This window comes from Cibotium barometz, chromosome 17 (genome assembly GCF_041138505.1).
Source record: "Cibotium barometz isolate CiBa-2024 chromosome 17, ASM4113850v1, whole genome shotgun sequence".
NCBI lineage: Eukaryota > Viridiplantae > Streptophyta > Polypodiopsida > Cyatheales > Cibotiaceae > Cibotium > Cibotium barometz.
Genome location: NC_141062.1, coordinates 57,162,147 through 57,234,235, shown reverse-complemented (window position 1 = coordinate 57,234,235; position 72,089 = coordinate 57,162,147). Strand labels below are relative to the sequence as shown.

The window sequence follows — 72,089 nt, the reverse complement described above, 5'->3', positions numbered from 1 at the left end:
ACTTTTTGATTTGGTAAATCATAAAAGATTTTACAAAAATGATTTTGAAAATGAAGCTTGGAAGGTATCGTTTAAAAGAATTTAATTAACTCATCGATATACACTCAGCCTCCTAGTCAGTATATCTACCAAGGCCATCCATCGGCTCCATTCGCTTATGAATCTTCCTATTATTCACCTTGAATTTTGCCTTGCTAATATCCTCACCTCCTATGATTTGAAGGTGCTCCCTAACATTTAGGAGGCTCCAATGTCTACCTACTTGCACTTGCAACTTCCCACCACACCATTTGGCAACCGAACACGTATGTCAATAGGAAAAACAACTTGTTCATCTACCTGCATTGGAACCCGATAACTGTTCTTTTTCATCCACCGCTCATAATAAAAGCGTATGTATAACGTGGAACGAGCTTTGAGATACCGAAATGAGTCTACTATATTACACTTGAATGTGTCATTTTTATCCACCCCCTCTACAATACTCTAGTGCTCTCCAAGCAAGGCAACCATGTCATCACCTAGTACTTTCTTGCACACAACCATGGTATATGTGTGTGAGAAGGTAAATTGATTGAGCATCTTAGCAGAAAGATGTAATTGGGCATACCCAACTAAGACCCACAGATCGAGAGGGCTTTACAAACTTTAAAGACCCTTGTATATCACAAAGCATCCTTGATTTCATGACCATTACAGCCCAAGAATCTAGGAGGAGGATTGGCCATTCAATAGAAGAGAGGGGGGGGGGACATGTTATCATCTGTAACTTACCAAAACCACCATCATGCCTTGGAACCACAAAGGAGTGCCTATAAAAGTTCTACACTGTTTCTACAAGAAAACCTTGCTTCACTGATATCTCCATGTAATGCATGAAATGTTCCAGTAAGACTGCATAATGGCTGCTCCTCTACCAAGTTTGAGGGGAAAATGTCTACAAACAAGAAATAAGATGACTTAGGAAGAAAGAAACTTGTGGCAGTCATGAAATCATATGCTCCTTTCAAACTCATGATACTTACAGTTGCATGGAAACTTAGTTTGTTGGCAAAGATGGATATCTCGTGCTATGTAAACGTGTTGTACCATGGCCACTAGTTCTCCATTGCTTGCCTTTTTAAAACCCTGTAAACGACCTTTCCCAATGAAGCTCCATCACATCTCGCCGTGGAACTCGATGGGGACCAGTTTGCAGCAGGCTGTAGATAAACCCAAGAACCCTTGCAAAATGCCTCTCCCACCCAAGCACCATCATCCTCCTTCCTATTATGTAGTGATATCTCCTCAATCCTCATCTTTTGGTCTTCTTGGTGCGGCCATTTCAACCTGAAGCTAAAGGTGAAGCTTGTTGTGCGAAAGGTTAGGATTGGGTGAATCTTCTAGAATGAGATCTGTAGATTAGGGTTTTGGAGGATCCTTGAGAATGAAGAGATGAAAGAAGGAAAGAGATTAACGAGAGTATAGTTTGGATGTTCAAGAAGCTAAGCGGATTTGAGAATGAGATTTTGGTCTATAATCAAGTTTGAGATGAGATTTTGGGGGAGAAAAGTCACTATTTTGGAATAATGAGCCACAAAAATTGTGGGACTACAGCTACCTACTCTAACCCCCTACTTTTTGTAGGAGACAAATGTAATTATAAGTGCCGAAAGCCTAGTCCCCCTCCCTATTGCCTAGTGTCTCTCCCTATATGCAAAGGAGACCAAATGTACACACTCCTCTATTCTTATTGGTCCATTACTAATTACTTTCATTAGTAAAAGGCCCAAAATACTTTCAAATGTCCCCTAATGAGCAAAGAGTCCAATTCCACACCCACTTGCAAGGGAAATCAACATATAGTAAGCTATTTGCATCCGCATACAATTGATTAGCTATGAACCGTTCGATGAGATACGTTCTTTGGTTTCTATCACAACTAATCACATCACGCAGATCATCCTGGTCATTGAATAGTACATTATTGTGCATCGAGAGATGAACATGTAACCTTTGTATATCAAGATTTTCATTATGCAAATCATATTGATATATGCGCCAGCATGCCTCTAAGATAAGAGTTGTAATCCTTAATTAGTATTTGTGTGTGGTTAAGAAGCACTGGAAAGATTATCGTCTCCCTACGTATGCAATATGGGCAAGTAGACTACGCTCCTAGCGCACCAATGGAATGATAAACACTCCTTTCATCGCTAGGGGATTCAACCCGGTTAAGTGCATGGAAGCTTATCCCTTTTGGGAGAAAATGCTATGAACACCACTACCTTGACATAGACTTTACACACACAAGCTCAATCTTGCCATAGCTCATTCACTCATCATCCCACTCATTCATACATCCAATACAAGAAGAAAGCTAAGCTAATGCACACACAAGCTCACTCATAGGCACACAAGCTCAAAGCACACTTCATTCTCAAGCACTTACTTCCCTAGCATGCACACAAACCTTGAAGCTTAATGGAACTTGAAATAAAAATGCATTCTCATTCACTACTCAAGCAATGCCTTACCCATGGATAAGCTACAAGCTATGAAGAAGCTTAAGCTTGAATCCACTACCACACAAAGCCTAATAGAGAATCCACAAGCATCAACAAAGAAGCATGCACACTAGAGAATAGAGATGAGAAGAGAGAAAAAACATCATCTCATTGCATTGAATTAGAAGAGCATTGCTCATACAATAGTGTAGATGGGGAGAGAGAAGAGCTTGCATCTCTATGAACAAGAGGAAGAGCTAGTCTCAAGAGAGCTCAAGCATGAGTTTAGCCCAATGTATCTATGAGCTCTCAAATGAGCCACTATTTATACTAAAACTCCTAAAACTCCCAAAACTTCCCATGTGGGATTATTCTCAAGCCCACTCCCACACTCACCTACAACTTGGAACTCTCTACAAGAGCCCTAAATAAGAATGTCATGTCAAGTCTCTTGTTTTCCTGCTTCCATCTTTGTGTTGCATCCTTGCATTGATCACCATTCGTCATGCAACATTCCTCCCTTCCTATTTTGCGCACGTCCTCGAGCGTGTAGATGCCAAGGAAGAGTGGCATCTCCAATGTGTACCTGCAAGCAAAACAATAGGTGGTTTGTGTGTTCTTTTTTTTAAAAAAGCAAAAGTACTGACAAACAATAACAAAACAAGCAATTTTACTGAATAAGACATGTCAATAAACGTCCAATTAGCTAGAGGAAGGAAACATTGAAGCAGTGTAGAGATTGAATAGGTTAGTTCAAGCCTTAATAATTACTACCTAAAGTAAAGAATGTTTTATGCCAAATGTATTGTTATTTTCCTAGAAGGCAAAAGACAACAGTTAATCGAGGGACTATCAAGTAGTATACCTAGCCTATGCTAAGTCAAAAATGTCGGTTCAACACTAATAAATCTAACATAATTATGTAGTGGCAGACTCTTGATATTGCTTAGTGCTAAGGTTTAATATTTTAAGCATAACGGCGACCATCCTGGATTAGACAAGCATTTCTCTTGGTGCCTTTCTGTCCTTTTTTTTTGGGACAGGGCTCTCTTCAAGAGTATGTTTGCGCACCCGTGGGTATGGCTATTCCTTACTACACAAGGCATTGGTCTGGGAAAGGTATAGACCTCCCTCGCCTACCATGAATAACAAGGCAATAGGCCACAAACATATACACTTTTCTTTTATTTTTGTCATGCCAATTTTTGTTATGGAATGTTTATTAGATTGTCCCTAAGCAATGTCCTAGTAAGGGCAAGATATCCACTGATGGTCCTATGATTAATTTAGTCTCTTTGTCCTAGGTCTGGAACTCTACCTTTAGCACAAAACACTAATTACTTTGTATTGCTAAACGGGTAAAAACAATTACGGTCAAACTTACACTATCAAGTCTAAAGCCACTAGAATGCTATCCCTACTCTAGACCAAAGGAGATGCGTATTGCCATGCTTAGTGAAGTGAAATTTATAAACAACCAAGCAACAAGAAAAATACAGAAAACACTAGAGATTGGCATGAGTTCAGCTGTTTCTGTTAAAGCGCTGGTTGGTGAAGAATTGTTTGCACTTGATTGTATGACTGTCAGTTGCGGTACTGAAGCGGAAGATGTAGTTTGGTGCTTGCATCTGTTTTATTCTGACAAAACAAACTAAAGAGAAAGAAAATTAAAAAGATAAAAAATAAGAAACATTGGCGCTAAACACCGAATTTGGCCGAGGGGAAAAACCCAATGGGAAAAAGTGCCCTAGCTTCTAGTTCTTATTAAGAGAGTACAAGTGCTAGTCTTGCACTGGGGGTGGATGTATGTCTGCATTCTCAGGTGGGTAGACATCAATAGCTTCAGGATGTAAAGATAACCCAGAACGTAATCCTGCCCATGGAGTAGATGGCAAGGGAAGAAGTGCATCTTCACTAACATATGGTATGGGCACAGTAGGAAGGCTAAAGAGGCACCTATGGTTTTGAAACCGTTCTAAAGACTCACTCACATTGAGCCAAAACTGACATGTAGATTCATGGGGAAGAAGAACCTGCAAAATGGGAGGGGTTAGCAAACGAAGGGTGTCTTCGCACCATGTTTGAGCTCTTTCCTCTTCCGGGAGTCTTTGTTGGTTGGGTCCACGTTACGGCATCATAATTGCCCAGAGATTATGTCGTTGAGGTGTGAACCCCATGATCTGCTGCATTATACCAGTGCCATAGCGATGGAAGTATGTGCGACACTGCCAACATATATGGGAAGCATTCCCCAATACCATACGAGCACAGTCACGATGGCAGTGTGGAAACGGATGATGTTGCTGGTAGTATAACTCCACAAATTGTCTTCCACAGCAATCCTCACCCACTAGGGCATTAAAATATCGAGAGTGCGTCTGAAAAGGTGCAATGCTGTAGCCCCCTTGATGGTCAGGGTGAGTGCTATCTAGGTCCAAAGATGGACTGCATGTGTCCAGCCAAGTCTCCATTTGGTTATTCTACACAACACATAAGGAAGTGTTCAGATTTTTTTTATTTAATGCAAGTTGAACGAAGAATGCTAGTATGTACAGGCATGACGGAAATAGAGCTAACATATTCGATAGATGAATTGCCAAAAAGTAGCTTTTGTAGCATGATAGCTCTTTCAAAAATGAGTTTGCTTTTGGATGTAACATTATGCAAATTATTTTTGGGGTGTTGACGTATGGCACAGGTTCCTTTTTGTTGGACTCTTTTTGGTACCCATTTCAGAGTACATGCAAGAGTACATGCAAGAGATTGAAGTTTAGTTGGAGGTGAGATTTTAGCGATAGGCATAGGAAATGCATTGGGACAAATAGGAGGAGGTGTGAATGGAGATGTTTGAACACTTCTGAGCTTTGGCACCCATATGGCAGCTATGTTCTTGCCATCCCATTGGGCTTTCAAAATTTTATTGGGTCTCCAGAGTGCCCAACTCTAACACCTACGCCTGTAGACTTATGGCTGGTAATGTAATTTGATTAGGGAAAGAGTAGAATACCGACGGCATTCCAAATAGTTGGAGTGTAGGAAGAATGCTCTTTCCTTGATAGTCAGGGAGTCTACTTGTGTAGGAGCCTGATTGAAAGTTGTTGGCTTTGTAAGACAAACTTTGACATTGCTTGTGTTTTGAGGAATAGACTCTGAACTTGATTCGGTTGCAATATCCTCCTTCTGATGTGTTGCCTCTGAGATAGAAGTGAGTAAAGGTACCCACTTGCCTTTTTCTTCCCATGTCAGTTTGGAGTATCCCTTCCTGTTCGAGACCTTCTGATGATGTCCGATTGACGCGCCAGCTTGTGTTTCCACCTGGACTCTTTCAGGCTTGGTAAGGCGTGGTTTCCAGTATTGATTTGGTTTCTGTAAGTGAGGTGGTATTGACTGCTTTTGTTCTTGAGTAGATTCAGGAACATAATTATGTTTTGCTACAGTAGTCCCTGCATTCTTTTTTGGTAGCCACAAGGTAGTCGCACCCTCGTAGTAGCCTTGTGCTTGCAGAACCTTCTTTGGGATCCACCGTTGTTGACTGGTCTTGTTGGAGGTGAAACTGTTGGCTCTGGTGAACCTCCTCTTTAGCTTTGTATTCCTTGGATGTTCAGCATTGGGTCTTGGCTTGCAAGCTACTTTAGGTAACCAGATTTGAATTCTAAGTGCTTCCCCCCTTCCATAGCCTTGTGCATATAAGAGAGATGTTGGCACATGCCATCATTGAGTATTGTCATTATCATTATTCACCCAAATCATTGGATCTTTTGAGGTTGTCTCTATCACAGTAGTGATGGTCTCCACCTTTTGAAAAGATGGGAGTGCCGAAGCACTTGATCCTGTAAGGTGAGTAGAATTTACCAACAAGGTGTATTGTCGTGAGTTCCAGTCCATACTGCATCTGGTGGTTCTAATCCATGATCTGCCTAGAACAACATCCACCACTGCTTGGCTCTTGTTAGCAACATAAAAAGTCACGTGCATAGATTGATCCTAAATGGACATATTAATATAGCACTTGCCTAGGGCTGGGGTTTCATCACCAGAGAAACTCTGGAAGTTCAATGATGCATTGGTGAGCAAAGGTTGGCCTAACGATGTCCACGCTTCATAAGACAAAACATTGCAGTCGGCTCCCGAATCTATAAGTGCAGACGCTGCAAAGATTGCTCTTTGAGTAGGGATCCTTACTTGAATATGAAAGGGATCTACAAAGTCTTCATCATCATTCAAGTGGATGGCCATGATAGCTGCTTTGCGGTGCTCTCGTGCTAGTGCTACTCTAGCCTTAGCTTTTTCTTTTGCTTGACTTCGTAACAAAGCTTGAGCTTTTTTACGTGTCTGACTGGCATGTATGCGTATCAGCATATCATCTTTTAGAGGTTCTTCATAGCACTTCAAGCGGCTACCATTGATGAAGTTAGTCATTGGCTCTCCATCTAAGGTTTCCAACCTTACTGCACCACTCGCACTAAGCTCGTTGATCACAAATGGACCAAGTCCTCGCATTTTTAGCTTGTGTTTTTGTTTCTTCAATGTGTAAAGCAACACTAGATCACCTCTCCTGAAGTGATCTTTCTTCACATGCGTATCATGCCAACGCTTTTGGCGTCGTTTTTCAGCATACATGCCAATGACTGCCAATAGCCTGTCTTCATCTAGCCTCTCCAATTCATCGATCCGTGTAGAGAATTCATGATCCGTCCACTCAAGTTGTTTTGTAACTCGAAGTGTAGGTACAATAAATTCTATCGAAAGGATAGCGTCCAATCCAAAAACTAGATTGAAAGGTGTCATGCCTATGGACATTTTGTAAGCAATTCGATAAGCCCATAGAACTGAGTGAAGTTTCTGTTTCCAATCTGTTCTATGTCCCTCAACAATCTTTGTAAGCGCAGTGCAAAGAGTCTTGTTTGTGCTCTCAGCTTGACCATATTTGCTTGCGGGTGATAAGGCGCTGACCTCTTATGGATGACCATAAAGTCTTCCAAAAGAAAGGTAACGACTTCATTGATAAAATTCACACCTTGGTCACTCACAATCTCAATAGGTAAACCATAGCGTGTAAACACATGTTCGTATAAAAACTTTGCAGTGGTTCTAGCATCGTTTTTTACTGTGGCTTTTGCTTCTACCCACTTCGTAAGATAATCTGTGGCTACAATGATATACTCAGCATGTGTATGGCGTGCTGGTGGTTTAATCGGTCCCACAAAATCAATTCCCCATTTTGCAAAAGCTTTAACCCCCATAATTGGTCTCAATGGCATGTCCTCATACTTGGTAGGAGGTTTGGCTCTTTGACATTGATCACATTGTTTGACATACTCTGTTGCATCATGAAAAAGCATAGGCCACCATAGTCCTGACCATAGTATAAGTTTGGCAGTTGTTTCTCCACAGAAATGTCCACCCCCAACTCTTGAATGTGCATGATTCAATACACTAAGGTAGTCACTCTCACAAACACAAGTCCATAGGTTTCCATCTTTGCCCCTTTTGTATAGCTGGCCTTCAATAATCTGAAAACTCGCTGCTTCTACCTCTATGGCTCTCTTTCTATGCCTAGGCATCTTATCATCCGTATGACCCTACATCAAATACTTCACAATGTACGAACTCCAATTGGGTGCTGTTGAAATATAAAATAGAGTCACATGAGGAATGGGTTTCCTTTGTTGACAAATTTTACAATTCCGTACGTACTCTTCTGTATCAGCATGAAGTGTTGGCCACCAATATCCTTCCCACAAAACTCTTTTAACCGTATCCTTTCCAAAGACATGTCTGCCTCCTAAGCTCACGTGGACATATGAGATAATCTCATCATATTGATCCGGGTCAGGGCATAGACGAAGTATTCCATCTTTTCCTAATTTATACAATCGTCCAGAAAGAAGCTTATAAGGAGCACAATGCTCTAAGGTCATTATCTTTTCATTGGTAGGACTAATGGAGTTAACAAATCCTGTCGTTAAAACTTGAATGATGGGTTCTGCCCATCTTGGTGCTGTCTCAACCAAGAATAGAGTAGCATCAGGAATATCATCATCTATACCAATGGGTGCTTCTCCTGAAGTTATCTTGGAAAGATGATCAGCCCGCTGATGCATTTTTTCCTTCTTTACCGCTACTTCAAATTCAAATTCAAGTAGAATAACAAACCAGCGTATAATCCTTCTGGTTGCACATGGCTTGTTCACAAGGTAAAGCAAAGCTTGATGATCTAAGAAGAATGTAAATTTGTTGGCCAAAAGGTAATCCCAAAACTTCTTCACAGCATAGATCATAGCTAAGCCTTCTCTTTCCGTGGTGGTGTAATTCTTTTCAGCACTATTCAACTGGCGGCTAGCATATGAGACTGGAAAGTCCATTTTGTTCTCGCCTGGTTGAGCTAAAATACAGCCAATTGCAAAAGCCAAAGCATCTATATGTACGTGGAATAAATTATCCCAATCCGGCAACCTGAGAATAGGTGCCGTCACTAATGCTTTCTTCAGCTTTTCAAAGGCTTCTTCACAATCCTCTGTCCTTTCAAATACAACAAGGAGTGCATACAATGACTGTGCTATTTCAGCGTACATGTAGATAAATCTACGATAGTAGCCGCAATGACCCATGAAAACTTGTACCCCTTTTGCATTGTAAGGTCTAGGTAGCTCAACAATAACAGCTATCTTTTTTGCATCTGTGGATATACCATTCCTAAACACAATGTGGCCTAGAATCTTCCCTTGCCTAACCATAAACTTGCATTTATCAGGGTTAAGGCATATGCGATACACTCTGCATTTCTCAAAGATTTTTTTGAGATGCTCTATGTGTTCTTCTCTGTTTATGGAATGCACACACAAGTCATCCATGAATATTTCAAGAAATAATCGCAGGTATTCTTTGAACGCATGGCTCATCAACCTTTGAAAGGTGGCTGGAGCGTTAGTCAAACCAAAAGGCATGACTCTATATGCAAACACTCCCCATTCTATAGCAAATGCGGTTTTGTGTTGATCCTTGGGATCAATAGATACCTGGTTGTAGCCCGAAAATCCATCAAGAAAACTGTATGCCTTCTTTGCAGCTACCCTCTCCAATACATGATCAGTGAGTGGAAGCGGATAGTGGTCCTGGACAGTAGCAGCATTTACTTTCTTTAGATTGACACATACTCGTAGTTTTCCATTCTTCTTAGGTACTACCACAAAATCGGTGAAACCCATTCTGTATGTTCAATCTCATAAATAAATTCAGCCACTAACAGCTTGTCAATCTCTTCTTTGATCTTTTTGGCAAAATTATCATTATACATGTAAGGACGCTGCTTGGACGGCTTGGCATCCTCTCGCATGGGAATTGTATGTTGGCAGATCTTTGGATCTACCCCCTTAAGGTCTTTATAACTCTAAGCAAATATATCTCGATACTCTCTCAGAGTAGAGATTAGCAATTCTTCCTCCGCTTGGGTTAAGTATGTGGTAATCCACACGTTACATGGCTCTTCGCTTAGTTCTGCCAGGTCTATTTTCTTGGCATCCTCAGGGCCATCATAGGAAACTCCTAGTTCCTCAGGTTTCTATCGGAATAGGTTGTTGCAAGACTATTTTCCGATCTTGTATGGTGAATTTCTTGAAGTTTGAGGGGATATTTGTGGTATCCTCTTCTTCCTCCGAGTCGTCACTCATGGAAGACCATGCTGCTTTTAGCATTCTCTTCCGTTCTTGCACTAGAGCTTTACGCTCCACTCTCGTCACCCATGGTGCTTTGTTCAGTCTTGACTGAATGCACTGAAGCCTTAGATTTTAGCTTCGGTTTCCATTTCCTCTTCTTCTTTGGGTTGTCACTCTCCTTCTCGTTTAGCTTTTGCATTAATTGAAAGCCGTATCTCCATTTCATCTCGTCTTTGATGCAATCATCGGCTCCCAAGTAGTACAAGTACTCGTTGTTACCTACAACGGTTGGAGGTAGAATAAAGTCTTCTTTATCCACATCTTCTCTTTCTTTTTGTTGTTGTTGTCTCTTTTCCTTGACTTCCTATTTGCGAAACTTCCGGTGATTCTTGCAAAACTTACGTTTCGGTTTGTCCACTAGGAATACTCAACAAGACCTCTCTGCCCTTTAACAACAATCTTATCTTCTCTAACTTTGATTCAAGGACTATGGCATCGTCATCAGAATCCTTCCCATCAGAGGATTCTAGGCACCTATCCTCATCTCCTTCATCAGCTGAGCTGTACTCAAGAGGGGATACTTCCTCTACAGATACCATATCTCCTAGCAATAATGATTTGTTTGCTTCATACCTAGGGGCTTCTTGAGGTTCCTCTGCATGGATCGATCTTAGCATTCTTACGAGAATAATGTCATACCCATCTGGATCACAGAACTGTGTTTGCCTTGGCAATGCACAAGTGTCTATGGTAGCTAAAACATGGTTCCATTCTAAGGGATCTATCAAGTTCTCAGGAAAAGGTATAGGGATATACGCCTCATCCGTCACACTTCTGTCTATGGTAACATTTCTAGGTTGCAAGTCTCGACAAGATGCTCCATAGATCCATAGATCAGCTCTTCCTTCAGACAGTTGCTCTCGATGCTTCTGAAGAAGCAAAATCAAACTCATCCACAGGAGAGTGCGTCACATCTCGATAAGCATGGTTTTTCAGATTCACCCTCGTGGTTACATTCTCATGTCTGAGGTACAAGTAATTGTAACCCCAGTCGAATCATTTTGAATTGGCGCATGAATGGCCTTCCTAGGATCACTTCGTAATTTGTGTTCTTGCCAAAGTCTACGATAGCAAAGGTATGTCCGTACTCAATGCCACATGACTTGACTATAACGTTCTCAAGCAATCCTATGGGACTCTCTAGATTTTCGTCTGCCAATTGCAAACTCATCCTTGTACTTCTAATTGCAAGTTTTTCCCACATTTTTGATATAGTTTTTGTTACTATACTCACCCCTGCTCCGGGAACTCGAAATTCAAGGAGTGACTAGCAATCTCGAAGATGCATTGGAAAACTAGAAACTTGGAGTAGGCATCTTCCTCTTCCTACAATCATTCAAACATCAATTCAACTTATTTGTTTTAGTAGGATGTTTTTACTAATTAGCATTATGTTAGGTAAAACATTCATTGCAAAACAATCCTTAAATGGAAATTCCTAGGAGCTAAGATCGGCTCTGATACCAATTGTAAGGTTCCCTCTTCTGAAATAGGAGAAACACTTAAGATAGTCCACTAAGTCTTAACTTGGGGAAAAGTTCCTATTTATCGACACCTTGACCATGTAGAGATTCAAGGATACGATTCATAGGTAAGACCTAGTCCTATCCCAGAGGGGAAGCGTGATCTTCTAAAAGTCAAATCACCCATGGGGTAATTTATCATAAATTGGGCAACTACTAGACTTGATTTCTAGAGGCAACGCTTTTTTCCTCATCCATACAAGGCACAACCGCCCGCTGACCTAGTCTTCTAGAATAGAGTTGCCCAAGAATCTAATTATCTAGCGTAAGGCTTTCACTTAATCTGTTGGAAAGCTACCCGACTAATCGAGTCCACCCGTCCGTAGGATGGTGCCATCGGGGCATTCCATCCTCCCACTTTCCACCCTACTCGTGCATCAATTTGTTTTCTAATTAATCCTACCACATTGTTTGACATAAATAAACATGTTCCTCAATTATAGCCCTTTTCACAAGGTTTGTTAAAACAGCCTTTTTACACAATACAATCATGCCAAAGACAAGATAAATATATAAAAAGTTGATACATGAATCAATTCATACAAGCCAAACCGGCTCCTTTATTCTTTTCCTTTATTCTGCCGATGATCTAGAATTCGGCTTTCCAGCCACTACATGCTGGGCAAAACCCTACGGGACCATACACCTCATCGTCGGTCCTGTTGGCGAGGACTCAAGCCGGCCTATCGCCCTCTCAGGCTCCATCGCTCGATCCTCTCGCCCCCTCAGAGGGATTACCATCATTCATTCTGTGAGATCCTTGTTCCCACCGAGCAACAGATTCGGGGTGCTAGCAGCGGAAGTAGCACTTCTGGCGCGGGACAGGGGTCCCACATTCGGGGCCTCGTCCAACGGATATCCGGACAAGAGACTAATCCGTCAATTTTTCCAAAAATCGGACTTGGAAAAACTTCTCTTACCTGGAAACCACGGGCGATTCCACCAAGAAAACTTTTTCTCTAACGTAGTCAAGACCATTACTGATCAAGCTGATCCGATTGTACCTATAAAGATACTCGGTCAGATCAAGGAAGAAACTTGCACTTAGATCATTGGGATCAACGCTTTTTTTCCCATCAAAGAGGCACAGCCGTTGATTCCTATCTATAGAACAATTACTATCCGGGATTTACTTTATCTATCGTAATAACAGAAATTGAGTCTCGATTTACGGATCCATCAGTCCAGCCTAACCCCATCTAGTCCCATGGGTTAGCCAACCGCCCAACCACTGTAGTGATGGGATCCAATTAAGAATTTGGTTAGGTTTTGTCCCGGGTACCAAGGAAAAGAGTTCCAAGGCCCCCTAGCCGGAAGTTCATGCAAACATAAAATTAGGCACACCACTTACACACCCAATATGAAATTGGCATCAGCTAACTTTAAAACAATCCTTTAATGAAACCATAGTACCACTTACACACCCAATATGAAATTACCTTTTTCTTAGCATCAGCTAACTTTAAAACAATCCTTTAATGAAACCATAGTACCACTGATCACAGTCTTCTAAATTATCCGGTTGATTCTCAAATTTCCCATCATTCCTTCATCAGAGTATCTATGGCATCATTGGCAACTAGAACGCTCACCACCTGTCCACTCAGGGGCCTTTTCAATAGTTCCTAGCCCATAATACTCGGCAATATAATCACTTATAAAAATCAAGATGGACTCTCGTTGAAGATTAGCAAGATCAACCAACAAATCCATAAAAAGAGCCATGGACTCATCCATTGAAGACCAGCAAGGTCAATCAACCAGATCCATGCCCGGTTTCAGAAAAACAACTCTTACTCCTTGTTTCAATATCTTCCTCGACACACGCGTGGGTATCCTAGGCGACCCAGAGCCCGAGCACCGTATAGTCAGCACCCTCTAGGATCCTTTGTAGGTGACCTAGCGCTTCACTCATAGGCCGCTTCCTTGGTCCCTCATCCACCGTACCAGAAGCTCACCATTTTAATCGAACCGGCCGACTTTGCTACGCGAGACGTCCTCCATTGACTCTCCGTCAGCAGTTGTAACTTTATCAGTTAGGTCTCCATGACCTTAATCACAAGACGGTCAAGATGCTTTCCCAGCATTCTTGACATAAAACAGCCATTTACAAACAGCATTTACAAACAGTTTACAAATACAATTTCTATATTAACTCTCATTTTTTTACATTATCCCTCATTAATCCACATTACTTATTCCACATTCCATTTATATGTGTACTCATCCAATCACCTCATTTTTCATCTCTTCACTTCAGATTCCTTCACATCACATATCATATATTCACATCCATATCCACATCCATACATCCACATCCACTCACATCCATACATCCACATCTACATGCTTATCTCCATTTTCACATCCTCATTTATACATCCACATCCCATATCCACATTCATACATACACATCCATATCCACATCCACATGCATACATCCATTATCACGTCCTCATTCATACATCCACATCCACATACATACATACATCCACATCCACATTCCCATTCACATCTATACATCCACATCTACATGCACATTCACATCCATACATCCACATCTATATCCTCATTCACATCCATACATCCACATTCATGCATCCACATCTACATGGATACATCCATACATACACATCCACATTTACATCCATACATCCACATCCACATCCACATTCATATCCATACATCCACATCTACATGCTTATCTCCATTTTCACATCTTCATTTATACATCCACATCCCATATCCACATTCATACATACACATCCATATCCACATCCACATGCATGCATCCATTATCACGTCCTCATTCATACATCCACATCCACATACATACATACATCCACATCCACATTCCCATTCACATTTATACATCCACATCTACATGCACATTCACATCCATACATCCACATCTATATCCTCATTCACATCCATACATCCACATTCATGCATCCACATCTACATGCATACATCCATACATACACATCCACATTTACATCCATGCATCCACATCCACATCCTCATTCACATCCATACATCCACATTCATGCATCCACATCTACATGCATATATCCATACATACCCATCTACATTCACATCCATATTCTCACCCTATCACAACCCATATACATCTTATCCCATCACATACACTTCTTACCTCATCCCAGACACATCCTATCACTTCTTAACTCATCCTATCACATCCTAACTCATCTCATATGCATCTTATCATATCTTATCACTTCTCCTATCTTTTATGCATACCTCTATGCATGAAATTCAATTATACTCAATTTTTAGAATTCAAGAGAGTAAAAAATAAGAAAAGTTTAATTAATCATTTAACTAATCTTTTTAGGATTAAGAAAGGCTGAATTTTTTTCAATTAATTCTAATTGCACATTGGAAAGTTCTTTTTTGAATTTTTGCTTCAGGGAAAATCATTTAGACACTAGGAGGATTTTTATATCCAAAAATATCTTAATTTTGAATTACCTCCCTCTAGACATTTTCTCTCTCTAGGCCAAAACAGGGTAAAACAAAATCTTTCTTTTATTTCAGAGAGGGAAAACTATAAGATCAGAAGGGGAGGTTCTTATACCTGCACACCTCAAAAGCTGCAACAACAGGGAGGAATCTTACATCCTGCCCCCTCCGCGGTTCCCCGGCGCGGCGGAAGCAGCGTCGATCTCATGCGCGGTCGGGGATCCACACTCGAGGCCTCGCCTGCGGATGTTCGGACGAGAGGCTATCCCGGTGGTTCCTCCAAAACCGAGCCCGAAAAACTCCCCTCACCTGGAAGGCACGGGCGATTTGGCCATGGGAAAAATCTTCTAACGGCGGCGGGGGAATTACTCTAATGAGTCAAAATCTTAACTAGTTAAACTGATCTGATTGAGCCTGAAGTCACATGGTCAGATCAAGAAAAGACTTGCAATTGGTCCATGGAATCACCGCTTTTTTCCTCCTTTAACAAGGCACAACCGTTGATCCCCTCCCACAGAACAAGGTCTTAAGACTCAGGACTTAATCTAGCTATCGTAACTAATCGCATCTAGTTGTTTTGCAGGAATCCTCCGATCCAGCCTAACCCCAAAGCTTTGTATCTATTATTCTTTTTTCTAAAGCTTTTCTTCAATTTTAGGGCACTTTTGAAATCCCTTCTGCCAAACCAGGCAAAGGAGATATTTATTTGTGATCCCCTTGTGTCATTAGTCCTTTCGGACCCCAGGAGGACCACCTTAGATATTATTCCATATTTCAAAGGACTGAATCCAAGGGCGTGCTGCTTTGCGGTTTTGCCATATGTAGAGAAGTAAGCACCCACTTTCTTTATTTTATGTTTTATCATTATTGTTAATATAATCCCACGTATTTATTTTATAGTTTTTATCATTATTTAGATTTGTTTTTTTCAAATGACAGAGGGCATTGGAGTGGTTGCTGCATTATTAATTTGGTGGTGCCGAGTTCTATTCATGAATAGCATGGTTGGAATGCACGAAGAATGTAAATTGTAAGTACTAGTTTGTATGAATTGTACCATACTACTTAAGTTCTTTTAATTTTGAACATTGAAATTTTGTTATAGGGCATCTAAGAGAGCGGTTGCTACCATTGAAGCTATATATCCTCAGTTAAAAAAGAAGACATAGTATAAGTTTTTAAATCAACCCATTCCTCTTCAAAAGGATTCACACTCCTGGGTGGCATGTTAATGCCAATGTATGAAAATTTATTCTTTCCAAGTACACTGAACTTAATAGCAGTGTAAGTTACGTTACTCGTTCTCCCATTTTTGTTGCTTTCACCTCTTTTACAATATTCAATTTTGAGCCATTTTTATTTTTAATGTAGTCTCTTAGTACGCTTGATTTTTGGTTGTGGACGTGCGAGTGAAGGCGATTATAATATTATACTTAATAATGCAATTACACCGAAAGATCTTGACTCGCCACGTCTAACAGGTGAAGCCTCTACATCAAAGAGGAAAAGAATGCCTATGCATTCACCTTTTAAGCATTTCTTTATTTATATAAAAGTTGCAATATGTATATAGAGTAGCTCGGCTCCAAAATTCAAAATCTCCTTGGGGGACGTATAAGAGGACCGTACTGGGCCATAGTCATGCCCTGTTACATAAGTTCTCTAACTGCGAAGGGAGCTATTATTTTCTCCTTAGGGATAAATCGACTAAGGAGTCTATAAATTCGACATGAAAGTCTGAAATTCCGAGGTGTTGAATGATATAGAATGACACCACGTGTCATTTTCAGCTACCACTTATGTTGTCGTCTCTTTACTGGGTCAGGAAAATATAAATCCTCGAAATGGCGTGCAAGTCTTGCTCGGCTTGTTCGAGTTGAAGCAAAAGAAATGAGATGCTCGAAGGCGAACGCAGTCATATCTTGAGATTGGGTGAGGTCGGGAATACCAGATAAATAGGGAATTTCCATCTATAAAAACAATTTCTTTGATTAAAAATTCTTCATATTAAAGAAGCTTACGGAATGAAAATACATTATGAAAAATGCTTTTTCTAAGTTTTTATTATCAATTTCAGATAAGAATTTGTTTATCCTTATTAGCTTTCAACTTTGCTCTGATACCAACTGTGAGATCCCTCTGCCCCCTCCGTGCACCGGACTCCCGGTAGCTGACAGCGGAAGCAGCCCCCTCATGCGCGGGGCAGGGTTTCTCACTTGGGGCCTCACCCTCGAATGTCCGGGCACGAGACTAGGCTGGTGGTCACCTTTCACGGTGCGATAAGAAAGTTTGTTCTTTGTCTGAACTCGCTTATCGCACCGTGGAAGGGAAAAGGGAAATTTTGTGTGATTTTTATCTCTATTACACGCTTCTGAAAGTCACCTCCCATGGTGCGATAAGGAAGTTTGATCTCTGTCCGAACATGCTTATCGCCACACCGTGGATGGGAAATTTTTTTATGATTTCTATCTTTACTACAATGCACCCTTTTGATCAATGTCCACGTATGACAATCCTCTTTTTTAATGACTTTAGTATCGTTGATGATGGCTTGTATAAAACAGACAATCAGAAAAGTTCCTTTAGTTCCCCTAGTCAAACCCACAGGAAAGATCATGATAGCTATCAGCAAGGTCAGGTGTAGGTTTGATAAAATTATTGCTCCCTTGCCATTTAGAGATAGAAAGGCTGCTGAGATCCTAGCTATTCCTCTTTCTTTGAAATGGAAAAAGAAAGATGAGGTTAAGGTTGAAAGAAGTCACGTCCCTAAGTCCATTACGGAGGACTCGGAGGTTGGTAAGACACAAAGACTTGAAGGGTGAGGAAAGAGAACAAAATGTTGATGTGTAAGAGGATATGAAGTGGACAAGAGTTTATCCAACCATTTGTAGTTAGAGAAAGAGAATGATGAGAGGCTTGCAATAGTACTTGGGAAACTCATTTGTAATGTATCCTTTACAATAATGGAAGATGATTACTAAGGTTTGTATTTCTTTCATCCATATAAGGCTCTATATTTTCTAAAGCTTTGTATCTATTATCCTTTTTTCTAAAGCTTTTCTTCAATTTTAGGGCACGTTTGAAATCCCTTCTGCCAAACCAGGCAAAGGAGATATTTATTTGTGATCCCCTTATGTCATTAGTCCTTTCGGACCCCAGGAGGACCACCTCAGATATTATTCCATATTTCAAAGGACTGAATCCAAGGGCGTGCTGCTTTGCGGTTCTGCCATATGTAGAGAAGTTAGCACCCACTTTATTTATTTTATGTTTTATCATTGTTGTTAATATAATCTCACGTATTTATTTTATAGTTTTTATCATTATTTAGATTTGTTTTTTTCAAATGACAGAGGGCATTGGAGTGGTTGCTGCATTATTAATTTGGTGAAGTGCCGAGTTCTATTCATGAATAGCATGGTTGGAATGCACAGAGAATGTAAACTGTAAGTACTAGTTTGTATGAATTGTACCATACTACTTAAGTTCTTTTAATTTTGAACATTGAAATTTTGTTATAGGGCATCTAAGAGAGCGGTTCCTACCATTCCTCTTCAAAAGGATTCACACTCCTGTGGTGGGTGGCATGTTATTGCCAATGTATGGAAATTCATTCTTTATTACAAGTACACTGAACTTAATAGTAGTGTAAGTTACGTTACTCGTTCTCCCATTTTTGTTGCTTTCACCTCTTTTACAATATTCAATTTTGAGCCATTTTTATTTTTAATGCAGTCTCTTGATATGCCTGATTTTTGGTTGTGGAGCGTGTGAGCGAAGGCGATTAATATTATACTTAATAATGCAATTACACAGAAAGATCTTGACTCGCCACATCCAACAAGTGAAGCCTCTACATCAAAGAAGAAAAGAATGCCTATGCATTCACCTTTTAAGCATTTTATCTTTAAGCAAGGAACCCCTGAGAAGGTTGGCAAAAAGGGTATGCCAAAGAAGAAGCTTTGATTCGCAGGCAAGAAGGCTTCTACAGAAGAGACCCAAGCAAAGGATGTGGATGTAGGGCCAGAGACAGAGAATACTGAGGGCATGGAGCCCCAATAGCCCTAGCCTGCGGATCTTTATTAGTACATTTCATTTTGTAAAGATTCTTCTCGATACGAGCTTTTTTCTCATATCTTTGTTTTTTTAATATCCAGAATTCTTATTGAACCCCTCATTATTTTAACAATTTAAGATAGCCTTAAAAATAATTTAAGATAGCCTTAAAAATAATTTAAGATAGCTTTAAAAATAATTTAAGATAGCTTTAAAAATAATTTACGAAAAAATTGGGAGAGAGAGAGAGAGAGATATCAAAGTATAATACGAGTACACAGATAAATTGAAGTGTCGCAAGATATTTTCCATTAAAGTAACATTGAGATACAAATTGTTTTGAGCCTAAGTCTTCAATACAAAACATTCCTAAAACTCCTAATCATCCCGCTGAGTAGGCTTTTCTTCAGTTGGCTTGTTTTGGGTCTTCTGAAGGATCGTTTGATACACGGCTTTGGCTTCAGCTAATCAATTTCTCCGTAACTTCAAGGTCTTTATGTCTGTTTTCAGAGTACACGACAGATTTATCATCTGTGAGGAATACACTGAGTCATCTTGTGAGACTAGAGGGGGCGTAGCAACCTTGCTAGGAGCATCCTTATGGCAAGAAGAATTCGCATCCATGGAAGGCTGTCTTTTGTTATTATGAGCTATGAGTAAGAAATAATGTCACAACTTTCATATGTATGTGTATTTTGTACTAAGTTTTGAGATGCATATATAGTAGGAATAATAAGTAAAAATCTAATTGTATGTGGTATCTTATTTACTCATTTGTGAGTAATTAGATAAATTTTTAAGGACAAGAGAAGGGGAAAAAAGGGACCATCAAGGTATAATTGGAATGGCTAGTATTTGTGTGTGGTTATTGTTCACACATTCCGTGCATCTAAAATCCCTGCCTCTATAGAGCCTATGAGCATTTAACATCATGTATAGCTATGGGTCCCAATGATGTAACGAAAGCAAGCCTTGTATATATGAGTAGAGATAGGCAATGGGCACCCACTTAAGTTGGGTGGTCAGGCAAAGATTTTATGTATATATACAACTTTTGATAATGTGAACGGGGAGAATCTATCATTTCTCAAGTCTATAAAGCTTTCTTCTTCTCTCACATGCTTACCTTCTTGCTTGCTTGATTGTAATGTCCATGCAAAACAGACAATCCGAAAAGTTCCTTTGGTTCCCTCGGTCGAACCCACACGACGAAAGATCATGACAGTTGTCAGCAAGGTTAGGTATAGGTTTGATAAAATTATTACTCCCTTGCCATTTAGAGAGAGAAAGGCTACTGAGATCCTAGCTATTCCTCTTTCTTTGAAACGGAAAAAGAAAGATGAGGCTAAGGTTGAAAGAAGTCACGTCCCCAAGTCCATTACGGAGGACTCGGAGGTTGGTAAGACAGAGGACTTGAAGGGTGAGGAAAGAGAACAAAATGTTGATGTGTAAGAGAATTTGAAGAAGTGGACGAGAGTTTATCCAACCTTCTACAGTTAGAGAAAGAGAATGATGAGAGGCTTGCAAAAGTACCTGGGCAACTCATTTGTAATGTATCCTTCACAATGGAAGATGATTACTAAGGTCTGTATTTCTTTCATCCATATAAGGCTCTGTATTTTCTAAAGCTTTGTATGTATTATCCTTTTTTCTAAAGCTTTTCTTCAATTTTAGGGCACTTTTGAAATCTCTTCTGCCAAACCAGGCAAAGGAGATATTCATTTGTGATCCCCTTGTGTCATTAGTCCTTTCAGACCCCAGGAGGACCACCTCAGATATTATTCCATATTTCAAAGGGCTGAATCCAAGGGCGTGCTGCTTTGTGGTTCTGCCAAATGTAGAGAAGTAAGCACCCACTTTATTTATTTTATGTTTTATCATTGTTGTTAATATAATCTCACATATTTATTTTATAGTTTTATCATCATTTAGATTTGTTTTTTTCAAATGGCAGAGGGCATTAGAGTGGCTGCTACATTATTAATTTGGTGAAGTGCCGAGTTCTATTCATGAATAGCATGGTTGGAATGCACGAAGAATGTAAATTGTAAGTACTAGTTTGTATGATTTGTACCATACTACTTAAGTTCTTTTAATTTTGAACATTGAAATTTTCTTATAGGGTATCTAAGAGAGCGGTTGCTACCATTGAAGCTCTGTATCCTCAGTAAAAAAAGAAGACATAGTATAAGTTTTTAAATCAACCCATTCCTCTTCAAAAGGATTCACACTCCTGTGGTGGGTGGCATGTTATTGCCAATGTATGGAAATTCATTCTTTCCAAGTACACTGAACTTAATAGATGGAAATTCATTCTTTCCAAGTACACTGAACTTAATAGCAGTGTAAGTTATGTTACTCATTCTCCCATTTTGTTGCTTTCACCTCTTTTACAATATTCAGTTTTGAGCCATTTTTATTTTTAATGCAGTCAGTCTCTTGGTACGCCTGATTGTTGGTTGTGGAGTGTGCAAGGAAAGGCGATTAATATTATACCTAATAATGCAATTACACCGAAAGATATTGACTCGCCATGTCCAACAAGTGAAGCCTCTACATCAAAGAAGAAAAGAATGCCTATGCATTCACCTTTTAAGCATTTTATCTTTAAGCAAGGAACCCCTGAGAAGGTTGGCAAAAAGGGTACGCCGAAGAAGAAGCTTCGATTCGTAGGCAAGAAGGCTTCTACAGAAGAGACCCAGGCAAAGGATGTGGATGCAGGGCAAAAGAGAGAGAATCTTGAGGGCATGGAGCCCAAGCAGCCCTAGCCTGCAGATCTTTGTTAGTATATTTCATTTTGTAAAGATTCTTCTCGATATGAGCTTTTTTCTCATATCTTTGTTTTTTTAAATATCCAAAATTCTTATTGAACCCCTCATTATTTTAGCAATTTAAGACAGCTTTAAAAATAATTTACGAAAAAATTGGGAGAGAGAGAGAGAGAGAGAGAGAGAGAGAGAGAGAGAGAGAGAGAGAGAGAGAGATCAAAGTATAATATGAGTACACAGATAAATTGAAATGTCACAAGATATTTTCCATCAAAGTATAATACGAGTACACAGATAAATTGAAATGTCACAAGATATTTTCCATCAAAGTAACATTGAGATACAAATTGTTTTGAGCCCAAGTCCTCAATACAAAACATTCCTAAAGTTCCTAATCATCCTGCTGAGAGTAGGCTTTTCTTCAGTTAGCTTGTTTTGGGTCATCTGAAGGATCGTTCTTTGGCCTTTGCATCAGTTTTTTTGCATCTTCAAGGTCTTTCTATCTGTTTTCAGAGTACACGACAGATTTATCATATGTATCTCCAACAGATGAATACACTGAGTCATCTTGTGAGACTAGAGGGGGCATAGCAACCTTGCTAGGAGCATCCTTATCGCAAGAAGAATTCACATCCATGGGAGGCTGGCTTTTGTTATGAGCTATGAGTAAGAAATAATGTCACAACTTTCATATGTAGGATGTCTTTATATACTGCTGAAAACCATGTTCTACAATCCTATGTGCCATAAAACCACCCTAGTTTTGAACAACTATCATGTCCAATCATGCATGCCATAAAACCATTTTCCCAGCCTATAATGAATTGACCATTCATGTATTATAAGAATTCACATCCATGGGACAACTTTCTATAATCCAAGAAAATATATTAAAATACACATTGCACTTTTGATTGGTAAATCATAAAAGATTTTACAAAAATAATTTTGAAAATGAAGCTTGAAAGGTATTGTTCTAGAGAAGTTCATTAACTCATCGATATACCCTCAGCCTCCTAGTCGGTATCTACCAAGGCCATCCATCGGCTCCATTCGCTTATGAATCTTCCTATTATTCACCTTGAATTGAGCCTTGCTAATATCCTCACCTCCTATGATTTGAAGGTGGTCCCTAACATTTAGGAGGCTCCAATGTCTACTTGCACCACTTACAACTTCCACCACACCACTTGGCAACCGAACACATATGTGATTTGTGATTTTTATCTCAACTGCACGTGCCATTCTGAAAGTCACCTTCCCCACAGTGCGATAAGGAAATTTGTTCTCTGTCCGAACTCGCTTACTCGCACCGTGGAAGGGAAAAGGGAAAATTTGTGTGATTTTTATCTCTACTGCTGAAAGTCACCTTCCACGGTGCGATAAGAAAGTTTGTTCTCTGTCAGAACTCGCTTATCGCACCATGGAAGGGAAAAGTGAAATTTTGCATGATTTTTATTTCTATTGCATGCTTCTGAAAGTCACCTCCCATGGTGCAATGAGGAAGTTTGGTCTCTATCCGAACATGCTTATCGCCACCAAGGAGGGGAAATTTTTTTATGATTTCTATCTTTACTGCAATGCACCCTTTTGATCAATGTCCACTTATGACAATCCTCTTTTTTAACGATTTTAGTATCGTTGATGATGGCTCGTACAAAACAGACAATCAAAAAAGTTCCTTTAGTTTCCCCGGTCGAACCCATAGGAAAGATCATGATAGTTGTCAGCAGGGTCAGGTATAGGTTTGATAAAATTATTGCTCCCTTGCCATTTAGAGATAGAAAGGCTGCTGAGATCCCAGCTATTCCTCTTTCTTTGAAACGAAAAAAGAAAGATAAGGTTAAGGTTGAAAGAAGTCACGTCCCCAAGTCCATTACGGAGGACTCGGAGGTTGGTAATTCAGAAAGACTTGAAGGGTGAGGAAAGAGAACAAAATGTTGATGTGTAAGAGAATCTGAAGTGGACGAGAGTTTATCCAACCTTCTGCAGTTAGAGAAAGAGAATGATGAGAGGCTTGCGAAAGTATATGGGCAACTCATTTGTAATGTATCCTTCACAATGGAAGAGAAAGAGAATGATGAGAGGCTTGCGAAAGTATATGGGCAACTCATTTGTAATGTATCCTTCACAATGGAAGATGATCACTAAGGTCTGTATTTCTGTCATCCATATAAGGCTCTGTATTTTCTAAAGCTTTGTATGTATTATCCTTTTTTCTAAAGCTTTTCTTCAATTTTAGGGCACTTTTGAAATCCCTTCTGCCAAACCAGGCAAAGGAGATATTCATTTGTGATCCCCTTGTGTCATTAGTCCTTTCGGACCCCAGGAGGACCACCTCAGATATTATTCCATATTTCAAAGGACTAAATCCAAGGGCGTGCTGCTTTGCGGTTCTGCCATATGCAGAGAAGTAAGCACCCACTTTATTTATTTTATGTTTTATCATTGTTGTTAATATAATCTCACATATTTATTTTATAGTTTTTATCATTATTTAGATTTGGTTTTTTCAAATGGCAGAGGGCATTGGAGTGGCTACTGCATTATTAATTTGGTGAAGTGCTGAGTTCTATTCATGAATAGCATGGTTGGAATGCATGGAGAACGTAAATTGTAAGTACTAGTTTGTATGATTTGTACCATACTACTTAAGTTCTTTTAATTTTGAACATTGAAATTTTCTTATAGGGCATCTAAGAGAGCGGTTGCTACCATTGAAGCTCTGTATCCACAGTAAAAAAAGAAGACATAGTATAAGTTTTTAAATCAACCCATTCCTCTTCAAAAGGATTCACACTCCTGTGGGTGGCATGTTATTGCCAATGTATGGAAATTCATTCTTTCCAAGTACACTGAACTTAATAGTAGTGTAAGTTACGTTACTCATTCTCCCATTTTTGTTGCTTTCACCTCTTTTACAATATTCAGTTTTGAGCCATTTTTATTTTTAATGCAGTCAGTCTCTTGGTATGCCTGATTGTTGGTTGTGGAGCATGCAAGCAAAGGTGATTAATATTATACCTAATAATGCAATTACACCGAAAGATCTTGACTCGCCACGTCCAACAAGTGAAGCCTCTACATCAAAGAAGAAAAGAATGCCTATGCATTCACCTTTTAAGCATTTTATCTTTACGCAAGGAACCCCTGAGAAGGTTGGCAAAAAGGGTACACCGAAGAAGAAGCTTTGATTCGCAGGCAAGAAGGCTTCTACAGAAGAGACCCACGCAAAGGATGTGGATGCAGGGCCAAAGAGAGAGAATCTTGACGGCATGGAGCCCAAGCAGCCCTAGCCTGCAGATCTTTGTTAGTATATTTCATTTTGTAAAGATTCTTCTCAATATGAGCTTTTTTTCATATCTTTGTTTTTTTAAATATCCGAAATTCTTATTGAAACCCTCATTATTTTAGCAATTTAAGACAGCTTTAAAAATAATTTACGAAAAAATTGGGAGAGAGAGAGAGAGAGAGAGAGAGAGAGAGAGAGAGAGAGAGATCAAAGTATAATACGAGTACACAGATAAATTGAAATGTCACAAGATATTTTCCATCAAAGTAACATTGAGATACAAATTGTTTTGAGCCCAAGTCCTCAATACAAAACATTCCTAAAGTTCCTAATCATCCTGCTGAGAGTAGGCTTTTCTTTAGTTGGCTTGTTTTGGGTCTTCTGAAGGATCGTTCTTTGGCTTTTGCATCAGTTTTTTCGCATCTTCAAGGTCTTTCTATCTGTTTTCAGAGTACATGACAGATTTATCATATGTATCCCCAACAGATGAATACACTGAGTCATCTTGTGAGACTAGAGGGGGCATAGCAACCTTGCTAGGAGCATCCTTATCGCAAGAAGAATTCCCATCCATGGGAGGCTGGCTTTTGTTATGAGCTATGAGTAAGAAATAATGTCACAACTTTCATATGTAGGATGTCTTTATATACTGCTGAAAACCATGTTCTACAATCCTATGTGCCATAAAACCACCCTAGTTTTGAACAACTATCATGTCCAATCATGCAACCAGATACTTCCTTTGCTATGCTAGCTATGCCCTAGGTGCCGGAGTAGATGTCAAAACACTCAAGGGTTATAGTCGCAAGAAGTTTCTGTGTTATAGAGGAGAAATGCCTAAAGGGGATGAAGAAGAGAACAGATTGGAAAGCAAGTAGATCTTGTATTTATACACAACTGGATTTTGTAATCAGCTTTTTTTAATTTTATGAAATGAAAACCATGTTTTGGCTAGATAAACAAAATTCCATGTTTTGTGTTGGTATTCAAAGTGTTGTCTGTTTACAATCCAAGTTCTTAGTACTATGAAACCTTCCAAATTTCTCCTACTCGACTTCATGAAGATCTCCATGCCACATGACGTGCTGGTCCTATGCCAGCTTTCCACTTTGATGATCTCCTTATTTTGGCATGATTTCTTGCTGCCCTTGCTAAATTGCTTGTACGAGCCCTTTCCATGAATACTTTCCATCCAAAAGTGTATCTGAAAAACTAGTTAAACATCTCCTTGAGGTAATTTGTACTGAGTCTTCCCCCCTTCATGTGATGGGTGTTTCTAAAATATACGCCTCTAGCTCGAAAGTGAGATTTCTCAATTTCTTGGGTACTCCACATGTCAAGAGAACCATACTCATCCATGAAGTATGCACCGTGAGCATACAGAATGTGCTGCATGAAAATAAAAGAAAGTCAACAGTATAGTACCCAAGCGGCCCATTCTCACCTTCTCCAACAAATTGAATGAATGATGGTGATCTGTGAAAGGTGGAGAGCAGCTCTCGAAGAAGGTGCATATTCATTCAATATGCGAACATGCAAGTTTACCTTCCTCACTCGTGATGGATTATCTGAGGTGTTTGTTACTTCTCATAGTGCCATTACAACAAGAATTGGGGGTCTATGAATATGTATGTATAAAATAGTAACTCTAAGATGGTAGCTCTAGAGAGAGAAAATATCTTCACATGGAAAAGAAGAGCTTGGGAGAGACTCAAACAGATGGCTCAGATACTGCAGGAATGGGAGAAAGAGAGAGAATCGTATTGCAGGCGTGGAAAGTTGGGAGAATGAATGAAAACAATTTTTGAGGTTGATATGGAATTTGGTGGGAATTTCAAATACGACATTAAAGTGCAGTAAATAAGATTGAAAGGGTAGAATTGAAAGTAAATAAATTTTCCCTATTTTCGGGCCCCACTAATGGACGAGATTGATGATGTGGAAAGAGAAAGAGATACGAAAATCCTAGAGAGGGAATCTAGAGCCTAGAGGGGGAGCCTAGAGAGATCCCCTACTTTTAGTAAGAAAGTACGCTTCTCTATGAGCTGTGTCTCTTTATGCCACAACAAAATTAGTCTTAATTCCTTAAAATTAAGGATTCTTATTATAGGGCCCTTTTATGCTCAAATTCCCCCTAATGATGAAGCTAATCTTGGTTTAAAATATAAAAAATACTAATGTATACTAATTTCTTAATTAATATAAGGCTAATGCTCATGAAATAAATCAAGTGGAAAGATTACCTACTTTAATCACACCCAAAACATCTTGCTCTTTGTTCCATCACTCTTGTGAGATAAAGAATAGATCTAATTAATCAACAAAGAAAAACACACAAAAGGATTAAGGTTAGAAAGAAAGCCTACTCTAATCACACAAATTCACTCACAAAGACACAAATCACACACATAATCACTCAAATCAACTTAATATCCTACTCTAGAACACATTTTCCTAACATTCAACCAACGATTTGTATCCAAGAGCAAGATAAAGTGAGAAAAATAGAAGATTTTTTACAAGATGGTAGCTCTACTTCCTTCCCTTATCCAGGACTAGTTTGATCCCCATTTGATCCTTGACAGCAGCACCATTTGTTTATGTCAAGAACCTTCATGCGCTCTTATAAGGAATCATAATGATAGTGGTTAAACCTCTTATCGTGGATCGTAGAAGTCCTAATGGGAAAGGAAAAAGAGGCCAAGAGGTGTGTCAACTCTTGTTTAAGCTCTTCCTCTAAGGAATCATTCCAAAGGGCAATGGTTAAGCTAGAAAGCTTGAACCACCCTCCTCACTCTAGATCAATCACACTCTCACTCAAGCTAGCAAGCATGCACACTCCACACACTCCAACCACACACACAAGCATGAACACTACAATCAAGCAAGCAAGGTAAGAGCATGCACATTACAATCAAGCAAGCAAGAACGTAAGAGTGTGAGAGAGGAAGAAAGCTTTACACTTGAAAAATGATTGATTCTCCCCATTCACATTATCAAAAGTTGTATAGATACATAAAAGCTTTGCCTGACCACCCAACTTAAGTGGGTGCCCATTGCCTATCTCTACTCATATATACAAGGCTTGCTTTTGTTACATCATTGGGACCCATAGCTATACATGATGTGAAATACTCATAAGGCTCTATAGAGGCAGGGATTTTAGATGCACGAAATGTGTGAACAATAACCACACACAAATACTAGCCATTCCAATTATACCTTGATGGTCCCTTTTTTTCCCCTTCTCTTGTCCTTAAAAATTTATCTAATTAGTCACAAATGAGTAAATAAAATACCACATATATAATTAGATTTTTACTTATTGTTCCTACTATATACGTATCTCAAAACTTATTACGAAATACACATACATCAAGGTTTACTTAAATTAATTTTTCTAATCTTGTGTTTTTATATAGTTACTAAATTGCACGATAGCAAATATATTATTTCATTATTTACTCCTCATACTAAATATAGTGCTACTTAACCACACAAATACTAATTAATGATTACAAATCTTATCTTAGAGGCATGCTGGCGCATATATCAATATGATTTGCGTAATGAAAATCCTGATATACAAAGGTTACATGTTCATCTCCCGATGCACAATAATGTACTATTCAATGACCATGATGATTTGGGTGATGTGATTAGTTGTGATAGAAACCAAAGAACATATCTCACCAAATGGTTCACAGCTAATCCATTGTATGCAAATGCAAATAGCTTACTATATGTTGATTTCCCTTGCAAGTGGGTGTGGAATTCGGCTCTTCGCTCATGGACTAAAATGAAAAGGAAAAATATAACCGGATATATGTATAATGTTAGTCCGAGTAGTGCAGGTGAGTAATATTACTTATGTATGCTACTTACAGTGTGCAAAGGGTATAAATCTTTTGAGAATTTGTGAACAATGAATGGACATTTGTATCGTTGTTTTAAGGCTACATGTGAAGCTAGAGGAATGCTGGAGAGTAATGAGGAGTGGTGTATGTGTCTCCAAGAAGCCTGCAATTGAGAATACATGATTCTAATTGCATCAATTATTTGTCATTATAATGGTTTTTTTGTGAGCTAATATATCATGGATAGCTTTGGAACAAATTCTCCACCGAACTTTCAGAAGATTTTTTCCATTCCTTGCAGTAAAGAGGGTGTGCCGATGTTGGTGTTTTTCATTCTATAGCAAAGAATGGGGCTTTGTTGCACATGTAAGGCCTCTTACAACAGTATGAAAAGCGGCTAGTTGATTTTGAAGGGTTGCCTATTCCTGATAGATCAAGTGTTGCCACTGTTAACAATGGTTTGCTGCTGCTGATGGAAGAGATGATGTTTGATTCTGTTCAGCAGGCTAATTTGTCTGTTTCCATGGAAAGGAGTCTAAATAGTTGTTAATCCTCAAGAGAATTTAATACTATCCTTAAAGTTATTTCTTTGAACCAGGGTGGTGTTTTTTTCCTTGATGGACTAGGTGGATCAGGCAAAACATATCTTTACAATACCTTGCTATCTCGATTTCCTAATAGATCAAGTGTTGCCACTGTTAACAATGGTTTGCTGGCTGCTGATGGAAGAGATGATGTTTGATTCTGTTCAACAGGCTAATTTGTCTATTTCCATGGAAAGGAGTCTAAATAGTTGTCAATCCTCAAGAGAATTTGATACTATCCTTAAAGCTGTTTCTTTGAACTAGGGTGGTGTGTTTTTCCTTGATGGATCAGGTGGATCAGGCAAAACATATCTTTACAATACCTTGCTATCTCGATTGTATGGAGAGAAACAAGTTGCTTTGGCATGTGCATCGTCTAGAATAGTTGCATTATCACTTTCAAATGGTTGTACAGCTCACTCACGTTCCAAAATCCCATTGGTGCTCAATGCTTCTAGCACATGTGGAATCAAAGCTAATAGCCCATTGGCTGAGGTGTGGAAGCTTGCAAGGTTAATCATTTGGGATGAGGCTCCAATGATGCATCGATATGCATATGGAGCATTAGACAGGACATTAAAAGACAATATGCAAAGTGATACAGTGTTTGGTGGGAAAGTTATGCTCTTTGGTGGTGACTTCAGGCAAATCTTATCGGTTGTGCCAAAGGGATCGCGTGAGGATATTGTTGATACAACATTTTGTCGGTCACATATTTGGAGATATGTGTATGTTTTAAAGCTCACCCAAAACATGCGGGTTAGACAGAGTGCTTATAATTGTACATAACATGAATTTGTCAAATGGACATTACAAATTGGAGATGGCTCTATAGGCCATTCAAACAATGAAGGCAGAGTGGTAATTCCACCACAAATGTTGATCCATGGTAACTCTATTTTGAGTTTGGTAGAATTGGTATACAAAGATCTTCAAAGAGTGGAGGATTATGCATGCTTCTTAAGACCGTGCTATTCTTGCACCATGAAATCTAGAGGTTGATGAGATCAATGAGATAGCCTTGAGTGCATTGCCAGTCTTGAAAGAGAATATCTTACTGCAGATTTGGTTGTTTCTTGCAAGAATGATGCAATATTGTATCCAATTGAGTACTTTAACAGTTTGAACTTAGGTGGTGGCTACCCTCCTCACCGCTTACTTCTAAAGATTAATACTCCTATCATGCTACTTCACAATTTGGACCCTCAACGAGGACTTTGTAATGGTACCAGATTGATATGCAAGCAATTTAACTCAAAGGTGATAGAAGCAGAAATCATTACAGGTACAAACATTGGAGACAGGGTCTTTATTTACTATGCTTCAATTGCCTTTTGACATGAAAAGGAGATAATTTCTTGTAAGGTTAGCTTTTGGTATGTCAATAAATAAGTCCCAAGGACAAACACTGAGTGTATTGGGACTTTATTTGGCCACAAAAATATTCACACATGAATAATTATACATTGCTATGTCATGTGTTAGATCATCTAATGCAGTGTGAAAGTGTGTGTAAAGCATATTGTGGAATACAAAAGTAGCATTGAAGGTTCAAACGAAGTATTGAGACTTCATTTATACATATCTCTGTATCAATAAAGTAAGAATTTGAATGGAGAATGTTTGCAAAGATGTGACATGTGCAATCTATGTTTGCTTTTGGATTGCTTTTATATACAATGCTATCATTTTATTCCTTGCTTGGCTCAAGCTACTGAACACACATACACACACACACACATGCATGTATGCATACATACATACATACATGTATGTGTGTGTGTGTGTGTGTGTATATAGAGAGAGAGAGAGAGAGCTTAAAGTCTTATGTAAATGATTAGTGTAGTGAGTGTTATATTTGATATCAAGGGTATATTGCTTAGGACGGATGTGACAAGGAGATCATTTTCATTTGTTTATGGTGATGGACAAGATATTGAAGGTAATTTTTTTAAACGGTTGCTATAATATAGGTATTATTATTTTTCAAAATCTATTTAATATTCATGGCTCAATTATAGACCCTCCATTTTGGGAAGGACAAGCAACAGCATCTCTAATTATCGAACTATTAGAGAGCACCGGTGTTTTACGCTATATATAGAAACTTCCTTTTTATATAGCTTTTTGCGTTTTATTTGATAAATTTATATTATTATTAATACATTCTTTTTGCAACAGGGAGTATCTTTATTTTTTAGAACCCAGATTATTGCTAGGTTTGTATGGTCGAGACACTTACAAAACGAGAGCTTTGGGCTCCTTGGAATTTACAATCTAAGATTGCGGATCAACTTCACATGTAATGTTTATGGACTATGAAAAGCCTAATAAGTTAGATTTTTGGTGCATAGGTGCACTGGACAATATAGAATTTTTCGATTTGCTATCTACAAGCCATTTGCCTCAAATATTGATCCACCAAATGAGTTTTGTAAGGTTTTATGCTTATCCGTCTTTTTTTCTTCAAAAATTATATCTTCATAGTAGTAAATGTTTTTATCTCAGATACATTTTGCCAAATAGAGGCTAGTATAGGCTTCCAAGGAGAGATAATCTAGTTACCCGAAGATTGTTTTAAAGTCGTGCTCAGGTGTGTTAACATTGTCAACATTTTATTGGGTTGGAATGCTAGATGTATATTTATATGCCAAGTTTGGTGCATTAAGAGGTTCTACATGGTGTGTGTGTATATATACGTTGGCAAGTTGAGGAACATGAGGTCCATTATGGGCTTCAAATATAAGATTTATCTCTACTCACCCTTAAGGACATGTGTTTTTTATATATATAGAATTGGCTCGAATTAGAAAGTGCAACACAACATCATTTATGCCACCACTTGCACAGTGATGGCTTAAACCCGTGACCTTGGGACTCTTGGGCAACAACCTCTCTCCATTATATTAATTGGCGGTTGACAAGGACAAGCCTTTTGTTTGATTACATGTAAGATTACTCTTGCCCGTCAAGGGACGGGTCATGCCACTAGTGCTAAAGGGCATGTTAAAAAATTTACCCTTCACATTGAAAGGGGGCAACTAAAGAAGACCTTCATAGAAAGAGAACTTGTATGATCAATAAAAATAATAATTTATATGTGTGTGTGTGTGTGGATTTTACTCATTTTTTAAGTTACATAGGCTTGAAAATTATTTTTGTTTGTATTTTAAAATCTATGTTTAGTTCTTATTCAAACCTTTAAAAAGAATTGTATTTATGTTTATTAGAAAAACTATACAATATCATTAAAAGGTAACATTTGCATTAGCCCATATATTGAAGGGAAAATTAAAACTTTACCCTTCGCAGAAGGTCAAATTCCCAATACACCTTCTTACAAAACAATGACTTGCACTTGCAAAAAATAAATGCTGCTCCCTATTTAAAAGTTTGAGAGAGGCAATATCATGTTCAAACACCATAATTTCAAACAAACGTTAGAAATAACTACACAAAGCTTTTCAAAAAACCTCATTTTGTTTCCCTATATATATGAACACCTCAATCTTCTCATGGTCATTTTGTTTCCCTTTATATGAACACCTCAATCTTCTCATGGTCATTTCAACTAATACCCTCGCTATACATTTCCAAGATATAGCAATTCTTGCTTGAAAAACTCACATTTGCACCACTCAAAGAATTGTAGTAGGGTGTCTCATCAACAATGAAACTTTTTTAATTATATATGACATCAATTATGGGAGAGAGAGGATCAATTATTGATTAAATTTCTCCACAAATAGTTTTTTAAAAATCCCAACTGGTGAAGTTTTTTATTTTCCATGCCAGCAAATCCCCTGCCTCCTCCTTCTCCTATTCACTTCGTTCTCGTCCTCGTCCTCGCGTGAGAATCCTCCTCGGCAGGTGAAGAATGCTTTTTTCTCTCCAACTGTTGAATCCAGCCATTTCTTCTCTTTGACCTTAGTCTTTTGCTCTAGTAGAGCTCCTTCTATCTCGTGCAGCTTCAATTCAGGTACATTCTTTAAGGTTGCTACAATGTTTTCATATTCACCTTTGTCCACACTCTTCACCTTCTTGCCAATGGCTGCCAGTTGTTGTTTAATGCTTTTATATTTATTCAAGTGTATGATTAAAGGTTCACTTTCCTTCATATCCAGTTTGTAGAATTGCATTAACAGATTTATCTCTGAATTTTTCGCTTGAGTGCCAAATAATTTATTGAGTTCATCCCATGCATCTTTTGCCCATTGTATTCCTGTGATGTGATGAATGATTTCATCATTTAAACTGAGTGCGATAAGTCCTAATGCTTTCTCATTCTTGCTCTTCCACTCATTTTTTCCACTCACCACTGGGCATTCATCTCTTCCCTCAACTAGCCCCCACAGATTTTTCCTCGAGCAAATACATGGTTTTTGTTTGTGCCATGTATAAAATTTCTCCCCATTAAATTTGGCTATCTCTTGTGCCGTGCTCATGATGATGTGAAGGGGGTCTTACCTCTTGATCCATTTTCAAGATTCAAGGATAGTGTCTACCCTTTTACAACTCAATCTGGTGTTTAGGTGATGATTACAACAGATTTATCAGCATAAATTCACCAGAAATTACATAAAACCAAGGGGTACTGAATGGTTGGAGTATCTGTGCGATCCCTCTGTCCCCTCCGCGCACCGGACTCCCGGTAGCTGATAGCGGAAGCAGCCCCCTTATGCGCGGGGCAGGGTTTCTCACTCGAGGCCTCGCCCACGAATGTCCGGGCACGAGTCTAGGCTGGTCACTCCGAAAACCAAAACCGGGAAAATTTTCCATGCCCGAAAGGTGGGGATGATTCCACCTTTTTGAATTTTCTTAACGAATTTTTCTAACGTGATCATTTTTAAAGTGATTAGTACTAATTAATTATTAATTAGCAAAATAATCCTCTATTTTGTGTGTAAAAAACAGAGTATGCGAGGAGTCCAGATCTAGAACCTTAGAGTTCAAATGAGCTCAACTCCTTTCAAAGCCATCAATAACAGTTAGTCTAGTAGAGAATTAAGCCAAAAAACACAAGATTTGACCAAACATTGAATGCTTAATCTCTGTTTTACCAAAGTCACCTGCTTCAGATTTAATGCAGAGCTTGGATCTCACTGTAGACTTGATAAAATCAAAAATTATTTTCACCAGCTTGTAAAGCACCCTTGAAAACCCCTGGGGCCAAGAGGAATAAGACCAATGTCTTCTGTGGAGGAGTAGATCTGTAGTTTTCTTCCAGAAATAAGGGCTTCAAAAAACGCGAAGATCAGCAGCATCTCTCGGCGGTTTAGCGATTTGACTTGACTGGCTTATGCATGGGGAGTATGGCTACATGTGGCTAGAAGGGTTTGGACCAATGTTATGTGTGAAGGGAGAGAGAGCTCCTCCACTAGCTGGGGTACAGAGGTTAATTAAAAAAGAGCTAAAATTTTGATTTTTTTTCTAATCCTAATTAACTAGGTGATTTTTTTTCTAATTCTAATTAACTAGGTAATTAGCAAGAAAATGGGCTCATAAATTTGATGGATTCTAAGCTAGGCTTTGATACCATGTTAAAGTTGCAACAATGTGATGAGCTATGGTGGATTAAATGCTAGAATCAACATCATTTTAACAAAGAGATTAGACGATGATTAAGATAAGATTAGTGAGCAATTAACTGATAGCTTAATGTAGGCATGGATAATCAAAAACCAACAAATTCTCATTAGGCCAATGCCTCAATTTATAGAGTTTACATCCAAGTATCTAATCCCACTGATCTCGCCTTGATTCACTCCACCTCTTTTGCTTGATTATCTCCACCTCTTCCCAGAATATCTCCACACATCCTAAATCTTCTCATGCTACCCTTTATTCTCTTCCAGTAGATACTTCTCACCTTTTCACAGCATCTCTCATTTACAGATTCTCTTTTACAGCCTCTTGCTAAAAGGGCTTGTTTCCGCACACACCCTATTCACTTGTATATTTCAACAGTTGCAACACCAAACCTAAGGTGCGAGCTAATTTGTAGATTTTTTATATCTATCTAATTAATCTCTCTTTCGGATCCTACCAAGGACTTTGTGCTACCCCTCAAATTTGAGAGTCAAATGCCTTTTGGTTTTGTACTAGGGGTAAATGTGCGAGCAGCCTAGTTCTAGTTAAAGAAAAATGATGTGGTAGTGCTTTGTGTAAACATATGTATCTTGTTTCTATTAAAAATAATATTTTAAAAAAAACTTGAGAAAAAATATCTTGAAATGAGGTGATATGTAGTTGATAGGATCTCTCAATGTGCCAACCCTCCACCCTTGATTCTCGCGAGCTTCTAGCAACAACAAATTTGTTGTGCTATGGATTATCCATCTTTTCAAGGAAGGAGAAATGGTGCGTCCAATGATCAACACAGAGACAGACTCTGAGTACTCAAATATAATCCCGAGTGGTTGAGACTCACGCCTAGATCTTCCTAAAAGGTTCTCTTTTAGGAAGATTAGTGCATTTGTTTTCCTGAAATGTCATAATCCACATCCTGAAGGGAGATGCAAGTGAGAACAGTTTCAACATTTTCCAAAAGCTGTTTACTACACTTGCAATATTTTAACAAGGTGACGCGCACACATGTTGCAACATGGAGGGAGAGCAACCATATGGTGCAAACTAATATCGCTAACTTGGGGCTTCCTTTGTCTTGTGCGGTAGTATTGGTAGTGACAACAGAGGCTATCTTGGGCCACCATTTGAATTTTTGCGGTGCCGGGATCGGGAGCAGCAACGGTGCTGTTGGTTGTTCACCCTACGCATATATAGCCCACTCCATTCATAAAACGTCATGTCCTGCCAAGAGAGAGAGCGAGCGTGAAGTTAGGAAGCATCGCAGGCGGGCCACATGGAAGGTTACAAGAGTGAGGTATCTGAAGATTTATATGAGGTACCTGAAGATTCGATGTCTACCGAGAAGCTGCCAAGACGACCTCCGCATTCAAAAGGCGGCTACCATTATTATGTGGAGCAACGGGGTAGTAGGCTTTAAAGCGCTACAGAAATTTCCTCTTGCAACCTACGCAGCGAATCTAATAAAAATTGAATACGAGACTGCCATTCCCACCCACTCTCAATACCTGTAGGTAGGCTCACGAGTGGCCGCCTAGTGCTCTCTAAAACTAGGTCGTAGCCAAAGGTGTGCCGCGATTGTGTTGCGAAGAGGAAGGAGGATTGCCAATCGGATATTCATAAGAGTCGGATATTCATAAGAGTCTATAACTTGTAGTACTAGTATTGGACCCGCGCGTTACTGCGGCAACAGGTAGAGTTCCAGAAAAAATAGGCTCAGTTTCTCCAATTTAAGTCATGTTTTAAGTAAACACAATACATTATTTCAAGTGACTTCATATATATATATCTCAAAATAACATCCATGTCTCGTAGATTTATAGCGAAAACAAAAATATCATAGTAATGTAGCATACGAAGATGCAAAAAAAGACCAATATTACATATTCTCAAAATGCACCACAAAATACGTATTCTCAGTCAGTAATGTCAGAATCAACAAATTGAATTCTTCTCTTGTGAGAAGGATCATTCATTTATCTCCTCACAATACGCTCTCTATTGTAAAGTGGTGATCCATCCCGCACATGCTCTACTATCGATGAATGCAAAGGACCTGCACAAACGAAACAACGATAAATCAAATCTCAAAAGGACCTGCACATAACGATACATCGATAAATAAAATCTCAAAAGGACCTGCACATAACGACACATCGATAAATAAAATCTTATAAAATAGAAAAACATAATCAAAATTACCTCGTACAATAGAACATCGAGTGGATGGTACATGAGGAGCTCTAGTATAAAACCCATAACGAATACCAATGGTCATGATGGATGTAAGAAACAACCAGTCATCGAGTACTGAATACCCCTCAAATGATGCAAAGCATCTGTCCATCTCTCTCCAAAACAAATAGACACCCCACTCCTCATCAGGAACACCGATCCCGTACATCTCGATGCCTTCGTCGACAACTCTTACCATAAACGTATCAATGTCATGCAATATCCTAAAATCAAAGCATAACAAATAGGTTATACAATTATTTATATATAGATTCAAAAACTATTTATACAATGCCTAACAATTACACTTATACTTACCCATCCCTATAAGCATCAATCATAATCCCTGCTACGTGCCTGCAGCAATAGGAGCTGACCATAGCGATGGCTCTGTACAGATAGACATCAGTATAGAATGTCATGTTCCATACTTTGTAATCAAGAAAAATTATACAAATATAAAGAATAACTCACCTACTATCCTCGACAAAGGCATGTCCAATGTAAAGGTAATCTTAGACATGTCTGTCAAAACATAAACAACAAAAATAGGTACTTTTATCATGGACAAATACGTATAAAAAAAGAAATCACAACAAAATTAATCAAATTGTAGAACTTAAATAAGAAACCTGACTTGTCACTGTGAAGTCATCAAGATCTCCTTATAAACAATATTGTTTGTTGTAGGTGTATAACTTTGAAGATCATCAAATGAACACTCCACATTAGCGTTATCCTCAAGTAACACCTTCACAGCATGAGGAGACCGTGCTCGTGACAACGCGACATACAATTGCCCATGAGTAAACACTGGAGTCACCAAATACAACCCCAAGACATTTAGGGTTTGGCCTTGTGATTTGTTTATTGACATGCCAAATGCCAGCCGCACAGGAAACTGTCTCTGCCTCATGGTGAATGGTAGTTGGGCCTCGCTGCATATAAAGGTAATCCGTGGAAGAAATACTCTTTCACCAACTTTAGTACCAGTGATGATTTCAGTCTCCAAGACTTTAGAGTGAAAGGCCTTACATATCATCCATGTACCATTACAGAGTCCACGTCTTGGATCCAAATTACGAAGCAAAATAACAGGAGCTTCTAACTTTAAAACCAAGCAGTGAGGTCGATATCCGCCCCGAAGGTCGATTGTGTTCAAAAATTCTGTGGAATATAGGAATGAATTTTTATCATTTTCAAGAATTGAATCTGCACTGAAATATTGCTTAGGCTCACCAGGCATTTCATCCAAAGCTGTCTTATTCACAATATCCACGACTGTTTATTGGAGCAAGAATAGCACGCTCACTAAAGTATGAAGCATAGTCATAGTGATAGCCAATTCAGAGACGTATACCTATATATACATGTGCATTTATAAAATAAATAAACACATATACATATATATTTTTAATTAATATTAAATTTTAACACGTGGGGATGCATGATGAGGTGTGTTCACTCTTAAATAAGTGTATCTTATATACAATGTCTTTTGTCTTCTCTTTTGCATACATATGTATGTGATTGTGTGTGCACATATACACGTATGTATGATTGTGTAATGTCTTCACACGTGTGTTGTGCAAGTGTCTTGATTGTGTGTATGTGTTAATGTGTATTTGTTGTGTGTGTGTGTGTACATGATGTGTATGTTTTTATATATGTGTATCCATAGCGAGTGTCTGCATGTACGTGTGTGTGAGCATGTGAATATACTCGTGTGTACATCTGTGTGTGCACGTGCAGGTGCATATGTGTGTGTGTGAGTGTGTGCATGTCCATGTGTGTGCACATGTACTTGTGTATGTGAGTGTATTTATGTGCTTGTGTGCATGTATACACATGTGTATGTGCAAGCTTGAGTATGTGTGTAAGTGTGCATATCTCTATATGTTGCATGTGTGTCCATGTGTGCGAGTGTGTGTATGTGTGTTTGTATGCGTGTGTGCACGTATCATGTGCTTGTGTCTGTGTGTTATGTGTGTGTGTGTGTATGCATGAACATACATGTGTGTGCGTCGATATACATATAAATCTATTTATATATATATTCTTACATACCTATAGATACACATACATACATAATATATATAAGTGTGTGTATGTATATTCTCTCTCTTACACATGCACATAATATATATGTTTGTGTGTGTATGTGCAAGCTTGAGTATGTGTGCAAGTGTGCATATCTCTATATGTTGCACGTGTGTCCATGCATGCGAGTGTGTGCACGTATCATGTGCTGGTGTCTATGTGTTGTGTGTGTGTGTGTGTGTGCATGAACATACATGTGTGTGCATCGACATACATATAAATCTATTTATATATACATGCTTACATACCTATAGATACACATACATATAAATCTATTTATATATACATGCTTACATACCTATAGATACACATACATACATAATATATATAAGTGTGTGTATCTATAGGTATGTAAGCATGTATACAAAGATTTCATGTGAGATGTGAGATTTCATGAGAAAGATGTGAAATTCAAAATTGCATTGGAAGATGTGAGATTTGGCTCCTCCTCAGGCTGGCTTGCAGGAGGGGTGGTTATTTTGAATTAGCCTCACCTTCTTTGCCCATATGGAGGGAGGTGGGGTTGTGGTTAATCTTGTATAGATTGCATTGGAAGATGTGAGATTTGGCTCCTCCTCATCAGGCTGGCTTGTAGGAGGAGTGTTATTTTGAATTAGCCCCACCTCCTTTGCCCACGTGGAGGGAGGTGGGGTTGTGGTTAATCTTGTATAGATTTAGTACTTGCTCACCTTGGCCCTATTCACCATAGAAAGAAGCTCCTCAACTACTTGTCAAGCTTGCGACTACAATGCATTTGGCAAACATTAACACCAGCACATTGCCAACAAAAATATTAATTCCTTCATTAGCAATCTCATAATGAATTTGTTCCCCCTTGCTGAAGATGAACTCTGAGATCTCGCTTCAATACGACCGCTCCTTCTGCCTCCATAGCCTCTTTCTTCTCTTCTTTGAATCTCCAGGTTGATTGTTTGTTGCCATGTGTAGAACCCACGAAACCCAAAGCATATATTAGACTATATAAAACCTTAGCCATATATATATATATATATATATATATATATATATATATATATATATATATATTGTATAGCACTTGCAAAAAAAGAAAATTTGGAGGAGGAGAGGGCTTCTCTCTCTCTCTCTCTCTCTCTCTCTCTCTCTCTCTCTCTCTCTCTCTCTCTCTCTCTATATATATATATATATATATATATATATATATATATATATGCCGCATTCTTGCTCTTTAGTGAGCGTCTATTGCGTTTGATTAAAGTAGGGATCAACTGATCTCCATTTCTTGCCAGCCCATTGCCTTAAAATACCTATTCATTTTCTTCTCCCTCCGAATCAAGTGCTCCTACTTTTATCTACATAAAACAATGGGTCTCTCTAAGAGTCTCTCTCTCTCTCTCTCTCTCTCTCTCTCTCTCTCTCTCTCTCTCTCTCTCTCCAAGGCAACCCCACATGCTCCCTCGAATACCCCAGGCCCACCCGCAGTAGCAGCAACAGAAACAACAGCACCTCCAAGATTTCTGGGGAAGAAGAAATTGGGTTTGTTATTTTAAATTTGCTAACACTAAGAGCTGTTTGTTGAGATTTCTCTTTACAGTGATGAGCAGCAAGAGAGGATTACCAACACAACCGTGTTGCAGACGAAGTTGCAGTCCTGGCTAAGGACCTCCCCATTGGAGTCCACTCTCGCCAAAATTCTCCAGCATTAGCTCACGCCTCCCTTGCTGTGTCAGATCCTCCTGAACTCCCATCATGGCCCGACGTCTCTTCCACTGGGAAGTCCACAAATTAACAGCCTCGCCTTGCCTAGTCGCCTCTTTTATTCAAAGCTTTTGCCCACTACCCAACCCATGTTCACACCCTCTGGACCCTCCTCCGCTCCATGCGCACTGCCTGGATACCACCCATGGCTTTTGACCTCGTATACTTTAGCTCAGAATCTCTCTCTCTCTCTCTCTCCTCTACTGCCACCTTTACCCTGTAGTTACCCACTTTGATTACCCCCCTTTTTCCCTTCATTTTATTGATCCCACCTTTCCCTCTAACTTTCCTCTAGCCATTTCCACTCAAGTTTGTGCTTCATTAATGACGTATAACAGCCCGAAACTCTCAACTTTGGATGCACATTCTCAGCATAAATATATACAATTCCTCTAGAGTCCCAAAGGTTCACAAACTCAAGTCTGTCACCATAGTGGGTGGAGCTGCCTTGGCACACTTTTCGCCTCATTGTCCCAAAGCCTAGGTCTACCACAATATATTTTAAAACCTTGGATTTCCAAAAATTATGATTAGTGCCCTTTGCCAATGTCACCTTGAATGGGGGATTATACAAAGTATGGAGCACCTTTGATCTTGCACTAAGTGCATAGCAGAATGTCATTGGACATAAACATTTGATGGTGTGGCCATTGGGGCCCAGAAATGCGCATGAAACTAACCTTATTGCTCTGGAAAGCTCTCCAACAACAACGCTACTTCCTTGTTGCGCTCCACTGAGCTTCGCCACATCACCACTGCTTTCTGAGAGCTGCCACGATGGCCAAAATCGCCACATCACCATCGCTTTCTGAGAGCTGCCACGATGGCCAGAATCGCCACATCACCACTGCCTTCTGAGAGCCGCACGATGGCCAGAATCGCCACCTCTTTTGACGTTGCACTCCACCACCACTGCTAGAACACTCTCCTCATCTTGGCTGCAGTGCTACCCCGACACAGGCCACTACGCATGTTTCTTGATGCGTAGGAGAAGGTGGTGAGTGGTGGTGCTACGTATGCCGGACGGAAGTTCATACTAACAGCGATGAAAGCTTTCTACGACCATGCATGAGTCAAAGCTACGCCGACCAGCTCTCCTGGTGTCCTACGGCTTTCTACGTCCTGTGGTGCCTGGTGGTGTTGCTCGCCTTTACATTCCCTACGGTAGTGGCTCTTTCTTTTGTACCTCCTCCTTCACTCTGCTGGTCGGGTGATGATCATGCAGTAGAGAGCAAGTCAACTATCCCTAGAGCAGTGGATGCAGGCGTAGACTTTGTCCGTCTCTGTGTCGACTCTGTGTCGACGGCAAGAAAATTGACAGAGATGACCCCACACAGTATGGTGCTGGTAAGGGCAATGCTGCGAAGGAGCTGGGGTGGCGAGGCTGCATGCTCTACATGGCCCTCTGGGAAGTATTTCACCTTGGTGCAGCTTACCACTTAACAGTAGCTCCCTGTAGGAGCACTCTCGGGCCTGAGGCTAGACCATCACCATGCCTAACCCCTCAGGCAAAGCCCTCATGCTCCATACCCCCACGCCTTTGAATCTATTCATACCACCATGCCTTCACATCTTCATTTGAATCTGATGGTGATGCAGCAACAGCAGAAGCGGCATAACCACCCTTGCCTTCCGTTGGTGAGGTAGCAATAACAGCAACAATGGCACAACCTCCCTTGCCTTCCGTTGGTTTCTTTTTCACCTGTGAATTTGACTTGAAGGTTTTCTGAGGACCCGACATCCTGCTGAAAGCGACGACGTCTCCAAAAAGCAGGCATAGAGGATGATTGAAGAGCGATCCAGACGCTAAAAGAGCTGAAATGCAAGAAAACGCTTGTTAATGAGCAATCTTGCACAACTGAAGCTAGGGAGAAATGCTAATTTCTGTACCCTCCAAACCCCCAAAGCACACACCCACACATGGGACGGAAAGGTGAACCAAGATTCAGATTTGTCCAGATATGAAGTGCAGAAAGAAACAGAAATGCTTCCAACAGAGTGGAATGCTTCGGCAAAAAAGATGCCTTTCTTGTAAGGAGAGGAAAAAGCTCATCGTTAGGAGCGATGTAGATGGAGAGACGGGGTAGCTACTATCCAAGAGGCCGAATAAGAACCTATTAAAAGGTCGGCCTATGCTTTGCAATGAAGTCTTCCTTCTCGCCCCTCTTCTACATCTCCGGAATGCTCCTTTACATGGGAACACCATCCCCCTCGACGTCCCTGTACTCCCCCGGAGTTCATTGCCAGGAGGTCATCCATCGTCTCTAGTTTGAGATGCAAGAAGAAGGCTATGTAGACACTAAAGCAATGAGCTGTATGGTGATGCGTGCAACCCTCCAAGAGAGAAAGAGAGGACGACCCACACGGCTAGCATTTGAATTTGAAATAGCAATAGCCTTTATTTTTTGAATTTGAAAGATGTGAGATGAGATCTTCTTAGATTCAATTTCAAAATTGCATTGGAAGATGTGACATTTGGCTCCTCCTCACGCTTGCAGGAAGAGTGGTTATTTTGAAATAGCCCCACCTCCTTTGCCCACGTGGAGGGAGGTGGGGTTGTGGTTAATCCTGTATAGATGTGAGATGAGATCTTCTTAGATTCAATTTCAAAATTGCATTGGAAGATGTGACATTTGGCTCCTCCTCACGCTTGCAAGAGGAGTGGTTATTTTGAAATAGCCCCACCTCCTTTGCCCACGTGGAGGGAGGTGGGGTTGTGGTTAATCCTGTATAGATTTCGAAGTGTGCAAAGATGAATAGGGGTTGCTTGCAAGTTGATTGTAGTGTGAGATGAGGTTGATGGCATATGCCAGACTTTCCAGATGCGAAGTATTGATTATTGCCAAGTAGGTCCCATTTATCTCTACACTATTATTGCCCTTGCCATATAACATTCGCCCACCCACTTGGCACCCTCTCTATGGCCATTTCATTTTGCCACGTGACGAGGCTATCACCTGACGAGTGCAGACTGTCACAAACGACTGCCATATAACATTCACCCACCCACTTGGCACCCTCTCTATGGCCATTTCATTTTGCCACGTGATGAGGCTATCACCTGACAAGAGTGCAGACTGTCACAAACGACTGCTGCAACAACAACAGGCTTCCACTAGTGTTTACATTTGGCACTCAATTGGGGTAGTAAGGTCTGCATCACACGCACAACTTGGCAAGTTGAACTCTCATATTTGCTTAGTGCCTATTAGTTGCAACTCAAGTAATACCCAAAATAGTGGAACTTTTGAAGCATAAGAATGGCTACCGAATTAGAAGCTATCATTTATGATGGATTTAGACTAAGAAAGACCTTGCGTGGGATGCCACTCCAAAGCGTCATTCCTAGACACCTCTAGAGTCGGCCACCACTAGCTGCTCGTTATAGCCTTAAAGGGCTACTTGTAAAGATAAGGGTTGAGGAAATAGAAAAGTGAAAACGCCATCGCCGAAAATAGAGCCTTCCATAGTTTCAATTACAAGTGACCTACTTTCCAGTAGAATGGGATTCTCTTCTGCTTCATATAAATGAGCTCAGTCCCCCACCTTAAGTAGGACAAATTAAAAAAAAACACTAATAAAGATACCCTCAATAAAAAGAGTGAGGAAATTTATAAAAGTAAAAAACTTCAAACAAAACAACATTCGTCGGATGGACTGTGAAATTCCCCTAAAACTCTCTCTCTCTCTCTTTCTCTGTACACCAGTTTGAACCGAATGTTAACTGCCGTTTCATCATTGCTTACATCACACACATGGCTTCTTCCACGTCACACCTCCCCTTGGCCAGGTGTCGCCATTGGAAAGACACCTGGCCACCTCACATGCGGGGTTGATCTGCAGGTCCTTAGCATTTCGTCGACTAGGTTCTCGTCAGGTCCGCAACAGGTTTTCATCAGGTCCGCATATCGTCTGTGGGCATTGTCAAGCTTGGTAAATTGGGAGGGAAATCTGCGTCCCTACCATATAATGCTCGAAACGGACTCACCCGCGTTGAAGCTTGTACTGAACACCTGTATGCATGTAAAACATATGGTAAGTAAGAATCCCAATCCTGTCTCAATGGGTCCACATACATGGTCAGCATCTGCTTGATGGTTTTATTGAGCCTCTCTGTCAATCCATTCGTTTGGGGATGGTAGGGAGAAGCAAACTTTTTCTTGACCCCTAAACACTGGCTGAGGATTTCACTTAAAATTGGTGGCTTGATCTGACAAAAGAGCCTTGGGAGTCCCATGTCTGACAATGACCTCCTGTATTAAGAATTGTGCTATTGTGTTGGCAGTGACATTGGGAACTGCCTTGGCCTCACACCATCTTGTCAAGTACTCCGTCAATAAAATGATATACTTGTTCCCTGACAGAGACTCCTGCAAAGGACCGATTATGTCCCAAGCCACTAATTCAAATGGCTGATGTACTGTAATGAGTTGTAGAAGACCCATTGGCTTGCCCACCGGTGCTTTATATGTTTGACATCTTTGGCATTGTTGTAAAAAAGAACTAAGATCCCTCCTTAACCCAGGCCAGTAATACTTCTGTCTTAAAAAACTTAAACACTTGTGAAAGCCCAAATGGCCAAATAAATGATGCTCATGAAAGTATTGCATATAATGAATTCTCAAGGCTTGGAACACAAATAACCTAGGTTCATCCCCATTGCACAGATATCACAGGGAACATGGGGAAGTTCTGAGCTGCTGCACTAGTTTTTGTACTTCTGCATCCCTTTGTTGAAGCAAGGCTACCTGTGGCTCATCCATAGGTAAATCATACTGTGTGATCTGGTTGTTTTGAATCTCTGAAGAGGGCATCACCTCATATCTTTAAGAAAGAAGATCTGCAATCACATTAGCTTTCCCAGGGCAATATGCCAATGTAAATTGATAATCCTGAAAAGCCAAAACCCATCAGAGTAATCGACCAGGTGGAGTGGCTGATGATCAGTTTCCACTGTCACTGTAGTACCACGCACATAGGGATGTAGCTTCTGCATTGCCCACACCACAGCCAGCAACTCTTTTTCGGTGGTTGAGTAATTAATCTCAAATTTGGAAAGACGCGACTCACAAAAAAAATAGGCCACCACTCCTTTGTCATGAGGTTGTAATAACACGGCCCCAATGCCGGTGTTGGATGCATCCGTTCTGAGTAGAAAAGGTTTGTTGAAATCCGGATACTTGAGTACCATACATGTCCTGATTAAATCTTTGAGCTCCACAAAGGCAATTTGGCACTTCTGATCCCACACAAACTTGACCCCTTTTTCATTAGCCACCGGAACGGTTCTGTAATGTCTGCTACTTGTGGCAGAAATTTACTTGAGAAATTCATCATCCCCAAAAAACGTTGTAATTGTTTCAAGTTGCTGGGTGGTGGAAACTCTTGGATAACCAAGATCTTGTCTGGATCAATCTGAATGACCTGTTTTGAAATTATAAAGCCCAAAAACTTTAATTTTGTGCAGGCCCACTTATATTTTTTGAACTGCAAACGGAGGTTAAATTTTTGCATCCTCCGCAAAACCTCTAAAATGACTTCCACATGTTCCACCGATGTCTTTGTATGGACAAGGACATCATCCAAATAAACCACCAACACTCTCCTTTGACACAAATCTGAAAAAATTGAATTGACCAATCGTTGAAATGTGCTAGGTGCATTTGAAAGACCAAACGGCATCACAATAAATTGAAATAATCCCTTGGCTGTTTTGAAAGCTGTTTTTGGAGCATCTTGTGGATCCAGAGGAATCTGCTAATACCTGGATGCTAAATCCAAAGAGGAGAAATATCTAGACTGTCCCAGCTCATCTAACAAGTCATCTAATCTTGGCATTGGATAGACGTCACGACAGAAGGTAGTGTACCCCAACTGAAAAGGGACATCTACTACCTTGTTGGACTGGTATAGGTCTCTAAAGAAAACAGAAATTGTTGGCACCAATTTGTTGTAAAGCAAACTGTGCAACATTGGTTTGAGCAAACAAATGACTTAGACTAGTTTTATTGGAACTCCACTGGGATTTAACTAATTCCTCCTGTTGAACATACCATGTTGCAACTATGCCATCTAAAACAATTCTGACCTCATGTGCCTTTCGTTCATCTGTCCAGCCATGATAGGTAGTGTATCCAATTGCCCAGTGAACCAGTCTCTCACTTTGGAGTCAAATTAAATCAACTCCTCATCCGAGCTAATCCCAACATGACTGAAGACATGAAATTGTTCTTTTTGTGGCCTAGAATGCGTCATGACATAACACGTCGGGTGCGGGATCAGGGTCCTAAAACTTTCAAGGAAGCCATGGAAATTGCAGAGAGGGTAGAAACAGGTCTTCATGGTGACAGTTATAAATTGGCAGGGAAATCAAGTCAGCAGCCAGAGGAGATTAACAAATACGAGTTTTCATCAGATGGGGTGGTTCCAATGGATATTGATGTCCAAAATTTCTAGGGACATAGACTACTGCTAAAGATGCATAGGGAAGGCCAAGGTGTTTTAATTGTAATAAGTATGGGCATGTGGCTAAATATTGCAGAGCTCCCAAGAGGCCTCGTCCACAGGTTCAGAATGTCCAAATTGTCACTTCCGGTGTTGCAGAATTGGCACCCATTCTGAAAAACGATTAAGCAAGTGGGTTTTGGGAGATGCTCGCCCGCAATACTAACTCTCCCAAGTGTCAGAGAAGATTGTTTGTATAGTTCTGGCCCTTGTTAACCAGGTGGATCTTAAGGTCCTTTTGGATACCGGTAGTTCGTTCTCTTCCATACACAATACAGTTAGTTCAGCAGCTAGGCTTACCAGTTCAGACAGCCAGCTACATTCTTAAACTGATCCAACCATGTTCAAACATCTTTTGAGGGCAAGCCTGAGAAGCCACATGGCCTGACCCTTCTATAACTGGTTTTGATTTTGATTTTGAAATTGAGGGTTTGTGATGATATGTACTAACATCTGATTCATGTTATTCATCTGTTGATTAGTTTGATGCATCTGTACCATCAGGCTTCGTATCAACGGGACACACCATCAACTCTGACGTCTGCCTACATGGCATGATCGCCAAAATCATCCGCCATCTGCCTAAAGAGCCCGTCATCTCCACCAATGGTACGATGTGAAATTCCCCTAATTCTTTCTCTCTCTCTCTCTCTCTCTCTCTCTCTCTCTCTCTCTCTCTCTCTCTCTCTATATATATATATATATATATATACACACACACACACCAGTTTGAACCAAATGTTAACTGTCGTTTCATCTATATTCTTAACGTTTTATTGCTTACATCACCCGTGGCTTCTGCCACGTCACAGGTCACCCTTCAAAACTTTGAAAAGAGAAATTACACCTTGACCTACTGGTGTATGACTCCCAAAAAAAATACCCATACCGACTATATAGTCCTGCAAAGGAGGACCAAAAAACCCTTTCCCATACTCTTCTACTGTGAAAATATGTGTTGATACCCATTGATTGCATCATCGAGAATTGAGAGCGATTCATAATTATGCTTAGTACTGAGGAAAATAATAGAAACGTATTGATATACAATTAAATCAAAGAGTCCCATAAACCATAGAAAGTCCCAAAAAAAAGGGGCATCCAATAATCAATTGCACACAAAAGCCATGCAGGTCAACTAATCTAAACATCCCACTAAAATAAGTACTTAAATCATCCCAAGAACCGTCCAAGAATTTGGCATAGTGCTTGTTGTAGGTGTTGCCTATCTCTTGTAAAAAATTGCTGGACAGGAGAGCCATTCTACATAAAATCAGTTTGAAGGTTACATGTTTTCAGCAAGAAGATTTTATAGCTTTAAATAAAGTGAGGGAAAATAATTATACTTCGCTCTCACCATGAAGAATGTGAACATAGGCACTGTACGAATTGAATAAAACCTTGCAAGGTCCTGCAAAATATGGAAGGCAATAATAATTGACGATTGAAAACACAGAAATACGTCACATTAAACTTCAGCCTTTTTTGAAAAAACTCTCTCTCTCTCTCTCTCTCTCTCTCTCTCTCTCTCTCTCTCTCTCTCTCGTGAAGGACATTAGTATGCAATCCATACAGAGTTTTGAAAGGGAATAGAGCCAGGGCTTCATACTTTCTTGAAGCAGGGGTGACAAAAGGCATTCTTTAAGGATGAAGGGACAGAGGGACTGAAGCGATTAGACTGCAGGGCAGTTTTTGTCTTAACTGCAGGGGCGGCTAGCACATCTGAGCCTGCTGCTTCAATGCTGATCTCTGTTCCAAAAGCCCCAACTGCTGGCCAATCTCCATACATAATGGCCCTTCCAGCACCCACCCTTCCACCTCCCCACCCTGTACCCACCTTGCACCTGCCCTCCTACTCATAAAAAACACCCTTTTTTCCCTTCCCTCAGCAAAATGCCTCGTGACAGGCATGCTATGTAACTCCCCAAGAGTTCAGGCTTAGCAAAATGGAAATGCAAATTTATACCGACATATAGCTGGTGGCAGCATAACCCATGTGTACGCCCGTTTCTCGGGTTTGAAGGGACTGGATCATGCCCAAGGGTGTTTATAACTCCAAACCAATATTAACCAGGGGTCGATGACCTAGGTTTAACGAGATGGCCTAACCCAAGATCAGTAAAGTCTTAGGGTAGGCTGTAGCTATAACCTATTAGTTTAGGTGACCTACATCCATACCTTATGGTGTAAGGTCACCTTAGTCCTTAGTGGATTATAAGATAGCAAGCTAGAATGGTGACACGTCAAAGGCTAGGTGGCATGAATCTCCACTGATCAAGGCACCTCCTATTGTGTAGGAGAGGTGGAGTAGATCTAGGAAAGGTGGAGAGGAAAGTAGAACTAAGCACCTAGCTCATGGAGGCCTATAAAGTCGGCTGGCTCTCACTCATTCTTGTGTGTGTAGAGATGACTTTGTGATGTGAACTCTTTTGCTTAATATAATCCTATGTGATCCTTAATAGAAACTATGCTCTCGTCTTTATGAGTTAATCATTATGCTTAGTCTTATTCATTATGGTTAATCTCATAATGCTTAGTGCTAATCAACACTGTGTATGTGAGTGTTAATCAAGGTTAATGTTTAATCCATTTTCCAACATTAATCCACTCTCTCTTTACCATTGTTAGAAGTCATCTCCTGTCTTTACCAAACACCAGGGCCTCTGTTGTGGGTGTGCCCGCCCTTTGTAGGTGCTTTATCATTTTTCCTCACTCCCCGTATTTTTTTCCCATTTTTCCTATTTTTTCTATGGCATGGGAGGCAGTCTTGTAGTGGCAAGAGGACCTTGATCTTGGCCGACTGCATCTGTGTATACACTGGAGGTGGCCAACTGTTTTGCACAGGTCGTGGACCTTCTTGATGCTGGCCGACTGTACACTTCAGCAGGTGGCCGGCTGTACACTTCAGCAGGTCGTGGAGTATTTAGTCCTGTCAGCTGCCCTACAGCAGGCCGACTGCTGTTTGGGGGCCATATAAAATGGCCCCACAGCCCCTTGTCACTTGAGTATCATATTTGGGATCTTCTTTGTGTATATAGAGCAGAGTTACATGCCTCTCTCTCTCTCTCTCTCTCTCTCTCTCTCTCTCTCTCTCTCTTGTGGTGTATTTCTGCATTGTGTTTGCTCGTGTTCCTAGATTTGGTCATCATCTCCGCTGCGTATTCTGACATGGTATTGTTCTTGGGACTTGTGTGAGGAGGGGGACTGCTATGTTGCTCATTGGTGGAATGTATGGGACTGTTTGGGAAGAGGAGAAGCAAGAGGACGGCGGGCTGATTTGCTGGACAACCACTTGTTGCAGGTGTAAGTTCTTCTTTGTTCCCAGCCACCCACCCTTTTTCAAAGTACATCCCCGCAATGGCACATCTATTAGAGATGGCCGAGAGGCATGTGAAGATCCCTACACTCCCCACGTTATTGGTGGACTGTCAGTTGGACGGGAACAACTACGGCATATGGAAGGTTATGATGGAATCTGTTCTGGAGTCTTACGACCTCGCTAGTTTCATCGTTGTTGGGTTTCCACGGCCGGAAGTAGAGGAAGGGGAGTTACCGTCGATCCGAAAGGATTGGGAGGCACAGGCACAGATGTGGGATCATGTCAACGCCGGGGTCCGTTTGTTTATCTTCCTCAACTGCACACCGCAGGTACTCAATCATGTAAAGCATATGACGCTGGCCAAGTACAGATGCGGGTTATGAGTCCTGCAAAGTAACAAGCTGCAGGCCCTTCAGCAGGAAGTTCTTCAGGCTGGGAAGGAGATATCGTCAGAGGACATGGCCATAACGTTGCTGTCGCATTTGCCCTCTCAGTACTCAGCATTTTACTGGTCTTTGATTACTAGTGGCAGGCTCAGCACCATCACATGGGAGGAGCTTGTGCCCATGGTCTTGGACCAGGAGGAGAGAGAGATCGAGATCTGCAAAACTGAGTGTCACTGTCTCCACTGAGTGGACTGAACCAATGAGGATTTCTGCTCCAAATTAAGCCTGATTGAAGGTGACTTTATTCTGGTCTACAGACGGGTGGCAGATTTCTGCTTATTGTTGTGCCCTGCTCCTGCTATTTTCAATCAGCCATGGCAAGCAATAACAGAGCTTCTGTGTGAGCTCTCTGTGGTGGAGAACTGAGCTCAACCTTGAGCTTATAAAGAGGTCAGTTGCTGTGTTTTTTCCTTGGCATTTTCTGCAGGCTACAGTGCTCTGGTGGGCACAGCAGACGGGCTCTGTTGAGCTACATTCACAGCTCCTAAGGGCTGCTGGTCATGGTGGTCTTTGAGCTCAACATTGAGCTCTCGTTGAAGCTCAGAGAGAAGCTCATCCTGAGCAGTAAAAGTGTAACGAAAACCCAGGCCAAGACCAGGGGACTAAGGTCTTCGACACACTTTTGCACGACCATCAATTTGTACTTAAGCATTTAAACACTGAACACAGCCATTAAACATCATCACACCTGCCGAAAAATAATATCATATGCATAGGACACCACACTAGGACCAGAACAGCCGGTCCCCCTTTGACAGAATTATTCTCTATTCCTCGGGAGAAATTTGTACAACAAAGGATGCGGGTGCTCAGCACCAGAATTTTCCAAGTAGACATGGACTCCAATAAAAAAGAGAAATTGAATTTGCGAGAACACTATCCCACAAACTCACAAAATTCTGCACCTGCAACTCAAGGCCAAAGTCTTCGAGATTTCTCGAAAAGCAAGCAGCTTTTCATGATGAAACTCTCCAGAATCGATCCCTTGCTCGGGTCACCATGAAAACACCTCTGGCACCCAAGAGCAAACATAAACACTAATCTCTCGCAAAGAACCAAGCTGTCCATTTCTGAAATTCTGTTTTCAACCCATAAACACTTCACAAAAGAGCTTGTGCCAGTATGATATGAGTCAAAGAAGCTCTGCATATGCACATGATGGAGAGAGAGTACTGTAGGGGCTGCTATGGGGCTGTCCAGCACAGAAAAACAGCAATGTTTCTCCACAACCTACCCTAATATGGCCATACTGTACCTGCTCCTTGCAAACCGGTTTTCCATCCCAAATCAGGCAGCATTTCTCATCATCTTCTGCATGCATCAATCCTCAAGTGTCCATCCTTCAAATAAGCCTCGGCATGGAGCATCCCTAATCTTATTTCTATCATGTGCCCACTGTAACATCCATGTGGAAGCTGATCTAGATTAACACTAAGCAAAAGAGATTTAGCATGCGGAAGTTGATGAATAGAATCGGTTCTTCAATGGACAGAATTCAGCAATCTTTCGTGACGAATATAACACACAAGATAGATAGATATGTGCAGAAAGAGAGAGAGAGAGAGAGAGAGAGAGAGAGAGAGAGAGTCGGACACGGTATTGGGTCCCAAATACCCTTTATAGGGCCCCCATGTATGTCAGCACAAGAGAGAAGGAGAGCTTCAAAAGCACACTCCCAAGCCAATATGCAAGTCGGCCCAGCAGCTGAAAATAACCTCCCTTGCCTTCTGTTGCAAGTCAACTAGCTCAAAATAACTCCCCCAGCCCTTTTTAGCAACTTGTGGAGCTATTTGTGGCTTCCAAGCGCCCAATCTTGTGTTTTGTCCATAATTCATTAAAAAATCCACCTCTGGTGTGTATTCACTTACAAGTTATTAATGTTGGCAGCCTAACTTCAGTGACGAGTGTGTACACATACACTTATAAGCCTCCCATGAAACTTATGTTTTGTGGCCATTGGTCAAGCACTTCCGTGCCAGTTAAACCTTTGTAAAGACTGCACATCAAATCTTGACCTCCACTAATGTCATCTTCCAAGTGAAATGTCCATATCTCATAAATATGAGCCTGTACTTGTGCACACCATACCATGTATCTGTGAAATCACAATACATAGAGTTCCAAATTGGCTGGCAGCCCATCATACCTTGGAAAATTCCCTGTTCACATCCTTCATAAAATAAGTCTAGGCTAACCGAACAATGTCCAAATCACAAGGGTGGACCACAAAGCATCTCCATCCTGCGAACATCTACAGACAGAAGGTGGCAACATAACACACTTTTCCCAAGGTGGTGGCAGCCCCCATTGGGTGCAGAAATCAAAGGGTTTTCCCCCCTTTTTCACTCCTTGAAAGAAAAGAGATTTTCAATTTTAGTGTATGTAAGCATTACCACTTTGAAACACTCTTTGTAACGTCGTGTGGCACTGTTTTGGAAGAGAACCAAACTCTGATTGTAATGCCCTAAAGAGGGTAAAGGGCTCCCACTAATCCTTTGTGTGTGTGAAGTGGTACTCAAATCTTTGTGTGAATCAACTCTATGTGTATGGTCAAAAGCCGTGTGAAGTGAAGTTTGTGTGCTACACCTTTGTGATCAAAGCCATATCCTCATAAGGACCTCCATTTATAAAGGACCCTCCCATCTTGTGTGAAACCTTGAGGAGATTCTAAGTGCATAAACCTTAGTGGACATGTGGAAAAATGCCTAAGCCAAATGAAGTTGGTGATTGCATATAACACAAAACCATCCTTAAATCCCGTAAACAATCACTTAAAAAATCATCTAAATGCCATTATTCTCCTAGAATGGTGACACATCGAAAGTTGGATGACACCCCTAGGTGGAATGGATCTTCACTAATCAAGGCACCTCCCTATCGTGTAGGAGAGGTGGAGTAGATCTAGGAAAGGTGGAGAGGAAAGTGGAACTAGGTGCCTAGCTCATGGGGCCTATAAAGTCAAGTAGATCTCACTAATTCTTGTGTGTATAGAGTACTTTGTGATGTAAACTCTTTGGTTAATATAATCCTATGTGATCCTCATTGGAAACTATGCTCTCTTGTCTTTATGAGTTAGTCATTGTGCTTCGTCTCATTTATTGTTAATCTCATTATGCTCAATGCTAATCAACACTTTGTGTGTATGTGAGTGTTAATCCGAGCTTAATGCTTAATCCATTAATCCACTCTCCTTACCAACATAACCCAAAATTAGAATTGGAGATTAGTTGGACTTGGGGAATCATGGGACACGCCCAAGTGAATAAGGCCTAGCAAGGAGGTCTTGATTGGCCTTGGATCAATTAAAAACATACTCTTAGTGGCTAAAAACAACAGAAGTCCAATAATAGGATTGGATGCTGAAAATAGACTATAATAGAGTTACCTTGGACTGACCTATAATTAATATAGGATCTATCGAGCGTGTTGGCCTTAGGACCACGAGTATCTCCAAGCAGACAAGTGACCTAGTGGTATGGGACACCGTGGCATGGCAAAGCTGACTCATGGCAATCTAAACCACACGTGGGGGTCATTCCTATAAGGTCTCCATAGACAATGTCCAAGGATCATCTGACCTAGAACTAAAACCCTAAAGTGGTTTCATAGATCCAACATCATACGCATCGCGCATGACCACAATAGATTGTGGCTAGCGACTCGCCACCCAACCATGAGTCCTCTCTCGACTCAACCCTGAGCTTCAAGTCTAATTGCCACGAGCCTCCTTAGTACCAATGGCCCCAACCTAGAATCCCATATGACTAAGGCCGAACCAACCCGCCTTGCAGCTCCATGGCCATGAGGTTTTGCACACCCTGGTAGCCCTCGCATCTACTGCGTGGACACCTCAATAACTCATAAGTACCCCCAAGGTCACTTGTATATAGCAATAACCTCGCTATTATTGGCCCTTGCTTTATTTATAAGCTTTTAGTCATTATTAGTCTTAGCCTCTAGGTTATTAATTATAAGCTCTTTGCCAATTGCTCTCTCCGCCCTCTACTTGGTGCGTTTGGCCCTCTTTCTTGCCCTTTGGCTGAGTGCTCCCTTGCACACGAGCTATCTAGTACAGAATTTGCAAAACACAGCCTTGATGCAAAAAAAAAAAACAGAAACCTAAGTGAAAACGCCAATAATGATGGGGTTCTTTGCGATGGATCTCCACACCCTTATGAGAGAAAAAAATTGCAGCCTTTCTGCAATGAAAACCTCACACTCTAATTGTCACCAATTGGCCGACCATTTGGTCCATCTCCAGATTTGTGTCTCGTTCACTTGAGGCCAGGCCGGTGTCTCATGTGAAGGGGCCAGTATTTTTGCATAACATGGACGGGAGCCAGACTGGTGCCACCCGTGTATGACCTGGACTGTGTTCTATCCATGGGATTGTCACGCCATGGAAGAGCCAGTATTTGTGCCGTGTCTTACCTATGGGACTGTCACTCCATAGGGAGGCTCGTGCCTGGATCTGTGTCTTACCTATGGGACTGTCACTCCATAGGAAGACCGAGATTTATACTTTCTATCGTGCCATTATTGTGCCCGACAGGAATGTTTAGTACTTGTTCCATGAGCGGGATATATGTCCATGATATTGTTTGCACATGCATTCATGTTTGCATGCTTGGAATTGTCTTCTGCAAACAGGCTTCACAACAGGCGAATATTACTTCCCATACTATTGGGTAGCTGTTGGTTCTCCATCCCCTATCTCTCAAGCTGACAGCAACAGCAGTAATAAAGACTTCTCCTTTCATACATGGGTGCCTAGTACTACTGAAGGCCATATTCATTATTTTACAAGGTAAGTGGGTTGAGATTCAAGCAAAGGTCTTTGGTGTAAATCTTACAAGGGATACTCTCTGCTGCTAACACCCGTTCGGTGCTGGGTAGTCCAAGCTTCTGGAGAACCACGGTCCATGGGTGCCGAGATCGGGCAGCGTTAGTATGGGAGCGCCTGTTTGTGCGTGGTCCTGGAACACCAGTGGGGCGCTCTCTACGGATTCGAGTGAAGGCAGAGGACCGTAGAGATTAGACTTCTTCAAGTGGATCACTCTCCTTCGAACGTCTACGTCAAGTCTCTTGTTTGGTAATTGTATTCATCTCAGTTGTACATGGACATCATCTGGTTCATTGAACCCATGGAGCATTGTATCACTTAAATACTCCCAATAATATATCATATATTGAGGGGGGGGGTCGGCCCATTCCGGCCCCAGTGCTGGTGTCCATTGATCATCATTTCATTTCATTTCAGTATTCAGTTGTTATTGAGTTGTCCATTCATATTGTGATATTTAAGTTGTGCTATTTACGCGTGTGGGTGTCCAACGGAGTCTATTCCCACTTGACGGGATTGGTTTCACTAATACCAATGTAACATGGGTGCTTGAGGAAGCATGTTTATGATTAATTGATTGCAATTAGCACCTAATCAGAGACTTGAACCCATGCACAACAAGCTGTTCTTCTTCATGCTCAACACACAATAGAGAGGGATGACCTAATCTACCATGTATTACTAACATGAAGTATATACAATGCTGAATAAAGATTTTCAATGGTAGCAATGCGCTTGAGTTCTCAATGACTCAATGATGACTGATTGAGCAATAAATGAATATGGCTAAGGCCTAGACTCTTACAATGATCTGGCAAAATAGCCCTTACAAACACATTAATCCGGCCACGTACTTGACCTCTTGTGCTGGCCAATGGATAGAAGCATGTCCACGAGCATGCACGTGAGTCGTGACACTAAGATACAAGCTAAAAACAAAGTAGGGTCTCGTGATTCTTCTTTAGTGATATGGCGGTTAAGCAAGACTGCCTTGGGCAGCATGTAGATGAGCTGGAAATGATGAATCTCAACTGGGTAATATGCACTGCAAATGTTCAAATACTCATGCATGTTGATGATATGGTATTCTCTGCTTGCAATCAAGAAGATCTACAAAAGCTAATGTATGAGTGCACTGGGCTCCCTGAAGGTGGGGAAAACAAAGACAAAGATGCCAAAAAAGTTCAGGCCAAATGGGTGCCAAGTGATGGTAAAAAATGTGCACACACACAAAACAAAGAACATAAACCACGAGGTAATATAAAGGTGCTGGTAGCTTAATATTTACTTACCGTAAGCTCATCGTATTCATCTCGCACGTTGTGCTTCACAAAGACAACTCCCATGCCTTTATCTACAGAACACTCATCTCCGCAACCCTGCTTTGCAAACAAAAACAATTCATGCAAAACGAGATTCATAAATTTAGGCCAAGAAAAAATCATAGTGGCTATTGCACCATGCTGTCCAGGAGTCCGAACCCGGTCACCTAATTATATATTTAGAACTCACAAGAAGAAATGCCAACTACACAAAACAGCTTTGACGATAATTGATATCATTTACAAGCATCTTTTTCACTGACGATTTGAAAGAACTCATTTTGCACTTCACATCCAAAAACACTGAAATATAAACCTTTTTACACAGCTTGATTACTTGTGGCAACAAATACTTGCATGCACCACAGGAAGAGCTGTAGAAGTCAACCACCACCTAAGAAAGATCAATAACAAGGAAAACATTAATTTGTAATAAATTTTGAAAATAATACATTGCAAGCATACTCCCCTACTATAAGCATGCAATAGGTTGATCGTCATAATGCGCAACAAAGCCTTCTTTATACCCGTGAGTTTATGAAATTCCACTTTGAGAATTGTTTGAGATGTATTCACTCCATGTGAGAAATCTAGCCTATTGGCCCGTGACACTTGTACATATAAATACTCCAAGAAATACAAATGTATTAAGAGGGGGACCAACCCTTTCCGGCCCCAGTGCTGGTGTCTAGTGTTATTGGTCATTTTCAGTATTAATGTTGCTAATAATGTCCATTGGTATTAGTAAAGTGCTCTAAAAATGTGTATTTTGTCTTCCGATCTGTAGGCCTCCAGTAGGGAGCGGTTACATTGATATCAGAGCCCAGTCGTCTCTGTTTCTCAAGAGGAGACGGAGTTTTGAGATCGGAAGCATACACGGACACTTGACTCAATGGACAGCCAAGGCAATCCTTTGGAGGTGCCAAATTCTAGAGGTCAATCAAATGCTTCACGTGATTCTGATGCATTGCTTGGTAGGCACAAGCCTCTTGAGAGAGGTTATGACAGTGCATTCATGGGACAGCCATCCCGTGGAAAAGAGCTTATGCCCAATGCCTTGAGGGCTAAATTGGAGCACATGAAGAAGCTTTTGCAAGCAAAGGAGCAAGAGCTGAAATTTCTGCATGAAGACCCTCATGTACAAAGTGTCATTGAAGCAAGGAAATCTAATGCTATGGTGGATATGACCTTTGAGTCCATGGCTCGTAAAGTGGGCAAGAAGCCAAGGGAGTTGGCACTCTCCTATCTCATCCGTAAGGGTGATCTCAAGGAAGGAGAGGATGGAGAGTTAGTATTCAAGAATCCACCTCGTTTGAAGCAGGGAGACCCAACATCTCAACAGTTGAGATCTTTTATACAAGAAAGAGGTATCAGTCACTTCTCACCATCCATTCATGGGACACGAGGCAACAAGGATGTGCATGTTGGAGCTAGTGGGCCACATGATGGCCTTGTGGATTCACAGAAGGTATATCATGGAGAGAGTGGTCACCATGCAAGCCGAAAGACTTTGCCCATTGAGTTGTCTCGTGGTGAGACATTGCATCATTTGGGGAGGTCACATGCATCGGGGCCACAGATTCATAATGCACATGCCACCGTGTCTCTTGAAACATCTTTGATTGTCCATGAAGCCCATGCAGAGAGGGCTACCCCGTTGGATAAGGGGAAGAGAAAAAGAGAAGAACATGTACCACATCCCAAGAAGCTCAAGGAGTTCAAGGCAGGGGACAAGTCCGTGAAATTTGATGCCTTTCATGAAGAGTATGATACCTCTAAGGTGCTAGCTTTTGTAGCAAAGTTTGACATTGCTTTTAGTGACGAGGACTTCACTAAGAAGTCCAAAATTCGTCATGCAAGCATGTTCTTGAAGGAGACAACTGTCCATTGGTGGATCACTGAAAAGACCACCAAAGATCCCATTTGCACTTGGAAAGAGTTTAAGGACAGATTTTATGCCCAATTCTTGCCTCCTAATGTGGAGCAAACTCTCACCCAAAAGTGGGATAGACTTGAGCAAAAAGATAATGAAAGTGTGCAGCAATATGTCAATAAGTTTTGGAAAGTGTTGCTTGAGGTAACTCCCTTTATGCAACTCTATGAGGATGAAAGGAAGAGCTCTGGATTGCAACCAGCTTATCAATCGGGCATTGAATTGCATCCGAAACACACTCTTCAGTGGCTCATAGTATCTGCTCTTGCTACAGAGCCATTGGTGCTTAAAATTAAGCAAGATCAAGAAGGTTCCAAGGGCAAAGAGAGGCCTATCCCAAACTTGCAAAAAGGTGGACAGCCACCTAAAAAGAGCTTCCAGGAAGCCCAAAAGGGTGGTAAAGCTGAAAGAACTCCATCCAAAGACACTGCATCAAAGAGGAACAAGTTTGGCTTGACCCCTGAGCAAAGGGAGCAATTTGTCAAAGAGGGGAGATGCTTTTCTTGTGGTAGTAAAGAGCACATGTTTAGGCAATGCCCTACCCGCTAGCAAAAGCATGAAGACAAGCCTCCAAGGGCAAATGTGCATGCCATACCCGATGTACAGGGTACCATCGAGCATGATGGCAAACAGAGTGGTATGCAAAGCTTGGGGACAAATCAAGGATCAGCCCTCCTTATTCATGTTTGATGATTGTGCAACAGATAATTTTATCTCTACACAGATGGTAGCCGCCTTGGGCATAGAGATTGGGAACATGGGACCCCAAATTAAAGCAGAGACAGCTTTGTGGGCAAAGAGGTGCAGGTCACGCCTCTTATTGGAAAGTTGCGCATTCATATTCAAGGTTATCTGGATCATGAGCATTTCTTGATTGCCCCACTCAATGGATTTGATGTTTGGCAAGCCTTGGCATCATCGGCTTAAGCCTCGTCCAGTGTGGCTGCCTTTTCTCTCTATATCAAATCTGCATTTTTTGCTTCCCTCTTCTCGTGGCCTCAAGGTTGGAGGTACAGTCGACAGAAGCTTCTGCGTTTTTTGCTACAAGAGGATTTTTCGGGTGCTGTCCAACCTCTTAGGGCCGCGTTTTGGTGGGAGGAAGGGACCTACATCAACGTTTTCTGATTTGTACAGTTTTTTTTATCTTATGAGGTTTGGTCCTATTGGTTGCATCAATGATGACAGCTTCAGATTTGGCTCCCATACCACTTTCTTGTTATTTCCTAGATGAGGCAGACAAGTTGGATGGTGGTAACTTTCAGTCATGGAAGTTGCAGGTTACTTCTATTCTCAGGGAGTATGATTTGATGGAGTTTCTCCCGTACAAGAATCGATGCTTGCCGGACCTTGCCCCTACTGAGGATGTGTCGGTGGAGGAAGATTGACACGGACAGATCTATGGCTTTCTCCTCCTGAATTGTCAGGATTCAGTTCTTCGACACTTCATCTATGCTCTTGATGATGCTTCTACTTTCTATGTGTGGCAGTTGCTTTGTGACCTATATGGTGTATGGTGATGCCAGTGATCGGCAGATGGTTTCTACTTCTAGGTGCTATGCAGCCAGTGATCTTGTGGATACTTCTTTTGGAGATGTTCCTGCAGCGAAGGATAGTGAGCTAGTTTTGCTCACTGCATCTAAGGAGTTTGTTTCTCCTGTTGCCTTGCCTTCAGTTTCTGTGCATACTTCTCCTTGCCAGGATGCTATCTCTGGTAATGTTTTTGAGAAAGACAATGGGCTATCTTTGCTCACAGCTTCTGAGGGGGATTTGTCTCCTATTGCTTCGCCTCTGACTCTTTCTTCGTCAACCAGTGACCAGGATGTGTTGTTGGAGCCTGGTTCCTTTGCCTTCTATGGAGGAACCTGCTTCTATGCCTCGTGATGCTATTGAGGAGGCTACTACTACTTCAGTTACCACTACTGTGAATGTTCCTCTTTCCCTTACTCTGTGTGAGGATTCTGGATTGTGGTCAGGTGTGTCCCCGTGCCTGGGGCACAGTGGTACTTCCAGGGCTTGAAGGATTGGGATTTGGATTTGGTTGGGCTTGTGGAGTCCCAACATCAATTTTCAGAGGGCGCAATTGAGTTCTTACATGTAGCGATGCCAACCTTCGAGGAGGGTGCTATTGTACAGCATTTGGCTACTCTTGGTACAGAGTTGGAGCAAATGGACTCTTTCTTTTGAGGGTATTATCTTCTTGGAGCTACAGACTTCTAGGGATTTTTCTATGGCACTGTGTTTACATTTGAGTTTGGCACCGATATTTGGAGCAACACGACACAGCCTACATGGTTGTTTTCTTCTAGAGGAGCAGTGTACCTGGCAGCTTGTTCTATTGCTTTTGTAGCTAAGTTGCTGTGGAGATTGCTTGTGGAGCTTTCCCGGTACCTGTTTGTTCTGCATTCTTTTGTCTTTGACAAAGGACGACTTCTTCGACTTCTCGGAGTTTGTTCAGCATCTGGTACTAAGAGGGGGTGTTAGCACATTCATCCCCAGTTTCTGCCCATGTTTGGTGTCGTTTTGGTCCCTTTTGCATGGCCCTTGATTGTGGGCTAGCCACCCCTATTTTACATAATTTTTCTGGAATTTTTTCCAACCCTTATGGTTTTTTCCCAGTCGGCCAGTTCAGTCCTCCAGTCGGCCATCTTGTCTCCAGTCGGCCAGCACTCCCCACCTATAAATAGGTGGGCTGGCGCCTCAGTCTTGTATCTTCCCTAGTCTATCTTTTGCTCCCACTTATGAGACTGCTTGTGTCTCGTGCTTGGGATTGTATTGCTTCAGTATATTCAGCATAGTTGTTTCGTCTCTCTCTCTCTCTCTCTCTCTCTCTCTCTCTCTCTCTCTCTCTCTCTCTCTCTCTCTCTCTCTATATATATATATATATATATATATATATATATATATATCTATCTATCTATCTATCTATCTATCTATCTATCTATCTATTCAGCACACTCTAGTGCTCTTTTGCTTCCGCTCTGTGCACACTCACTTTTCACGTGAGTCTTTTGCGGAAGTACGTGGGGCGGGCCAGCTCCAAAAGAGCCTATCACAAAAGATCCGCCCGAGATTGATGAGCTTGAGGAGATACTTTAGCCAAAGCAGATTGTATTTCACAAGGAGAGAAAGCTACCACATGGGAAGCTTTCCAGGCGATACCTTGTGAAATTTACAAATTATTTGCCAATTGATACAAAGTGGGTAGACGAGGATTATTTTGCTGACTACCCTCAGCTTTTGCAGGCTTATCTTGAGGCTTTTCAGTTGAGGACAACTGTTTAGAAGCCCAGGGGGATGTCACCATTTGGTCCATCTCTATTTATGGAGCCACTTCTATGGGATTGTCACTCCATAGAGTGGCCAGATTTGTGCCGTGTTCACATGGAGCCAGGCCAGTGTCCCATGTGCAAGGGCCAGTCTTTTGGTGTCACATGGATGGGAGCCAGATTCGTGCCACCCGTGTGACTAATATAGCGTCACATGGACGGGAACCAGTTTTGTGCCACCCGTGTGTGACCTGCTTCATGCTGTATGGACGGGAGCTTGTTGGTGCCACCCGCGTATGGCCAGGATGGCGTCTTACCTATGGGATTGTCACTCCATAGGAAGACCAGGACATATATTCATATTTCTATCACGCCAGTTTTTGTGCCTAACATGAGCTTTTTCAACAAGTTTCATGAAAGGGAGATTTCGTCCATTACATGTCCACATGCATTTATGACTACATGCATAAACTTGTTTTCTCATGATTTGTTTGCGTGTGTTTCACTGTTTTTCCGTGCTAATACATTGGACGGGGACACCCTAGTGTACCGTGGGAGTGTTGTTTGTTGACACATCGGTGTGGCGTGTGAACAGGTGGTAAGTATTACCATTTTGGCCCTTTTTAAAATGTAAAATTCATAAGCTATGGTTAACTTTAATATTTATAAGCTAATGTGTTCACTCACATTTAAAAGAGGACTGGACATTTTCTAGTATGGGTGTCCATAGTATTAAACATGTATTAAGGTTTTATAACCTTTGGAAAAAGGTTTTGCATGAAACATTTTAATATTCTTCCTTGTTTAATGAATGTATGCTTTCCACTACATCTTGTACTCCCACAATCCCGTTAGTATTGTGCTGATTATCTTGTTGATTAACATCTCTCCATCTTCTCCTCACTATTGTGTGGCTGCACTATTGACATTAGCCACATCAATTGGTATCAGATCTCTTGATGTACAGTGCGTGGAGCTTTGCGCCCAGATCCCGCCGCCGTCTCAGAGCCACGCGCTGCCCCGAGCCAGCTGCTGCTGCGCGCTGTCGCCCGTCGCCCGCTGATCTAGAGCCAGTTGCCGCCCGTCGCCGCCGCTGATCCAGAGCTAGTCGCTGCCAAAATCTGGGCGGCACTAGCGCGTAGCCAACCACCACCGCCGGTGGTTAGCTCGCGACCACCGGTGGTTAGCTTGCGACCACCATCCAGGTGGCGTTTCTACCTGCGCCGCTACTAGTCCACCTACACGCACCTCTTGCCCAGCTCCTTCCTCTGCTCAGACCTACCACCATCAGTGCCCACTTCTGCCTCCTCAGCCAATTGCTCAGTTGGTGCTGCGCTCAGACCTACAAGGGCCTCAGCTCGTTGTCCGCCCACATCTCCAATTTCACCCACATCTCAGCTCGTTGTCCGCCCACATCTCCAATTCCATCCTCCACTTCCAAGTTCAGCTTGCTCTATTTGAGGGAAAGAGGGAAGATAGCAATCAATAGCATCTTCCTCACAATGGTTTGGGGATTTCTTTTCGTGCCTTCTTTTTTGTCAAATACAAAGCCTTTGTGTTGTATATTTGGGGATTCTTGTTCATTAGGGGAGGTGTTCTAAGTGGAAGCATCCATAGGCACTCTTGTTCTTGTGCACTACTCCCGGAGTCTTATATTTACTCATTCAAGTATACACCCTGTTTTTGGTATACTTCAACGATCGCATCTTCAATCTCGTCATATCCCGGTGCCTTGTGTGCACACTCCCGTAACTCTCTTTTTCTCGTATTTTCCCAAGACCTCAAATCAAATGGGGGGGATTTTTTGTTCACGACTGGATGGAAGCTGCAGTGATGTCTTGAAACTCTGCTAGGAGACCATCTAGATTTTGCTTCAATGGGGTTTGCTGATTGACCAGCAGACTATTGGCTACGAACATAGATCAATGCACACTCAACTCCTTTTCTGATAGCTCGTTGGGTCTGGATGTCTGAGATGAGCGCAATACCTTGAATGCTCCTATCCCCACAAATGAGGACAAACTCAGGAACACTATCAACAATAATGAAAGAGTCCTGCCTCCAATCAGGAATGGGTGCATAATCCCTAAACCATTGAATGCCAAGAATTATATCACTCCAAGAGAGGTGAGACAACAAAGTCCCTCTGAAATGTGGCCTTTAAAACCATTAATGAGAATGGTTGAGCCATATGAGATATATGAGGGCAAAGACCGGGTGTGAACCCATCTATGTCCAAATGATGGAGTACAAGCGTACAACTCATCTTCTTAGCCAACTCACGAGAAATGGCATCCTCAGAGCAACCCGTATCAAAGAGAACAATGAATTGTTGTCCCTTTGATGTGCCACAAGTACGAAAGAGGGCTTTCTTTTGCTCCTCATCCTCACCCTTCTGCTTATCGTCAAATACCACCGTGGGTACTGCATTTAAGGCGGGTTAGAGTTGAATGGCGTTCGTGGCCGATGCGGGAAATGTAGATGCAACTGTGGCGGTGGCTACTATGGAGACAGAAGTTTTGTAGGCATTACTACATCATGATCACACCATCATACTTACTAAAGTTCGGTTGAGCTCGTATGGGCTGCCCAAGAGTGCCCATGAGGCATAGGCTGCCCATGGCATAATGGAAGGCTGCAAGTACACACTTGTACTCATGCCCACGTATGCCTACATGCTAATGATGCTTCTACCTACAGACCTATGCTATGGCTGACTACTACATGCACTTATCTAATGGGGTTCTCCAAGTGGGATAAGAGAACCGACTCCAGACTGACCTCTATGGCTCGGAGTCTCTCCTACATAACTCGTGCTTGACTGTCCCTGGACGGAGGGCTCACAATGGGGTCACAGCGTACGACAAATATTCCTTAAAAAGATAATCTTGTTGTGTACATGTTGCACTAATGTAGAGCCACTGTCACATAGCTCTAGTGCAGTGTGCATGTGACACCTTCCCCCCTTTTTTCTTTGTGGGCTACACACAAGTGCACACACACACACACACACCACATATATGTATGTGTATGTATATACATACATACGCGCACATGCCATACAAGCATACATATGCACGTACGCATGTGCATGCACACACGTGTGTGTGTGTGTGTGTGTGTGTGTGATACATACATACACATGTATGGATGCATATATACATATATATGGGGTGTGTGTGTGTGTGTGTGTGTGTATGTACGTACCCTCGCACGCATGTAGGCATGCATGCATATGATCTGTTAGAACGGGAGGTCCCACCTTGCACACCTTCAGCTTCAACTTAGCTCAAGACTCACCATTAGCACCTCTGAACCCACCTAATGTACCGGCTCATTCTATGGGAATAACAAGGTTTTTCTACCATTGCCTAGGATCACATGCCTGAGATAAGTGGACTCGAACCACGAGCATTCCCCACAGGGTAAGCTACCGTCTCTCAAGTCTACTTGAATAATTCTACCATGGAGGTCGGCAATTAACAATGACTCCCCTCCAAACACAGCCTACGACTTTCATGTACATGTACATGTACATATACATACATATGCGCTCTCTCTCTCTCTCTCTCTCTCTCTCTCTCACACACACACACACACACGTATATATATACATAATATGCGAACTCACGTTAAGCAATTAACAAGAGTTTAAGTGAACTAGTGTCAGGGTGCACTTATGAAAAAGGGTTCTTTTTGGTCCTTCCTTACCTCTACCTCTGAAAAGGGGAGATCTCACCCACCCATTCCTAGTGGGTGAAGGATCTCTCCCATCTAACCCCTGCCTATCCAATGGGCAGGACGTCCTGGACTGATCTGGCTGTTCAAGCTACTTCTAGAGGATTGAATTTTCTGCTCTTGGGAAGCTTCACTACTTACTCATCAAGATTGCTCCCCCTTGTATGGCAGCCCTGAAGAACTTCAAGAAGATGTGAGGAAAGGGGAGAGAGGAGTTCCATTTATAGATATCGAAAAATAGGCCCACTAGCATTAGTTGCCGAAATTTGTGCATTTTTGCATTGTTTGCATTTGCACTTCGGTAGTTAGCTTCCCTTTGCCCATTCTGGGCCCCCTACCTTTCACTTGTAGCCTCTTTTGTACCTTTATACATAAAATCTGCAAGTTCTCCTGCTAAACCCTAACCCTAACTAGTATTCTAGCATAACAAACGCATTGAATGAATGGGGATGATGAGTGTGACACCAAGCTCCGACAAACTGATCCTGGGGTTTATCAATCTTGTCTTCAGGAACAGTTTGCTATAAGCCACCAAATAAGAGGGTTATCATATTAAGATTTAGATTTTTCTACAGCATTTTCTATGGTGAAAGAAAGAGGTTAGTCTGACTTGGCAGAAATACCAGTTCATTGGCTTCTTCTGCCTCGTGTAGAACCTTCTCGAATTCGCCACAGTTGTAAACTTCCCGCACACATTCCAAAGGACATGTCAAATTTGCCTCCACTTCTCGTGCCTCAGCCTCCTGCCATGCTGGCATAGCTAGTTATGTTCTTAAAGCAGCACTAATAAGAAGGCATACATACAACTAAAAAGTTTCTATATACTATACCATACAAAAAACCTTACGTACTAAACCATGCAGAGTTGACCTAGCATGTGCTCACAAAAAAAAAAAACAGCTTTTACAATTCTAAAAATGTAGAAACGAACCAGTGACAAAGAATTCGAAATCCAGAGGGGGGCGCACGTATGTATTTGTATGTATGTGATACGTATATTTGCATTGAAAATTTTAAAAATAATTAAAAATGCACACACTAACCAGCTGTCTTTTAAGCAAATCTTCAAAATATCTGCGGCGATCTATTTGGATTCCCGCAGCTACCCTCAGGCTGCGGCGTTTGCGATAATGGTGGGCGAGAGAGGGTAAACCGCGATTATTATTATTATGCATATCATTGTTGCTGGTGGCGGAAAACGAGGGAGACTCCTTGATGGGTGTGAGGAGCTCTGCCGCACCGCCTGCGGGAAACGAGATATTTATTTTGGCCATGAGAAGCTCGTGGAAAAACGGAAGTGTATATGAAATGAAAAAATACTAGGTAGTAACCCGCCTTGACAAAGCGTTCACACATGATTGCACCTGTATTCCTACAGGGTATAAATGAATGTTCTTACACTATGTTATATACATCTATAGAGGATTAAGGGAGACTGGCCCTCCCTCCACGTGGGCAAAGGAGGGGGGCCTATTTCAAAATACCCCCTCTTCCTTGTAAGCGTGACGTTCATGTTCAAAATACTCACTCCTCCAGCGCGTCCGTCCGGGTTCAATCAGTTTCAGTCGTCACTGCTGTTGCACGCCTCTGAGTCGCCTCGAGCTCCACACAGTGCAGGTACGTTTCTCCACTGAGTAGAGGCTACGTTCGAACATTCCCATATGTGTCCATTGTAAGCGAAGAGGGTGGCGTCTACGTCCGAGGCATACGTTGGAAGGTTCCCAAGGGTGGCGTCTACATCCGAGGCAAACAGCAGCAGTAGCCATAGCAGCAGTAGGTTAGATTGACTCACTTGGAGGGTGGCGTCTACGTCCGAGGCATATGTTCGAAGGTTCCCAAGGGTGGCATCTACGTCTGAGGCAGACAGCAGCAGTAGGCACTCTGCAACCACATCAGCAGTAGGTTAGATTGACTCACTTGGAGGGTGGCGTCTACGTTCGAGGCATACGTTCGAAGGTTCCCAAGGGTGGCGTCTATGTCCGAGGCAGACAGCAGCAGTAGGCACTCTGCAACCACAACAGCAGTAGGTTAGATTGACTCACTTGGAGGGTGGCGTCTACGTCCGAGGCATACGTTCGAAGGTTCCCAAGGGTGGCGTCTACGTCCGAGGCAGACAGCAGCAGTAGGCACTCTGCAACCACAGCAGCAGTAGTAGATGCGACAAGAGGGTGGCGTCCACGTCCAAGGCCGTTGAAGCCGTAGGATCTGAACATGCATTCTCATTCACTACTCAAGCAATGCCTTGCCCATGGATAAGCTACAAGCTATGGAGAAGCTTAAGCTTGAATCCACTACCACACAAAGCCTAATAGAGAATCCACAAGAATCAACAAAGAAGCATGCACACTAAAGAATAGAGATGAGAAGAGAGAAAAACATCATCTCATTGCATTGAATTAGAAGAGCATTGCTCATACAATAGTGTAGATGGGGAGAGAGAAGAGCTTGCACCTCTATGAACAAGAGGGAAAGCTAGTCTCAAGAGAGCTTAAGCATGAGTTTAGCCCAATGTGTGTGTGTGAGCTCTCAAATGAGCCACTATTTATACCAAAACTCCTAAAACTCCCAAAACTTCCCATGTGGGATTATTCTCAAGCCCACTCTCACACTCACCTACAACTTGGAACTCTCTACAAGAGCCCTAAATAAGAATGTCAAGTCACTCCTTTTCCTACTTCCATCTTTGTGTTGCATCCTTGCATTGATCACCACTCGTCACGCAACATTCCCCCCTTCCTATTTTGCGCACGTCCTCGAGCGCGTGGATGCCAAGGAAGAGTAGAATCTCCAGTGTGTACCTGCAAGCAAAATGATAGGTGGTTTGTGTGTTCTTTTTTTTTTTTGAAAGCAAAAGTACTGACAGACAATAACAAAACAAGCAATTTTACTGAATAAGACATGGCAATAAATGTTCAATTAGCTAGAGGAAGGAAACATTGAAGCAGTGTAGAGATTGAATAGGTTAGTTCAAGCCTTAATAATTACTACCTGCAGCTAACTAAAGTAAAGAATGTTTTATGCCAAATGTATTGTTCTTTTCCTAGAAGTCAAAAGACAACAGTTAATCGAGGGACAACAGTTAATCGACGGACTTTTTGTCATGCCAATTTTTGTTATGGAATGTTTATTAGATTGTCCCTAAGCAATGTTTATTAGATTGTCCCTAAGCAATGTCCTAGTAAGGGCAAGATATCCACTGACGGTCCTATGATTAATTTAGTCTCTTTGTCCTAGGTCTGGAACTCTACCTTTGGCACAAAACACTAATTACTTTGTATTGCTAAACGGGTAAAAACAATTACGGTCAAACTTACACTATCAAGTCTAAAGCCACTAGAATGCTATCCCTACTCTAGACCAAAGGAGATGCATATTGCCATGCTTAGTAAAGTGAAATTTATAAACAAACAAGCAACAAGAAAAATACAAAAAACATTAGAGATTGGCATGAGTTCACCTATTTCTGTTAAAGTGCTGGTTGGTGAAGAATTGTTTGCACTTGATTGTATGACTGTCAGTTGCGGTGCTAAAGCGGAAGATGTAGTTTGGTGCTTGTATCTGTTTTATTCCGACAAAACAAACTAAAGAGAAAGAAAATTAAAAAGACAAAAAATAAGAAACATTGGTGCTAAACACCGGATTTGGCTGAGGGGAAAAACCCAATGGGAAAAAGTGCCCTGGCTTCTAGTTCTTATTAAGAGAGTACAAGTGCTAGTCTTGCACTGGGTGTGGATGTATGTCTGCATTCTCAGGTGGGTGGACATCAATAGCTTCAGGATGTAAAGATAACCCAGAACGTAATCCTACCCATGGAGAAGATGGCAAGGGAAGAAGTGCATCTTCACTAACATATGGTATGGGCACAGTAGGAAGGCTAAAGAGGCACCTGAGGTTTTGAAACCATTCTAAAGACTCACTCATATTGAGCCAAAACTGACATGTAGATTCATGGGGAAGAAGAACTTGCAAAATGGGAGGGTTTAGCAAACGAAGGGTGTCTTCGCGCCATGTTTGAGCTCCTTCCTCTTCCGGGAGTCTTTGTTGGTTGGGTCCACGTTGCGGCATCATAATTGCTCAGAGATTATGTCGTTGAGGTGTGACCCCCATGATCTGCTGCATCATACCAGTGCCATAGCGACGGAAGTATGTGCAACACTGCCAACATATATGGGAAGCATTTCCCAATACCATACGAGCACAGTCAACGGCGGCAGTGTGGAAACAGATGATGTTGCTGGTAGTATAACTCCACAAATTGTCTTCCACAGCAATCCTCACCCACTGGGGCATAAAAATATCGGGAGTGCGTCTGAAAAGGTGCAATGCTGTAGCCCCCTTGATGGTCAGGGTGAGTGCTATCTAGGTCCAAAGATGGACTGCATGTGTCCAGCCAAGTCTCCATTTGGTTATTCTACACAACACATAAGGGAGTGTTCAGATTTTAATGCAAGCTGAACGAAGAATCCTAGTATGTACAGGCATGACGGAAATAGAGCTAATAGATTTGATAGATGAATTGCCAAAAAGTAGCTTTTGTAGCATGATAGCTCTTTCAAGAATGAGTTTGCTCTTGGATGTAACATTATGCAAATTGATTTTGGGGTGTTGACGTATGGCACAGGTTCCTTTTTGTTGGACTCTTTTTGATACCCATTTCAGAGTACATGCAAAGAGATTGAAGTTTAGTCGGAGGTGAGATTTTAGCGATAGGTATAAGAATTGCATTGGGACAAATAGGAGGAGATGTGAATGGAGATGTTTGAACACTTCTGAGCTTTGGCAACCATATGGCAGCTGTGTTCTTGCCATCCCATTGGGCTTTCAAAATTTTCTTGGGTCTTCAAAGTGCCCAACTCTAACACCTATGCCTGTAGACTTATGGCTGGTAATGTAATTTGATTAGGGAAAGAGTAGAATACCGACGACATTCCAAATAGTTGGAGTTGTAGGAAGAACGCTCTTTCCTTGATAGTCAGGGAGTCTACTTGTGTAGGAGCCTAATTGAAAGTTGTCGGCTTTGTAAGACAAACTTTGACATTGCTTGTGTTTTGAGGAATAGACTCTAAACTTGATTCGGTTGCAATATCCTCCTTCTGATGTGTTGCCTCTGAGATAGAAGTGAGTAAAGGTATCCACTTGCCTTTTTCTTCCCATGTCAGTTTGGAGTATCCCTTCTTGTTCGAGACCTTCTAATGATGTCCGATTGACTCGTTAGCTTGTGTTTCTACCTGGACTCTTTCAGGCTTGGTAAGGCGTGGTTTCCAGTATTGATTTGGTTTCTGTAAGTGAGGTG

The 72,089-nt window shown here is 41.2% G+C and overlaps 2 protein-coding genes across 9 annotated transcripts; both read right to left on the bottom strand.

The window, feature by feature from the left end:
* Nucleotides 1–37,232: 37,232 nt before the first annotated feature.
* On the bottom strand, nucleotides 37,233–37,807 carry LOC147630220 (uncharacterized). The gene is made up of 2 exons (XM_086810945.1): nucleotides 37,556–37,807; nucleotides 37,233–37,409 (listed from the first exon to the last, which is right to left on the bottom strand). Exons 1-2 carry the CDS (start codon nucleotides 37,785–37,787, stop codon nucleotides 37,330–37,332), a joined length of 312 nt encoding a protein of 103 aa, XP_086667071.1. The 5' UTR covers nucleotides 37,788–37,807; the 3' UTR covers nucleotides 37,233–37,329.
* An 11,148-nt stretch (nucleotides 37,808–48,955) lies between these two features.
* Nucleotides 48,956–68,162, bottom strand: LOC147630219 (thioredoxin-like 4, chloroplastic). 8 transcript variants are annotated; one of them, XM_086811859.1, is made up of 6 exons: nucleotides 67,840–68,161; nucleotides 67,420–67,539; nucleotides 58,176–58,253; nucleotides 57,830–57,916; nucleotides 49,287–49,340; nucleotides 48,956–49,174 (listed from the first exon to the last, which is right to left on the bottom strand). In XM_086811859.1, the coding sequence occupies exons 1-6, from the start codon at nucleotides 68,068–68,070 to the stop codon at nucleotides 49,103–49,105; spliced, it is 642 nt and encodes a 213-aa protein (XP_086667985.1). In that variant the 5' UTR covers nucleotides 68,071–68,161; the 3' UTR covers nucleotides 48,956–49,102. The 8 variants fall into 8 exon arrangements, with proteins under 8 accessions (XP_086667985.1, XP_086667986.1, XP_086667984.1 ...); XM_086811860.1 differs by having other exon boundaries at nucleotides 48,956–49,192; nucleotides 58,197–58,253; nucleotides 67,840–68,159; XM_086811858.1 differs by having other exon boundaries at nucleotides 48,956–49,192; nucleotides 67,840–68,157.
* Nucleotides 68,163–72,089: the final 3,927 nt, after the last annotated feature.

Coding starts and splice junctions, on each gene's coding strand:
- LOC147630219 (XM_086811858.1), bottom strand. CDS start 68,070: ATGGCCAAAATAAATATCTCGTTTCCCGCAGGCGGTGCGGCAGAGCTC. Junction 58,254..67,419: donor CAGAAGAAGCCAATGAACTG/GTATTTCTGCCA, acceptor GATCTTTCTTAG/GTGGTGGTTGACTTCTACAG. Junction 49,341..57,829: donor ATGAATACGATGAGCTTACG/GTAAGTAAATAT, acceptor CATATTTTGCAG/GACCTTGCAAGGTTTTATTC.
- LOC147630220 (XM_086810945.1), bottom strand. CDS start 37,787: ATGGTAAGAGTTGTCGACGAAGGCATCGAGATGTACGGGATCGGTGTT. Junction 37,410..37,555: donor TCGATGTTCTATTGTACGAG/GTAATTTTGATT, acceptor TCGTTTGTGCAG/GTCCTTTGCATTCATCGATA.